At 41.9% G+C, this 72,089-nt stretch overlaps 2 long non-coding RNA genes across 2 annotated transcripts; both read left to right on the top strand.

The window, feature by feature from the left end:
• Positions 1 to 25,737: 25,737 nt before the first annotated feature.
• LOC115659210 lies at positions 25,738 to 43,251 on the top strand. The gene is made up of 3 exons (XR_004002481.1): positions 25,738 to 25,747; positions 30,899 to 30,904; positions 43,153 to 43,251. It is a non-coding gene; the product is annotated as an uncharacterized LOC115659210 (long non-coding RNA).
• A 7,596-nt stretch (positions 43,252 to 50,847) lies between these two features.
• On the top strand, positions 50,848 to 62,895 carry LOC115658966. Its single transcript, XR_004002414.1, has 3 exons — positions 50,848 to 50,931; positions 54,701 to 54,706; positions 62,883 to 62,895. It is a non-coding gene; the product is annotated as an uncharacterized LOC115658966 (long non-coding RNA).
• The last annotated feature ends 9,194 nt before the right edge of the window (positions 62,896 to 72,089 follow it).

Here is a 72,089-nt window from a genome sequence, read left to right as displayed (position 1 = left end):
TACTCCACTGCTCCCTACCCTGTGGAATACCTATGAGGGAGTACCTTAAGGGGTGTGGAAGGGGCCTGGAAGAGGAGAATGGGGGACAGGAGTCCCAGGCAGAGGCTTGGCAGGGCACCATGAGAGGCCCTGCTGGTGGTCTGAGAGCCACAGGAGTGGGAACCAGAGAAACTATGAGTGCATGGGTCTGTGTGTGGGTTGAAGATAGAGTGTGGGTGGTAGGTAGATGGGCCTGGAGGGAACATGAGGTGGTGGGTGCATGACAGAGGGCTGGGGGCAGGAGGGTGAGTGAAGGACAGGGCTGTGTTGGTGCCTGGGAGTTTGTAGTCAGTGGTGAGTATGTGTGGCAGAAGCAGATGAGTGCATGTGGGTGTGTTAATGCTTAGCATAGACAGGCAGCGACTGAGAGACAGAGGAAGTGGAAGGAAGGAGATTGAGAGTACAGGATAGTGTAAAATAGAACAGGGAAGAAAATGGGAATGGGATTGGGAAGAAATTAGGCCCACACAGAAGATAAGCACAGGGAGTAAAACAACATATAGATGGTTTCTAAGTGTGAACATTACAATAGTTTAAAAAACAGGAACCAGAGCTGCTGTGTGGTTGTGCAATAGTGAAGATAAATCCCTTGCTAACATAAATGTATTGAAATATCAGGAAATATGGCTTGGAAATCAAGAGTGGCAGATTTAACTGAAAAGCTTGCCTCACACAAGCCATTAATATTTATTTTAGAGGATCTCACTTCTGTCTGTCTCCAAAAGAACATGATTCATCAACAATAAAAATGGCCACCCAGGCATCTGAAAACAATGGTATAATAAGGTTTCAGAATATTTTCCAAGGACAGTAATCTAAATGCTATCCAGAGCATTATGCTTGCATTTAACCCTTTATAGGTAATGCTGAATCTGTAGCATTTTCATGCTGTGCATATGGGTCTGATCGAGTCCACGTTATCTTTGGTGCTGCCAGCTGGCCCACCAATAAATGAGGAAGAAGTAAGTAGGGGGAGAGGGCGGTACAAAGAACTGGAGGAAGTAGTTGTATGTCAGAGAACCATAACGTAACTGCACTTGAGTTAGGTAAAATTTTTAATCAAGCTCACATGTTATCCTAGTTACTAGGTCTAGCTCCTTATCACCTTGTTTTATCCATACCTCAACTTTGCTCTGAATTCTGTTTCCATTCTTGCATGTAACTTCCGTACCCAGCCTGCATTGTCATGCATGGTAAGAGGCTGCATTTTCTATATGTAGAGATCCCTGCACACAACATATGTAGTGGCTTCATGAACCTCACATTATAGGCTATGGAGACATATCTGGCTCTTATTTGATTTCCTTTCATTTGTGGGTTCACCACAGGCCAATTGTAGCATAGTGGATATTTCCCAAGAAACATGTCATATGATGCATGTTTGCGAACAGGGGCTGCAAACAGGGGCTGCTAACAGGGAGTTTTGCACGAGAGTTCTCCAGGTGAAGGAGGAGCAAATACAGCATCTGTAGGGTAAGTGACTGTCTGTAGTGTGTGTGTGTTTGTGTTTGGGGGTTACTTGCTGTGTGCTGAGCTTGTGTTGGTCAGTTTGTTTGTTTGTTTGTTTGTTTGAAGGACCGTGTGCTGTGGCTGGCAGTTGGAGGCCGTGAGTTTCAAAGGAAGGTTTGAAAGCTTGAAGCCTCTGGTAATTGGCTGAGCCTTAATCAGTGGGTGGGGCATTAACTCAGGCCAGGGCTTTATAAATCCACGCACAAGCGACCAGGGGCTGCTAACAGGGAGTTTTGCAAGGGAGTTGGGAAGGGGGTGTCCCTTGTTGGTCCTACCTGTTCCCCTGTAGTCCCCTTAAAACCTATTATCCAAACCATATTCCAAAACCCCTTTCTTTAAACCACCCTTTCATTAACTAGGAGACAATGCAGGCAGAAGCCCAGCAGCAGAGTGGGGGCTATCCAGTTTATTGCGCTGAGTGTAGCATGTATGATTACCTGCCCTGTGGGCAGGTGGCGTATATGTGCAGTCTCTGCAAGGAGCTCCTGGCTCTCAGAGACCACATATGGACTTTGGAGGCCAGGGTGGCGGAACTGGAGGAGCTAAGAGAGGTATGTTGATGAGGCTTTCCGGGACACTGTAGAATTGTCCCACTTCCGCTCAGACAGCCTCTGTGCTGTTGAGGAGGAAGAAAGGCCCAGGGAAGCAGAGCAGTCAATGGGAGCAGAGGGAAACCTTCCCATAGTTGGGACCCTCCTTCCAGATGATGCTGGGGTTGCCTCTCGCACCGAGGTTCTCTCTCCGGGGGAGGGAACTCCAGTTGCTAGGAAAAGGCAGGTGTTAGTAATGGGAGATTCGATCATTAGAAACATAGATAGCTGGGTTTGTGATGACCGGGAGAACCGTATGGTGACTTGCCTGCCTGGTGTGAAGGTTGCAGATCTCTCGAGGCATCTAGACAGGCTTATGTGTAGTGCTGGGGAGGAGCCAGTGGTCGAGTACATGTAGGTACCAGTGACATAGGGAAGGGTAGGAGAGATGTCCTGGAAGCCAAATTTAGGCTGCTAGGGAAGAGACTGAAATCCAGGACCTCTATGGTGGCATTCTCAGAAATGTTCCCAGTTCCACACGCAGGGCCAGGTAAGCAGGCAGAGCTTCAGAGTCTCAATGTGTGGATGAGACGATGGTGTAGAGAGGAGGGGTTTACGTTCATTAGGAACTGGGGAAACTTTTGGGATAGGGGGAGCCTATACAGGAGAGATGCTCTCCACCTAAACCAAAGTGGAACCAGACTGCTGGCACTAAACATTAAAAAGGTTGTAGAGCAGTTTTTAAACTAGGAGATGGGGGAAAGCCGACTGCTGCAGAGGATCATGTGGATCGGACACCGACTTCTCTGAGGGGAGAGTCTGATGATATGGAATCTCCAGGTTATAGTCAGGAACAGAGGACGGTGTTATACCAATTACATTAGACCAGTAAAAACCAGCAGGATCTTATTAAAGGGGACAAGACAAAGATGCCACATTTATTATGATAACAATTTGATTTATGACTAATGACTAATATCTTAATTCTTATACACACACACACACATTATACCTAATACCTATACACACACGCACACACATTAACATTATACCTAATACCTATACACACACGCACACACACATTCACACACACACACACACACACACATTCATCAGGTGTTCTGCAGCTTCTGCATAGTTACCAGTCCTGAAGATAGCTTAAGTTCATGGCTTGATTTTGCAGCTTGGGTTCGTAGCTTGTGGCGGCTAACTGGCCAGGAGAGCCGGGCACAAGGCCGAGCTGGATCTCTGTTGGGCAGGCCCCGATGTTCTTCCATGTTGGCAGCAGAATGTTACCCAGAGTCTCTCATCTCACCCTTCTTTTTTATAGGCTTTTAGTTTGGATTCAAAGTCTGTAGGTCTTGCTGTGTCACGCTGCCTCTGGGTTTAGATTGATCACCCATCAATTGCAGGCGTGACTTTCAGCCTTGAACCTGGCTTTGATCTTCCTTCTGTTGTTCTGTTGTCCTTTTCTTTTTAGGGTGGATGCTTCTTACTTTGTTTAGGGCTGTTGTCTAGGTCTTCAGCCGTTGGTATATGAACTTTATCTCATCAGGACAGGGTGGGGCTAGAGGTTGATTCTGTCATTCATGCATACCTCATTCACACATCTAAACTAAACTAATAAGATTACAGCAGGGTTTGCAAAAATGAAGGTTGGAGGAAGCTTTTACAAAATGGAGTGAGTGTTTTAAAATGGGGTTTGAATTACAAAATGGAACAGAAGTTACAGTGTAGGCAAGTGTAGTGAATGGTGAACAGAAGTTACATTAATAAAGTGAACAATTAAAAACAATTTCATTTTTCAGTTCTACATTGTCCCCCTTTTGACCCTTCAATCCAGGGGCATTGAATGGGTCACACTTTATATGTAATTGTTTTAAGGCAGAACCAACATAACAGTTAGGATTACTAATAGGACAATGAGGGGATGAAAAATTATGTTTAGAACTGCTGACCAGGTGGGCTGCTTCTACAACACTTTGCCCCTTGATTTATGACCATTACAGTAGTTGTTGACATTGTAGGGCAAGGTGATTTGTTGCAACCAAACCAAACAACTATAACTAGGTGAATATAACTAAACCCATTACAATTGACTAAACACCAGATATAATCTGCACACAAATGAAAACAATTATAGTTATATTAATTGGGAATACAATAAAACCATAACCATTATAATTCTTGGGTATATTGACAAATAAAATGAGGACCAAGTTTGATGCTGCAATAGCCATTAAACAATAAAAGTTACTGAGTTCAGGACCTCCTTAAGCGCACACACAAATAAGATTTTGTAGGAGGACCACAGTTGTTATGCAAGGTTAAGCTGATTTGGACTTAAACTAACATTTTGTTGCTAAAATGTTGCAGAATCCCCTATTTTTAACAGTTGTTTTCAAGAGGTTTCTGGGGACCTGAAAGATGGGGACCTACAATTATGAGCCAAGGTCTTACAGGTTATGGAGGCCCAAGAACTACCCTTTAGGGCATGGGGAAGTAGAAAAAGGAAAAGACATTTGCCCTACTAGTGTAGTATTTCTTTTTTCTGGACCAATGCTAGCACAGGACACCACTAGAGACAGACACAGAACATGCAACACAGAACACTGAACACAGACTTTGTCGCGACACTATAACCACGGTATTTTATAACTCTTCAGCTGGTACCAGATTTCCTGATGTTCTGGTTCAGAGCCTGAAAGACAGAAGCTTAGAAACAAATTAGCACAGTGCTCCCACATGGCAGACCCTGCTCAGTCTCTGCCACAGTGTGTTCGGTACTTGGGGCTGCACAAATGCTAATTAAGTGGTGCATTTCTTTGTGACTTTAGATTTTTTTATTTTAAAATCTCCAGCCACTTTGCCATGGCCTGGAGGTCTGAGTCAGAAGCAGGACTCTTGTTACTGTTGCAATGGCTATTTGGCCCTGGGAGGAGGAATCTACCCAAATATCCCCCTTCCCACTCTCCAGAGGGGTCCCAAAAGTCTGCCCCTTCTGGGGTCTCAAATGTTCCTTTTTTTTTTTTTTTTTTTTGATATTACTGCTGCTGTAAGATGTGAGAGTGCTGTTTTAACTCTCTGTGCCCAATCTTAAGGGCACTTAACTAGGTTTGAGTACTACATACATTTTTATTTCTCTGCTTCTGCAGAAGAGGCTTGTAAATCTTGGTGCAGTTTTTCATTTTTTCATTTAGCCAATTGAAGGAATACCTCATTACAGGTTTTCCATAGAAGTCAAACTGCAGTTACTTCCTTTTTGATTGGAGTTGAGGGTTTATATATTAATAAGTACCTAGCCCATTTGTTTGTTTGTTTTTAAGGATCTCTTTAGACAGTGTTTTCTTAAACATTTTCTCAACAGTTGTGAACAACAACCAACCACAACAAAACCAAATTGATAAATATTAATATTGAGCACTATAACCCCTAATTTCTAAAAAAAAGCAGCTTACAACGGTTGTTTCACATATTTTCTTCCCATGTTTCCCGGGGGTCCCAAGCCTCTTTTTCCCAATGTGCCATTACTTTCCAATTTTCTACCCCTTTTTTCAGTTGGAATAGTTTCTCTTTTAGAGATTTTTTTTCTTTTTACAGGCTGTTAGGTGGAGGTAGCTGTCATTACAAGCCTCCCACAGCAGCCAGATCCCTGCAGCGTCTCTTTTTGTTGCATTTGGGGGTTTACATATGAGGATATATTGGGCCAACCTATCCTCTAGGTCCGAAATGGTGCAGATATCTGCAAGGGCTTATTCAGTCTAAGGACTGTGCCCATATCTCTGAAGGATTTGTTTAGAAGGTATTATCTCTTTAATAAAAGGTGAGGTAGAAGCTACTTTTGACTCCATTCCTCCCTCTGAGACTGTTTTCCCTTGCCTTTTCTTAAACATTTTTAATTTTGTTCAGCAAGCAGCACTGCTGGCCCCTGGGACCCTCTTGCTGCCCCTGATTTTTCTTTCTTTTCCTGCTACCTATCCGGAGGCCAGCAGATTTTAACAATTTTATGTTTTCTACTACCTCTTCGGAGGCCAGCAGGTTTTGTTAACAATTTTATGAGCTCTTTATTTTCCTGCTACCCACTCGGGGACCATCAGGTTTTGGTTAACCAAGAATAGAACCATGCTCTGTAGAGCTGGTTGTGTGCACACAGATTGGTTTACAATAAATGAGGCAAAAATACCAATAATCCCCCTTTCGCTATTCTCCACCAAAATGTTATAGTAATTATATTAGACCAGTAAAAACCAGCAGGATCTTATTAAAGGGGACAAGACAAAGATGCCACATTTATTATGATAACAATTTGATTTATGACTAATGACTAATATCTTAATTCTTATACACACACACACACACACACATTATACATAATACCTATAGACACACACACACACATTCACATTATACCTAATACCTATACACACACACACATATTCACACACACACCCACATTCATCAGGTGTTCTGCAGCTTCTGCATAGTTACCAGTCCTGAAGATAGCTTAAGTTCATGGCTTGATTTTGCAGCTTGGGTTCGTAGCTTGTGGCGGCTAACTGGCCAGGAAAGCCGGGCACAAGGCCGAGCTGGATCTCTGTTGGGCAGGCCCCGATGTTCTTCCATGTTGGCAGCAGAATGTTACCCAGAGTCTCTCATCTCACCCTTCTTTTTTATAGGCTTTTAGTTTGGATTCAAAGTCTGTAGGTCTTGCTGTGTCACGCTACCTCTGGGTTTAGATTGATCACCCATCAACTGCAGGCGTGACTTTCAGCCTTGAACCTGGCTTTGATCTTCCTTCTGTTGTTCTGTTGTCCTTTTCTTTTTAGGGTGGATGCTTCTTACTTTGTTTAGGAACAGAAGTTACAGTGTAGGCAAGTGTAGTGAATGGTGAACAGAAGTTACATTAATAAAGTGAACAATTAAAAACAATTTCATTTATCAGTTCTACAATGGAAGAGGATAATGTAAGGGCCGGATCAGATGATAAACAGTCACATAAAAAAGAATCTGGCACATCAGATAAAGGCAGACAAATAAACAGGGACAAGTTTTTAAAGTGCTTGTACACAAATGCTAGAAGTCTAAATAACAAGATGGGTGAACTAGAGTGCCTTGTGATAAAGGAGGATATTGATATAATAGACATCACAGAAACCTGGTGGACTGAGGACAATCAATGGGACACAATTATTCCGGGGTACAAAATATATCGGAAGGACAGAACAGGTCGTGCAGGGGGAGGAATTGCACTATATGTGAAAGAAAATGTAGATTCAAATGAAGTAAAAATCTTAAGCGAATGCGCATATTCCATAGAATCGCTATGGATAGAAATTTCATTCTCTAATAATAATATAACATTAGGGATCTGTTATCGATCACCTGACCAGGACAGTAATAGTGATGATGAAATACTAAGAGAAATTAGAGAGGCTATCAAAATTAAGAACCAAATATAGGCAGCACAGCTAGCAACATCTCTGGCACCAGAACTGAAAGCAAGGAGACTGCATGCTCTGTGTTCTCCTGCTGACTCGCAGGTAATGTGGAGGAGAAAGAGGAAACAGCCTGACTCAAATGCAGAAGGGCGAGGAGACAGAGATGTATGGTGGGGGAAGATGTATGTGATGCACCTGCAGATGCTAGGAAGAGGGAGACCATAGACTGGGTCAAGGAAAGATACAGAGGGAACTTGAATTGGTACTCTCTCTGCTGCCTCCAAGGAGTTGGGGGTATTCCTGCCCAATAGGGTACCCCCTGGGAGGGGGGCGATGGGGGGCTAGGGCTCATGCTGGGTTGCCAGGGGGAGAGCCAAGGTATCTCCTCGCCCTCCTGCTACAGCTGCTTGGACAGCTCCCATGTGTCCTCAGGGAAGTTGTTGCTGCTGCTGCTCTTATTTTGGGGCTGGCTGGATCCTAGCCTCAGAAACGTCAGTGATTTTTTTTTTTTGGCAGGTTGCTGAAATCTTCCTGAGGAAACAAGTGAGAGAAGGGAAATGGTGACTTTTAACACTGGATATCTCTGCCAAGTCTGAATGGACTCTCACAAGACAAAGGAAAGGCACTCACTACCATGAGGGCTGAATATCAAAGGCCTGCTGCAAACAACAGAAATGTGAGAGCTCCTCAAAGGAAAAGGTCACAAGAATCCTTTATAATGGAAAGTATTAAGCAATCTAAATAGAGGGGTCACTACCAGCTTCCCCCATAATATAAATATGTATATGAATTGCTACTGAATGTCATATTATATGTGAAATAGAACCACCAGGATGGCCTCATGGGAATTGATGTAACTTTACACCAGAAACCATGCATCTTCATAAAGAAGTAAGCATGCAGTGTCACTAAGCTAACTCATCATCTGCTCTGTCGAGGTTCTTATACTGCACTCATCACCACAGTATCTTGTGCCTCTAACTCTTGTTCTACATTTCTCTTTTTCCCGCATCTTGTCATGGCTCTGCTCAGATTTTTTTTGGTCTGGATGGCACCTAACGCACTTGTAGATGCTCTGCAAATAGGAATAACCAATGAATATTCTGTTGAACATCACTTTCATGGCTGTGGCATCTGCTATCTGTGGTACCCATTAAGTGCTGAGATTTTGGAGGCAGTCCTGAGGCCCTAAGTAATCCACAGTGGCCTGAGGCAAGACAGATAAGCATACACCAATTCAGCAACGTTAATCAGTAATTGATAACGTAAACTGGGGAGTCGGGTGACCAGCCTCCCATTTTCTGACCGCAACATGGATGCACGTCTGTGTTTGCAGGCACGGTCTGTTGTGTGTACAAACATGAAGGGTGGATGAAAACTTGACCCTAATAGAAATAGTCACAAACCTTCTGCATAGAGTGAACGTTTGTCAGTTGCTTTAAAAATATATGTTTGATATTTAATACATCTAAGCCAGGGGTGGGGAAACTTTTTGGCCTGAGGGCCACAATGGGGAATATAAATTGTATGGAGGACCATGAATGCTCACTAAATTGGGGTTGGAGTGCGGGAGTGGGTGCAGACTCTGGGGTGGGGCTAGGTATGAGGAGTTTGGGGTATAGGAGTGTTCTCTGGGCTGGGACCGAAGGGTTTAGAGAGTGGGAGGAGGATCAGGGCTGGGGCAGATGGTTGGGATGTGGGGAGAGGCTCAGGGGTGCAGGCTCCAAGTGGCGCTTACCTCAAATGGCTCCCAGAAGCAGTGGCATGTCCCTTCTCTGGGTCTTATGTAGAGGCATGGCCAGACAGCTCTGCATGATGCCCCGACCATAGGCACCATCCCTTCAGCTTCCATTGGAGCACATAGGAGCTGGAGCGGGATCATGCTGCAGCTTCCAAGAGCTGCGTGGTGCAGTCCCGACTCTGTGCCCAGGCCAGAGCTGGGCCGAGCTGTGCGGTGTGGCCCCTGACCCGACATCCCGGCCTGCTTAAAATGACTTGTGGGCCAGATCTAGCCTGCAGGCCATAGTTTGCCCACCCCTGATCTAAGCACTTGTAAATATGTTACTACCTCATTTATAGTTTAGAAATACCTAAAATTGGTATTATTTTCATTGGTTTTTCATTGCACCAGACTTTGAAATGCATTGAATAATTTGCAACAAGCTATTGTATAGCAATTAAAAATTGTAAACACATTGGCCTACCTGTTGCTGTCACCCACAAAATATGTATGATCTCTCAATACTATGGCATTAAATGTAATTAGACACAGCTGTCTAGCAGTGCCGTGATAAAATTTCTAATCAAAACCTGTCAGTAATTCTAAGAAATATTTCCCCCTTGAAACTTAAAAATTGTACTGGATCAGATATATAGACTAGGCCCACTGCAGCTGCCCCCATGCAATAGGATATCCTGTATGAAAAAGTAATATAGTTATAACTCACTTAAAGTACAGTTTTTTTGAGCAGGCACACATCAAATAAATTGTCATTTTGCCATCAGCTCTGACAGAATAGCTTAGTGTAAATGGCCATGAACCACACAGTGTCATTTATAATCCTATATACAGCCACTCTTCTCCTGGCAGTATTTTGTGAAGTTTAAAAAATATAGAAAGAGCGATAACCCATGCAAGTAGAATCTCTGAGTCTTTTTTCTATCCCTAAACTTGATATTAACACAGAGAACAACTTGCTGGGTTAATATTAGAAGGGCTGATCAAAAACTGGAATTTTCTCCCCCACAGGAGATTCCCATATTTTAATATTTTTAAAAAAATATTAATGTTTTTTGGAACAAAATTTCCAAAAAAAAATTCAATTTGGAAATGTCAAAATGTTTTGTTTTGTTGAGACGCCAAAAGAAAGAGAGCAGTTTTGGATTGACATCGTGAACTGTCTGCCTGAGTTGCCACAGAATTTCATGGAAGTTGTAGTTGAGATGCCTCCATCTCCTTGCTAGGCCAGGCTTCCAAGCTGGACTACTTTTCCTGTGATGCACCTCGGTCATTGAACTTTCATGATGCATTGTAGCAGTTAAGCCAGAAGGGAGACCACCATGCATCATGGAGGAGATAGTCTGGCCTGAGGGCCCAGCCCTTAAGGGAGTATGTGGGCATGAAGCATTGTGTCAGCTTACAGTCCCAAGACCAGTCCTGCTCACAGAGGTGTAATTAAAGATTTGGGTGGCAAAAATTGTTTGGGACCTACCCCCAAATGATTGAGCCTGCTTTGCTACCAGTTATGAATAGGTGAGTGGTTGGCAATGACAATGGGTGTGACTTGCACTAATAAAAATAACTTGAGCCATGTCCACTGGACAGAAGAATCCTTAAATCATACTCAAAACTTGTGAAGTTGGTGGTAAAAGTGGCAAACTATCTTTAGTGAGAAAAAAGGGGCTCTTCTGAATATGCATAATTATTCAGATCTGTAACCGAGGACTGCAAAGGTAGGTCACTCCCTTTCATGTTCAGTCATGTGGATAGCTTTGAGTTTAATATGCTGGTCTCCAGAGCAACATACCGACTCAAGCTAGTTTATATGCTGATCTCAGTATCTTCAAGTTTTTGATATCCAATCAGTGTTTTCAGTTCTCCATATGATTTTCTTAGTTAGAAACTCCAGTGATTTTTGGGAATAGGCAGCATCAGTGTATTTTTATAAAGTCAATGTGGAATATCCATTGAGTCTTTGGGGACTCTGAAGACTTCAAAATGTCATTTCATAAGGAAAGTACAGCGAATCTCAAAAGAGCAGAAGAACTAGATTTGAAATACATCAGGTTTGGCTAATGGAAATTTAAATGCTGAAACTGCTGAGCCTATATTATGTTCACACCAAAGTACCACAATTATAGGAACCTCTGTTTTCCGCAAGCCATTGGTTGTCCATAAATATTGTGTCCCTAGTCAGTGAAATAAACAATAAGGTTCTCATTCTCTTCCCCACTTATTTGGAATTTGAAGGAGCACTATACAGCCACGTTGGTATTTCTAACTATTATTTCTGTACCATAAGAGGTTTGTTGGAGGTGTGGTCAACTGATTGCACAAACTTTAAGTAGAGTATCTGACTTACTTAAAGGTCAATGGGTAAGTCAAACCTTTTGGCTTTCAGCTATTGCATATCACTGACATGAAAATTTTCGTTCTCAGTAGTGCCATTCTGAGTCAGCTAATGGTGCCATTTCATGGGGATTCTTTAGGAAGTAACAGAAAAGTGTGATTATGTTACATTTGTAGGTTGTGGGGGGTAGGAGTAGAGTATATGAATACGAGTTCCAGCACATCCTTTAGAGTCAAAGCCTCTAGCTCCATAGAGGGTGCAATAGAGCCACAGCTATTCTGGTTTATGTAAGGTGGAAGGGAAATTTGCCCCTTCTTGGTTACTCACTGTGGTACTAATGCTATGGGACACTTTCCTCTCATTTACACCAGATTTATACTGGTGTAATTCCATTGAATTCAGTGGAGTTATTCCTGATTTACACCAATGTAAGCAAGAGCAAAATCAAAGTTTAGATACCTAAAAGGAGACTGAAAGAAAGGGAATGAGGTGTGGTCTAATAAATAATTCCATCCTCAATAGTATGTCAAAGAACAGTAAGGTTGTTGCAAAATAAAGTGCACAGAAGTCAGGCAAAATAAGGTAACGAAAGGTTGGGTGCCCTTGTCTGTATATACATCTTGCAGTAATGGGGACTGCCATGCTATGGGAAACTTCTGATCATATGCTATTCCCCCAACTGCACAATATTAAATCAAGCCATTTTTCTGAACCCTGAGAAGCATGTGCAGCATATTTTACCCTTCCTTTCCCCGTGAGACATTAACAACACAGGTTTAACATAGTTCAGTTAATCTTGATTTTTTTAAAATATATTTTTAAGTAAAAAGAGTGATGATAGAACTGTCACTGCCTATTGAAATATATTTATGGCTGAACATTTAAAAATTGCATGCATCTAACTCAAAGAGGGTTGACTTTCAAAGATGCTGAACACTCACAACTCTTGTTGACATCAATGGGAGCTGAAGTGTTCACCACTTCTGAAAACAAGGTCGCTTTGATGTAGGTGCCTAAATATGTCTGTAGGCACCAATCCTGTACTGTGCTCTGTATGGATGAGCTGCTGCATCCATGCAGGGACTCTTTGACTTCACTGGAGCTCAGCCTAGGGATAGCAGTTCAGCCCCTGAATCTCAAGCTGTCCTGCGAGCAGCACTGCCTAGCCTGTTATTGTGGTCTCCTATTCACAAACATATGGTCTGTTTCCTTTCCACCACATTTCTTTAATTCTCAGTTTCTTAATATGGCAGGATGTAGCAAACGAATACAGCACACAGGTGTCTCTCCTCCACCCAGCTCATCCTGTGAGTCCCCACCCCTTACTACTTGTGTTTCCCAATTATATGTCCCTCATTACTAAATTGATTACCTCATTAGCCCAATAGTTGCTCCTAAGTGTCTGGAATCCCCACCAGTTGTAGGTTGATTCCAATTAAGCTTGTGGCCTTCTCTGGGCTGCAGCAAACTCAGTGACCAGGATGCTATCGCTAGCACTCTGTCACATACCTCCCCAACTGACTGGGGAGACAAGTCCTGCCCTCTTTATGGAGTTGGAGTTCTCCTGAGGCTTCTCATGCCCTTTTCAGACCAGCCTTCCATGGGCCACTGGTGAGAGTCTTCTGCCTTCCACCCACAAAAAGTACATTCAGAGGGTGGAGGTTTCCCTCACAGTTCCATCTCAGCCCATAGGTCATTGCACCCCATGGATGTCTCCTCTAGTTTCTTTTGCCCCTGACTTGTATCTACTCTAGAAAGATGTCCTCCAGAGTCTCACTATCAGGATCCTTCTCTTCCCCAGACTTATCTGGATAAGGTCACCCACCAAGGCCTCATTAATGGGATCCTTCTCTCCCTCCTCATTATGGCTCTTATCCCAGGCCTTGCCCATGGCTTTCTCCTCTGGAGAGTCAGCCAAGCCTCTACCCTCTTTTTCTGCTAGGTGTCTGATCTACTCCTTCAGGATCCACTGTCCCCTTTGAGTACTTCTCCCTTTCCCCTAAGGTCATTAAACAGTGCATCTGTGGGGTTACCTGGTGGGCTTACCATCAACATTTTTTTATATGGACCCCACTATTGGGACATGTCTCTCTGTCCGTGACTTTTTTCCATAAGGGAAATTGAGTCCAGTCAGTCTTATCATCACTGCGTAGGGCAATGACCTTACTATACCCACTCTCTGCCACTTAAACTTTTCTTCCACTGCCAATGGAACAACTGCCATGGGGTAAGTATTCTTTTCCTCAGATACACAGTGAATTGTTGTCATCATTTCCTTCTGTTGTGACTGTGGTCTAAACAAGGTGCTTCATACAAGGGAACAAACAGCAGCTAAATCCACAACGCCCTGTGTGTCTTTCCAGCCCACTTTGATGGGGACTGTCTTTATCCCAGGCTTATCTTTTATGCCCATCTACCCACAGTCGACATAGGTGTAGTATTTTCTTTTTATACTACCTTTACCCCAACCCTGGTAACAAACCACTGTTCGGGCACTTGGGGCACCCTTGTTTGCCTCTTCCATCCAACTCCCGGGCTTCAACAAATGGGTTTCCTCAACCTTCTTCCCTCCGCTCCCCTTTCTTGCTGGAGGGGGACAGAGCTCTTTTTGTGGAAAGTCTGTTTTCACCTACTCCTCTGTTAGTTGTGCAGCAGGCTCTAACGATTCTGGCTGATGCCTCTGAACCCAAACTCTGTTGGAGAAGTTCTGTGTAAACTGTTCAAGAATAATTGGGTCCATCAGGGTCTCTTTGTCCTTCCTATTTGTCATCATCCACCAAGTGGCCCAGTCTGGCACCTGCTAGGTGCCAGTGCCCTGGGATGAGTCCTGACATTCCATCTGGCTGCTCTAAATTTTTGATGGCATTTCTCTGCTGACAAGCCCATCCTGTCCAGAATAGCAGCCATCAGTATATCAAAGTCTCTGGCCATATAAGCCACCTGAGTCTCTCCGGTGAGGTTAGAGGTAGCTGTAGTGCCCAATTGCCCATTGGTAGTCACCCACTCAAAAGTTAGCAGAAAGCATCAGGGTCATCCGCTGGGGCCACCATGCCGAATCCTAGGCCCACTGCCAGTCTTCCAGTTCCCTCGCTGGAACTCAACGGCTCTGCAGCAGCAGCTGCTGTACCTGAGACTGTGCCTTGATAAACTGCACTGCCCATCATTGCTCCATCTGCCAGCCCAGAAGTCCTAGCTTCTCTGCCTGCAGCTTTACCAGCACAACATCTGTTCCATTTTGTCCAGCTCCCTTGCTCTCGCACAGGTCACCCCTCAGACCTCCTGCTCTTGACCAAGAGGGTTATGATCCTGGACAAGTGTCCTCAGAGCTGTCCCTGAGGTATGGCGAATCAGGGTGACTGCTCCAGGCCCCGTGCTTTGGGTGGGTTCCTCAGGCCAATGCTATTGGCCAGCGCGGTCAGCCCCAAAAGCAGCTGATTCATCACTTCCACCCTGGGGCCCACACCCCATAGGGACGGCCCTGAGCACCCCATATGTCACAGGGTCCTTGTCAAGCTGGGAGCAGCACTGTCTGGCCTGTTTTCATGGTGGTCTATTCACAAGTACACACAGTCAATTTCTTTTCCTCCATATGCACCTTTAATACTCAGTTTCCAAATATGGCAGGATGTAGCACAGGTATACAGCAGGAGGAGCCTTTCATGCCACTTTCTCTCCTTCACCCAGCTTACCTTGAGTTCCTCCCCACCCCAATTCCTGAATTCTATACCCCCCCCCCCACACACACACCATAAACCAGTTACTCATTAGCCGCCATTGCCACCAGGTGTTAGTAATCCCCACCAGTAACAGGTTGAAAATCAATTAAGACTCTAGCCTTTGCTGTGTTGCAGCAACCTCCAAGAGCAGAGTGCTATAGCCAGCTAGCACTCTGTCACAGGGCCTGAGGTGCCATACTTTAGGCATCTGGGTTTGAAAATTTTGGTCTAAACTTGTAAGGGTTGTGATGACTATGTCAACAAAAGGCTGAGCTCCCAAACTTGCTTGACAGATTTCAAAGGACAAGAACTAAATACTCCTATTGTCAAAAGTGTATATTCTATGCTCTTTTCTTTTCTCCTAAGTCTCTTAGGTAAATCAAAATAAAAATCTACCAAACAAAAACCCAACAAAAAGCCAGGTTTTGCTTTCTTTTTTTTGTGGGAAAAAGTGGAAATTTTTGACTGAAATGCTTTAGGGAAAACATTTTTCATAGAAAAAAATGTTTTGACTGAGGAAGTTCAGCCGGCTCCACAGGTGCTGTTTGCAAGAGCAGTTTGTGCACTCGGGAGCACAGAGACTGCTTGTTCCTGCTTGACCACCTGTCCCCAAAGCACCTCTCCCAGGCATCAGGAAACCATAAGGAGGGCAGGGAGGAGATGTGCTTGCAGCACACCCAGGAGAACAATCTGCCCCATACTAATGTCAGTCTGATTAAAGTCACTAAGGGCAGAAAACCCACCTCCTGTGTTTTCATAGTGCAGGTTTGTGTGTTGAATCCTTAGACGATAACATTGTTCCTATTAGATGAAATGGCTTATTCTGGGTTTCCTTATGAATTTTCCTAGTGGGACTTAATCCTGCACTCATGGTGGGGGAACTGTTTCCCAAAGTACAGTCACTGCATATGTATAATCTGCTGCCAGACTTATCCCCCTAGAGAGTCTGGGCAGAGTTCAAGCAGGGCTGCAGTTTAAAGCCTTAGGAAGACTGTGCCATGACCCAAAGGCAATTGGGTGGAACCCTCACCAGGGAAGCATTATTACATATGTGGGTGTGTCCGTGTCATATATACACAGACACACATGGATAAGGAGATAATTAATCTGATTGAGGTCTAAAAGGCAGTTAATAGCTGAGAATAATCCAAGCAAGTAAGGACTGGGGAAAGGTATTGATTTTGTGTCACACAAATATAGGTAGAATATCTAAGCATTAAATAATGTTCCCAGGGCACTTTTCATTTGTGACCAGCTGAATCAGAAGAGCACAACATATTTAATGATCTGTAGAAGGCAGCCTCCTTTAGGTCAATAATATGTACTTAACCTTTAGGCTTTCCATGTTGTCTGCTTGTCCAGCTGGTTTATGAAGCGTATGTTAAGATGACTGGGGATTTAAGGCAGCGATAACTTGATCTCTCAGACACTGGCTGCTGTTACACATAAATGTTGAACAAATCTATTGCAGAGATTGCTTAGATTTTTCCAGTACAGCCTGCAGCAATTTTTGTTCATGACCAGCCAGACCATTTTATAAGGGATTATGGCTAATAACTTTTATTTATAATATGAACATGAGATTATTTTTATTCTAGTTTTGTTAATTTTAAACCTCATTTATGAACATTAAAACCAAAAGATTATGTCTGTCTCTTTGGACATATATATGCATTTGGGCTGAATTATTTCTAATGTTTTTGCCATCTTACTTTAGCTCCCTCAGATGGCACAAATAACCATTCATAATTATTTAAAGAATAAAATGTGAACCTAATACTGTAAATGAAAAAGTTTCAGTCAACAACAATTAGAGCTCAGTTAAAACAGGATTAATATTTTTGTAATGATCGAAGATAGACTCTATAGCATAAATTAAATTACTTAATTGGCAATTGAAAATTAGCTTTTCTAGTGCTAATGAAAAAATTAGGTCTCTGTTTTGCCTGGCTGTGCAGAGGAGAACCCTGTATACTATTCCAAGGGATTCTGTCCATTTGAAGTGGTCCTAAAATCCTTAAACTGATGCTGTGCAGTAGACAAAGTCTCTCCCTTCCCAAGTTTCGGTGAATCAGTTATTCCAGTGTCAACATTGCTCACAGGAATGATTTAGGGAGGAATGCCCTCATCTTAGTGCATGGGGGGGATGGGATAAATTCTTCCTAGACACTGTCAGAGGAGAAATATTAAAGGTGCGGTGGGACCTACAGGTGATTTCTCCAAGACTGATCTCCATTTCAGATCTAAGAACATAAGAACACCCATCCTGGGCCCATCTAGCCCAGTATCCTGTCTTCTGACAGTCATCAATGCCAGGTGCTTCAGAGGGAATGAACAGAACAGGGCAATTGAGTGATCTATCCTCTATGGTCCAGTCCCAGTTTCTGGCAGTTGGAGGTTTAGGAACATCCAGAGCATGGGGTTTTTTGTTTGTACTATTGCCGAAGAAATGGGCAAGTTTAAGTCAACAACAATCACACCGCAATTAAAACAGGATGAATTTTTTTAATGGTCTAAGGAAGACACTACAGCATAAATAGAGGCCTCAGGCTGACACCAGGGCTTGTTATGCTGGGCACTGTACAAACGGAATGAGAGAGAATCCCTTTCCTGAAAAGCTTACAGTATAAATAGACGCAACAAAGGCGGGAGCTGGAACAAAGAGGGAGATGAAAGCTTGATATCGAATAGTAAAGCAGAACCAGGAATAGAAATCAAGTTACTGGACCCCTGGTCCAGTCCAGCACCTCAACCGCTAGGCAACACTGCCTCCCCTATGCATTTTGTGCATCCTATTGCAACAGCCACCCGTACTGTGTCACTCTCTGTAGTGAGAGACCAATGACTCAGTGAGAAGAGAGACTGGATAACTTAGTTTCTTGGAGAGTGTTCCTTTGGCACAAGGTTGAGTCATATTTACGAGACAACATGGGGAAATCTACTTCTCTTCTGGAGGGCGGGGTGGGAGCATTGTCTAATACTTAAAGCACAGACCTGGTAATCTAAAGATTGGAATTCTATTCCCGGCCCAGCAAGAGACTCACAGTGGGACCTTGGATTGTATGTAGCAGCTGTGGTCCAGTGTGTTGGATCTAAGTTTCAATAATGCGATGGTTCTGATTCAGCTAGAGACTTAACCAAGTGTCTAAATTTAAGCAAATGAGTAATCTCTTTGGCTTCAATGGGACTATTCACCTATGTCAAGTTAGGAAAAAACTTAAATTCTTTGCTGAATCAGGGTTTATACCGGAAGGGAATTGTTACCATGATGTGCTAAATAAACTACTTATACTCTTGCTTTTTAAACCTGCAAACTCTGACTTTTCTCCTTCCCATACCACTACAGCCTAGGGTAACACAGGAGAAAAATCCATCCTTAGATGTAAGCCTGCAGCTCCAGCTGGAATTATTTGAGTGGATGCATCATCATGCAGCTTCCACTGGACTCAGTATGTCCTTACAAATCCCTCTCCTATTCAAAACATTCTGTTATCCTTGTAATATTGACCACCACTTCAAACACTTCCCCTAGATTAAAAGCCCTCTCCCGCCCACCTGCTCTCCCTCTCCCCCATTGGCTGGAATAAGCCCATCACTATTAGCTTCCCGTTTATCAGGAAGTTGTTCCCATTCTCTGGGTTTTTGTTTCGTTTCATTTCCTTGACCATTTTTAGAGTAGTAAGTGGATTTGCCCCATGCACATTGCAAAAGATTAATCACATAGTGGGCAGCCCCTTTGTTACGAGTGTAATGACTGAATCAATTGTCTTGTCTGTGTTTTCAAGTGTTAGTTAATGTTTCTTTTTGGACTCAGTCCAGGTTTTTCCCATTGGAAGTTGTTCACTCTTCATTGGTCTACTCACAAGGAACATTTTCTCCCTGCTGTAATTATTGTAGTCCAGTTGCGTGAAGAATGTCTGCCTCCTCACATTCTTATATCACACATACAAATGTACATAACGGATATTGTTTTACCTGAGTATTCAAGTAGTATTAGATGCCAAAACTGGCACTTCAAATGTAAACATCTTCAAATTTGGGGAGATTCAGGCAGATCAGGGGGCATTCCTTCTCTTGTCGTTTTGGTTGTGGGTTTGGATCTAGAACAGGAAGAGGCCTATTTTCAGGTTCTAGTTTGGCAAAATCTCAGCCCCAGATGATGGCTCTCTCACGCACAGCTGATCTCAGGAGACTGCTGCCTTGTGAGGCAGCAGAACAGTTTATGATTTTTGGTACCTTCAAATCACAAAGCCAAACTTTTAGACGTATCTGCTTCCAAAATAAACTTAGAGCTGGTCAAAAACAAGGGGAAGACTTCAATGGAAACTTTCACTCCCGCCCCTGCCACTTTTTTCCCAAAAATTTGGAAAAGTACATTAAACAGGAAAAATGTCATTGAAATTTTTCCTGGTTTTTTTAATACCAAAATTGTGGTCAGATCTGGATCTGAACACTGTCTCTCTGGCTCATCTCTCATTGGCAATCCCTTGAGATTGAGAATGAGCTTTTTCATGAGTTTTATTTTTTATGGATCCTTCGGTGACTGAGGAGTCTGATCCTTGAGCCACAGGCTCACTGGCAGACGTTGCAGGTTGTGGGCCGCGATTGCTGCCTGACAGTTATCTTTCCTTTCTTTTCTGGTGTTTTTCTGTGACCAGGGCAAGGCAACTTTTCTCAAAAGTGGACATTTCTTCTCTTACAAGTCTTCACCAGTTATCCCTATCCTGGGCTGCTGTCTCCCAGTGTGCGGTGTCAATGCCACATCTCTTGATGTTTATCTTGGGAGTGTGTTTATAGCATTTCTCTTGGCCTCCCTGTTTCCTTTCTCCTTTGGTGAGTTGGGCATAAAGGAGTTGTTTTGATAAGCGTACATAAGGTATGTGCCCACAGTGCCTGCTCCACCTCAGCTGGTGCTGGATCAGGGCCTCAACACTGAAGATATTGGCTTCTGTGAGGAGATTGACATTAGTGCAACAATTCTCCCACTTTATGTTGAGGATCTTCTGAAGAAAATGCTGGTGCTGGCATTCCAGATTTTTCAGGTGTTTTCTATAGATCACCCAAGTCTCACAGCCGGAGAGGAGAGTTGGGATTACCACCATTTTATACATTAAAAGTCTAGTATATGTTCTGATGTTGTGATTGTTGAACATCCGGTGAGACAGTCTGCCAAAGGCAAGGCTGGCACAGTGAATTCTGTGCTGAATCTCGACGTCTATGTCTGTCCTCTGTGGGAGATGACTGCCAAGATAGGCAAAGTATTCTACATTTTCCAGTTCTTCTTTGTTGATGTAGATCTTCCTTGCTGGCTCTGATGGTTGACTGGGGACTGGCTGGTGGAGAACTTTTGTTTTGCCGATGTTTAGCGTTCGCTCTAGGTTTTTGTAAGCTTCAGAGAAGCAATTAAGGGCTGTTTATAGAGCCTCCTTTGAGTGTGCAACTACTGCAAAATCATCTGTGTACTGGAGTTTGGTTATTGTTGCCGATATTACTTTAGTTCTGGCATGGAGCTGAGAAAGGTTGAAGAGGTTGCTGTCAGTCCGATATTGGATGCCAATGCCCTGTGGGAGACGGTCTTGGTTTAATGTTTTCATTGCTGCTAAGAAAATGGAGAAAAGGGAGGGTGCCAGTATACAACCATGTTTTACACCAGTTCAGATGACAAAGGGCTCAGAGGTAGAGCTCCATCCTGGAGGCAGTCATCTGGTCATGGAGGAGTCTTACAATGGTGATAAATTTGCTTGGGCAGCCAAACTTTGACATGATTTTCCACAGAGCCTCGTGGTTGACAGAGTCGAAGGCTTTGGTCAGATTGATAAAGGCCATATACAGTTCCTGGTGTTGTTCTTAACATTTTTACTGGATCTGCTTGGCTACAAAAATCATGGTGGTGGTGCCTTGTGATGGTCTGAAGCCACACTGGGACTCTGGAAGTACTTGCTCTGCAAGAGGCAGCAGTCGATTTGGTAAGATTCTAGCAAGAATCTTCCCAGTGATGGAGAGGAGGGCAATGCCTCAATAGTTGCCGCAGTCAGCCCTGTCTCCCTCTTGGAAAATAGTGATGATGTTAGTTTTATGTAAGTCTGCATGGTTTTCTTCGGTGTGCTAGATTTTGAGAAGCAGCAAGTGAAGCTTGTTAGTGTTTCTCTCCTCACTTTCTCTCCTCACTTTCCGTACTTTGGCTGGCATGCCATCAGGACCTGGTGCATTATTGTTCTTCTTTTGTTTAATTGCTTTACAGACCTCCTCAGGTGTCAGTGGGTTGGCAAGAGTTACCCAGATTGGGTGCTGAGGGATGGAGTCAATTGTGTCAGTTACAGTCGATTCTCGATTTAGAAGCTTTCAATCATGTTCCTTCCAGTGCTCTGTGCTGGATTTGTTATTTTTAAGAAGGGTACTACCATCTTCGGATCTCAGAGGTGTGAGACCACATGAGCTTGGTCCTACAGGATCTTTTTCTCACAAAAAAAGCTCTGCATATTATGTCTGTCAGCGAATGTTTGGATTTCTTTTGCTTTGTCCTCCCACCATTTGTTTTGATTTCTCAGATCCTCCTTTGAACTTCAGCTTTGAGCTGATGGAAGGAGCTCTGCTTCTGATTGGACAGTGGTTGGTTTTGCCGGTCGCAGAAAGCTTTTCTCTTCTGATCCAAAAGGGCTGTAATTTCGATGTTGTTGCTGTCAAACCATCCTGATGGCGGCAGGATGGATTGGCAGGAAGGCCAATGGATTCCTCACAAACCTCATGGATGGTCTGTTTTAGGGCTTCCCAGTCTTCTTCGACACTTGTGTTGGCTCACCTCTATTAACGAGCTAAATGTAGGTCTGATTTTGTACTTCAGTAGAAGACTTCCAAAAGAGACCTTTCTCACAGAGTTTATTATACTACTGAAACAACCCAGAAGGATGATGATTTTCATATATATTTTCTCTTAATCTCATCTCATTTTTATTGGTAACTGCATGTTCTGATTCTGTAAAGCATTCTAGGATACAATTTGGATGAATGATACTGGCAAATTATGCATGGGAATAACTTTACTCACCTTTGTAGTCCCATTGATTTACACATATGCATGAGGTAGTTGCAGGATTGGGCCCTAAAGACGTATTGTGTAATGATGAACTTCCTCTAAAAAAGTTTTCTCACTTGAAGAAAATACTTTACTTTTTTTTAAAAAAAACCTGTCACTGTATAATTAAATGAGAGATAAATGAGAGAGAAAGTAAATAACATTATGTCTAAGCATAGACACAGTGCATGCTCTAGCAGGTTAGGTTTAAAAAATAGCCAATGAAAGGATTTGTATAGCTCCTTGTTGCAAAGTTTTATGTTTTAAGTACAGTACAGCTATGTACCTGCTCTAAATTGGCTGCCATTGTAATTAAAAGTATAAATGTTTCAAGCTGAATACATCCTATTAGTAAGATTTTAGGAAACAAAAATTTAATTTATTCACATTCGATATGGTCTGTAAATGCCACCATTATATGCCTTCCACTGGCCTTTGATTAGCTATGGATTAATAAAACTTTTATACCTTCTTTGTCAGCCTCATTTTGAACTCTGTTTTTGCATACTCTTACTATTAAATAAATGAATTAGTGTCCAGAAATGTGTCATGCATATTACCTAGCAGCAGGAAGCATAATACAGTGGTCAGCTCCCTGGGAGCATTATAAATCCTAACACGCTCAGTAACCTGCTCATGTGGACCTATTAAAAGCTTGATGATTTAGTGAAGCAGTGTTTGTGCTTAACAATGGAATTTTAGTTAATTCAAAACAATGTAAATCATCTCCAATTACAGTATTTGAATATTCACAGGAGCTATACAGGGATATGTACTGTTGCCAGGCAAAAAATAAAGAGGCATTACAAAGGCTTACTGGAGTTTAGCATTCAGAAAGATTTGGTATCCCCACATCAAATGAATGCCAGTGTTTATTGGCACAACTGCTTCGCTCTGTTTAAAAAAAGATGTAGGGAGCCAAAGTGTAGAATAGGCGAAGTGTTTGCTGGGATGAAGGTCTTCTGTGATCCCAAAGGACTCGAATGAGAATGATGAGAGCACTGTTACAGAACCAATTGATGAAGATTACACTGCTGTGGGTATTCAGATAGGGGCACATTTCAAAAGTGACTTAAGGTGGGATTTTCAAAGGTATTTAGACACCTAATGGGATTTTCAAAAACACCTAAGTGTGTGAGTGCCTAGGTGGTTTTAAAAATGCCACTAGATGCTTATCTGCCTCTTCAGGTGCCTAAATATCTTTGAAAAATCTGTCCTGTAAGCACTTAAGAGCCTACGCCTCATTGAAAGTCAATGAGATTTAGGGACTTGCCAGTTCATAAGTCAAATTTTTAAAATGGGGACTTAGGTTCCTAAGTCGCTTAGACACTTTTGAAAATTTACCAACAGGCTATTAAGGAGCTTTATACCTCAGTTCTTAAAACATGAACAGGCATAACTTTTGTGTTTTAAAGATAAGGGGAAGATAAATGTGTGCTTAAAGTTGAGCATGTGGTAAGGGTTTGAAGGTTCTGAACTTTATCCATTAAAGTTTCTTCAATAAACTCAAACTTTTTTTAACTGAAAATGATGCTGAGTCCCTGGGGATAGAATATAATGGGGTTTGGTATTGTTATAGCCAGCATATCTGAAAGTACAATACAACATTGCAAGTTAGATACCAGTAGAAGAGTGACCACATAGGAGAACACAACAGCTTTTATGTGCTTGGCAAGAGCTCATATATGACTTTGGACTTTAGAACCTATTTTCTTGAGAGAGGGAAGATTGGCCAGGCCTGATCTCGTTGTTTGAAGAAGCACCATGTGAGCTTTCAGTTCAAATTACATTGTCAGCAGTACAGCTGGTCAAAACAATTTGAATGGAACATTTTTCCTACAAAAAAGGCTGTTTTATCTAAGCTGAAGCATTTGGTGGGAATGTGTTGATTTCTATGAAATCTGATGGCAAAATTTCAAAAAAAAATTTAAATTAAAACAGTACTTTTCATTTTGACTTTGTTCCATTTCAGTCTGACTTAGATTTGTTTGGACGTATCTTTAAAAATCTTTTAATATATTATATCTGATGTAATTAATGTTTTATGATGTTTTGACATTATTAAAATGAAACATGTGAATATCATAACTAATTCATGGAGATGACAGAACCAAAGCCCATTTCTGTCTAGGGTGCCTTCTGAAAGCATTACCTGGCAGCCTCTGGTCTGTTACATTCTTCCTTTTGAACACTATATTTCTAAGTACAGGATGGCAGGCTGCTGTGCACCAAATCAGTAACAGAACTGAGCCACAGATGGCTTAGATCATCTTCAAGACTATTACAGGTTTTAAAGGGTTTAAAGAATTTCCACCTGTTAAACTCTGGGGGATGTCAGGAGAAGGCTCCCATTGATAGCTCCTTCTGCCAGTCACTGGGAGCAGGAGGCTTTATCAGCAATAACTAAAACATTAGTGTCCACCAAGTCTGGGTCCCTAATTTGAAGCACCTAGGGAATTGATGATTCCCACCACTCCGTTTGAAGTTAATGGGAGCTTCAAATGCTCAGCAGTGGAAATCAAACTCAAGATCTGTCCTGGAGGGCATGCAGAATTTGTGAACACTTTAGAAAACTTTGGCCTAGGAGACTTGTAAATAACTCCTCCCTCCTTCTCTCTTCTTATTTATCCTCCTGATCTTCTATCACCCTTTATTTTAGCTCCAATGTGAAGAACTGGGCTATAAGAAGAATTGCAAGGATGTAATAATATCTGGCACCGCCTTCTAGCCAATGATTGGAGCAGGGGGAAAGAAAGGATAAATGAGGGTTATATATTGTAAGCAAGTACACTAGATAGGTTACCTGACAGGATGTCTGTGCCATGAACCTAGCAAACTACAGAGGGGGCTGGTGAGTTCCCCTTAAGACAAAAAAGAATATCAACCTGCCCCAAAGGAAATCTATGACCTGCCAGGCTTGGGAGGAAGGGCTATTAGATGGGCCTGATTAGGGAAGCAAGGCTTTAAAGGGAAGTGTCTGGAGTGGGAGTAGCCCTTGTTTCTACAGAGGAACAAATGTTTTTGCAGAGAGAACTACTGAGCAGAAGTGCATGGTGAGTGACTGTTTTGGATTTGCAAGGCTGAGGCTAGAGAATGTCCCATGGAGAATCAAGGGTGGTGTATAAGTTAAGTTTTCCAAGAGTTGCTAAACAATGCTATTTAATACCTGCAATTGTGTTGTGCCTGGACTTGGCTGACCCTGACCCTGCTGGGGCTGCGAGAGTTTATAATCAAAGATGAAGTGGGTAAGTAAAGAGAGCTCTTTTTCTTACTTTGAGGTCTTTAATGCTGTGGTTCTCCTATATGTTTTTCTCTTCCCCTCCTTCCCTTATCACAAGTTGTAGTACTGGTTAAGTATTCTCCCAGAAAAGGGGTGGGGGAGGAAACCAGCAATAATCCACCTTAAGGGAATGAGAATGTTTGTTTGCCATGACTTTGAGAGTAGCTGGATGAATAGTCTGCAACAATTTATTTGCCAAATTTGAGTCCACTTTCTGCTCACAGAACAATCATGAGCAGATTGCAAATTTCTCAAATCTGATAACTGTCTTTTCCTCAACTCTTTTTATAACTATGAAATCATTTAACACAGTGGTGTGACTCTTCACTAGTTAGATATTTGCTATGTTAACCGAGCTGGTTGGATGTGGTGGGTGAGAAATCACAAGGGCCCAGATCCACATGCATTTGGATCTTGGTGGAAGTTAGGAGCCTTAATATCTTTGTGGGTCTGAGCTATAGTTTTGTTTCTGTTTTCAGGTTGAGGGAGTTCTGTCTCAAATAAATGTGAGTTTGTAATTCAGTTTGTGAGAACTCAGTGTCATGTGCATATGTAACTCATGCATGCTATTAAATCTCAATTGGTCAGACACTGAATAAAGGAAATACAAAGGGGCTTATCCTGGCCAAAGCATATTCAATGAAATATTAATGGAAAAGAGTCTCAATATCTTTCCACTGTAAACTCTGAGTTATGCTTGATCACATAAGTAGTAGTATTAAAAGTGAGCAAATAAATGGATAGACCATTACAAAGCATGGATTTAAGATATTTATGGTGGTTTTTGTTGCATTAGCAAGGATTTTATATATGAACTGGTGTCCAATCTGCTGCCTTCTTGTCCATTTTATATTGTCCTACAAGATTTGTAATACGAAGGCGGGGGGAGGAAAAGGCAAGCTAACTGAAAAGGCAAAACCCCACCAAATCTCTAACATCCCCCCTTTCCCCATGGGCTTCTCAGATGTGAAATTAGGCTGAACCTAAGAAGTTAAACAATGCTTCCCATTCTGCAAGTTCCAGTGGCATTTCTGTTTCTCATATCTCATGTTTCAGAATGACACCTTTTTTTAACTGAGCAGGCTGAACCACAATGTCCAGATCCTGGGGGACTGTTTGAATGATTTAGAGACCCTACATGTATATGCTCTTGAACTCTTTCAGCAGATCTATATCTGCCTATATGAAGAGCATGGTAGGCAATAAAGGCAGCCTTCATATCTTCTAAAGGCAATGAAAATCTGGTGACTTTCCTATGCTCTGTACATGAAGGGACTTCAAAAATATTTTTATTGCCCTTTCTGTTTTTCATATTTACATAAGGAGCCTTTGCTGCACAGTACTTTCCATACGCAGTTAGCTTTCATCCTATGGAACTAACATATGTAATGCATCACTTTTACAAATATACACAATTTAAATATATACACACATACACAGAGTTAAATTATGCTTTGCATTTGGTTATAGTAAACACAGTATCTGCGCTGCTAAAATGATTGTATGAATCTGTTCTATCAAAGGTGACATTGTTTTCTCACTTGTGATTTTCTCTCATTGAAGAATGGAAACAATGTATTGTATTCAGATTTGTTCACTTACTCTCAATCTGCCAGCTTGATTTTCAAGACCTCTTTATCAGCATAAATTCCCAGTCCAAAATATTTTTTTTTAAGATGAGCAATTTGTTCCCACTAGCATAAGCAACAGCTGTAGAGAAAACATATTTCATACTCAGTAGCATAATGCTAGCAAAATACCCCAAATATTGCTTTGGAGTATGCATGTTTGTATCTCTGCTCAGACATAGCACAAAGCAGAGGCAAATATAACCACTGTTTAATGCATATTTACGAGGTATCCCACTCTCTCCTGTGCAGTGTAATGAGTGCCCAATGGGTAGTTTGTATCACTGTTAAAAGAGCACTGGTGGCAACACCAAATGAAACTAACATGCTAAAATATTGTAATCTACTCCACAGGGCACTGTTCTGCCAGAGATCAGCGCTTTAGAGATCGTTTTTTTCTCCCAGATAATGTTATTTATTCACATAAACGTGCTGTAGAGAGGCTGAGATGGACTTAAGATACCATGTTAGATGAGGCAGGATTGTGTCTCATGCGAAGAGACCTGGTGCAGAGGTAAGATGGAGCATTGGGGAACTTCTTTGGGCTTTGTACTCGAGCTGTGATCCTGATCATATGCATAAATAGGCCTTTTTCAGAGTGGCTGACTTAATTCAGTCATCCTGAATGATAATTAGAACTGACAAAGAACAGATCAACACAAATCATAAGCACAAAAACATCTGGGACCCAGTTTAATGAGAATACCCCAAATCCTCTTTAGTAGTAATTGCACGGCATGCACAAAATAGGATTCACAGTTGTTTTTGCAAATGACACAAATTAACACATCATAAGATATGAATAATATGCTTATTTAAAAAATGTTAAAGAATTTGTGCAAATGTTGCATTTGTTCAGTGGAATAATGCACTTCCTACCTAGCTTAGATTAAAAATATTGTCAATCTATTTTTAAGGTAGGATGCCGGCTGAAGGAATGTCAGCAGGGGCTAGAACTGAGACCACTATTAGCAGATGCTCTGGTGTACAGTTGAATAATCAAATCTTGAAGAACATCTCTTTCTGCCTTTCTTGTCCAGGGCTCCACTAGTACTGATATTGACAATAGTTGATAAAAACCCTTAGAAATCTTGTTCTTATAACTTTTGAAAATCTCCCCCTTTATCCTAGACTGTTTAAAAAAAAAACAACCCAGTACAATTTCTGAACAAAAGGTAATTATTGGAAGTGTTTGGATTTGTTTTTCCTTCAGGAAAGCCTCAAAACAAAATGAATTGAAAATGTCATTTCAGTTTGTTTTTTGAAAACAAAAAAATAAAATAAATTTTTTGTTTACCCATTTCTCCAATAAAATGAGTGATGTCTAGGGATTTTTCTTTTTCAGTTTTTCATGCGCCCTCCCCATCCTATAACTGTTTAAAACTCCTCCAACTAGGAAACATGAATCTTTGTAACTCTGCCAGGCTTTAATTTTTAAAAAAAAATATAAGGAAATTTTGACATGATACTGTGGTGAAGTTATGCTGCTTCATTTTTATTTTTGCCACAGCAACTTTTTCAGAGATGAAGAAGTTTTGAAAGATTACAGAACAGTGAGTGGTTGTGGAGAATGTGGGGGTGTGTGTGCAAAAAGTGGGGTGGGGCAGAATTCTCAATATCATTCATTTTATTACAGTCAGTGGCACAAATAAAAAAAAAAGTTGGTGGTGAATTCTGTTTGTTTTTTTTAAAACTGGCCTGAAATGAGAGTCATAGTGCAAAACAGTTTTCAATTCTAAATTTCTCATTGAAAAAATAAAAAATGACACTTTTCCACAAATCATTTTTGACAAAACTCCAACTTATCAGTGAGGAAAAAAACCTCCGGTGATAAACTTCTAACTCTGCTTAATCCATACTAATTTCATTGAAGGGATGCAAAAATTATAACTTCCATTTAAAAAAATGGGGCAGTGAGGTACAGAAAAGGTAAGAGACTTCACCAAGTCACACAAGAAGTCTGGCAGAATCAAGAATGGATCCAGGATATCCCAACTCCTGGTCTTGTGCTGTAACTAGACTCTGCTACTTCAACAGTAGCTTTCCCTTCCATCTTAAGTTTCTGTTAGCATTGACTTCAATGGGTACTGAGTGCGCAAAACAGAAGGAATGGGTCTGCTGCCTGAAATACTGCAATCTGTGCTGTGTAATATTGGGGACAGTCCTGCATTTCCTGTGAATCCAAAACTCACGGTGAAGCAAGATATATTGTTGTCCAGTTATCCCAAAAGGAGGCCAGGAGACAGCTAATATGGTTTTAATCAGGCCACAAATTTATTAGATGTCTAGGACTACCCGGCAGTCGGCAGATAAAAGTGTACAGTGTGAGTAACATTATGTTCATTCAGTAACTACCGGGGTGGGGGAGGGAGGAGCTTCTGCCAGCCTCTCCCCATCTTTTTCTATCCAGGTCCTCAGCCAATCCATTGCTGGGACCTTACCATCCACCCCCTCTCATACGAGGGTTAAGGTGGGTATTAAGAGAGGTTTTTTTTCTCCCTGTCATACGAGCCCTGACCTGCATCCCTCCCCTAGCTCTGTTCCTCTAACCAACACCTGTTTGTTAAGTTTTTTACCAGCAGGGCTGGCTCTAGATTTTTTGCTGCCCCAAGCAAAAAAAAAAAAAACCCTCCAAAAACGCAACTGCTGCCCCCGGAATGCAGCCCCTGCAATTGTGCCACCCCAACCACATGCTTGGTTTGCTGGTGCCTAAAGCCAGCCCTGTTTACCAGGCCATTTATCTGCTCACTGGATCCCTTCCCTGTGGAGTACCGGTGCTGGACATCCGCTCCATATTTACATCATGAGTTGCAACATATAGCCTAACTCCCTACACACCACACATTAACAAAGCCTTCCCTGAATCACCCCCCCCCACACACACTCCAATTGGCCAATCTGGTGGTGAGGGAAAAATTCCCACTAAAAAGGGCAGTTGGCACAATGCCCAGAGCACGTCCTGACCAAACCTGGTCTTTTATCACCTAAAGAGGATGAAGGGTGGCTGTTGCCTCACCAGCTCCATGGAAAAGGGCTTCTCCCACCTAGGCTTGACCTTTTTCAACACTTCCACGCTTCCAGTCCCAGTCGATGAGTCAGCATCGCCATGCTGACCCATTCCCCCTTTTGCAGCAGCTTCTAACCCCTCTTTCTCCACCCCCCACCAACTCCCATCTGTAAAGCACTGTTCCCTTTCCCTCTGCTAGCCGGACAACAGCTTCCCTGCAGTGCCATCAGTTTCATCATATGATATAACTTATGGGATTTTGAGGTGCACAAGAAAAACAGGCTTTTATGAGGCACTTACTCAGAAGGTATCCTAAGAATGAGGTAAAGAATTATAGTTTAATCTTTAAGTTGTGGATTTCCAATGACAGATCTTATTTAAATTGCTAATCTGCCATTTTATGTCATCATTTCCTTCTGGACGGTTTGGACTGCCAAAGGTATGTGATCTGACTCACTTCTTGTATTCCTTTGGCTTCTAATGTAATCCTTGAGTTGGGAGTTGCTGGGGTTCTCATTAGATTAGTTTTTCATAGCTTATTAAACACATCTAAGCATTATTTTTAAAAAGCGTTAAAGTAGGTAAATTTCTGCTCTAAAAAGTAGAAAGGCGAAAGTGCTGCTTTTCTGTCCTTTGTTGTGATATGAAACTATCACATAGGGACTAAAACATTTAGAGGCAAAGACTTCATTTTGTCAGTATTATTAAGTACTCAGTGAGATCCACAAAAACATAACTCTATGTCTTGCAGACTTAAAGCTGCTGGATACTGCAACAAAATCATGTATGTGTTGGTTTTATTATTAACTCTAGCTTTGAATTAGAATTCCCTATATTACTGCTTGGAGCTAAACTCTGTTTACAAAACAGTATTTACACTTGACTAATTTTGCAGATCAAACTAATTAAATCAATTAAACTGGTGATTAACCAAATGAAGGCTGATTGCAAAACTTAGTGGGTTTATTTTGAAGGACTGGAAGTAAGCTAATTACTGCAGTGATTACTTGAACTTGGAGTACTCTACATGTGGTATAAATTGAAACCTCAGAGTGAATTAAACTGGGAATTCATTACAGTTTAAAGCACTATTAATACTATTCAGGCTGCTACTCCTATGGGAAAATTTCACTCGGTATTTTGTATACTAATAAACAATCTTAGGCTGTGTCCTTTTGAATAACATAACACTGTGCAGTTTCACATAGTACATTTTTTCCCTTGTAACGTGAATCACAATTGTGATTAATTTTACTGCTGAAGTATTGCCACCAAAACCGTTGATCAGTTTCTAAATATTGCATGATGGGAAAGGTAGTCCAATCAAGTACAAGTCAAATGGTAATAAAACCTAGCTCTTCTAACTTCATCTGGCTATTATAATTGTCTCTGGGTCCATCCTTTCATTGTACTTAATGTCACCAATAATCAGCTTTGATAGAACCAAAATTAAGGGTCTGATTCTCTATCACCCTGCACCTTTGTATAATCATTGATCCTAGTGCAAAGAGACTGTAAGCTACCATCCTGCTAATTTCGTAGCATTTTCTACTCAGTTGGCACTACGTGCAGGGGAACAGAGAATCAGGCCATATAAATGGAAATAGATCTACTAGTTCATCTACTCCATTCCCTTGCCAATGCAAGATTGCTCCCTGTAGTATACTTTCCAGCATATTTTGTTCCTTTTTGAGTAGCTAGTTAACAATGGAATATTTATGTATATGACTAATGAACTACAAATAATGTAGTTTTTCAAAGCAAATCATCTAACGGCGTGAATGAATTTGAGGAGGTACCAAACTTTTTGCACTAATTAAAATATCAGATCTTTGGGATTTCACATGGGCTCCAGACAGGTCGTCTGGTATTTATGCTTATTATGTAGTCGAGATTTTGTTGTTAGCTGCTGTTCTAAATATCTTTATTTTAAAGTTCTGTTGATCAGGAGGTAGCATTTTATTTAATTCAAGGTTTGAAAGAAGAGCTTTCAACAAACGGTACCTTTGCCAGCATTCCTTGTCTTACACAGTAGATATGCAACAGTCTGTCTCCTCTTGCAGTATCGCAACAAACTGAGAGCAGAATTTGGCCCTTATTCACACCCAGGGTAAATTGTTACTCCTGACATATACCATATAATGGAGAGCAGATTCTTTCCCTTTTGTGCACTGTATTTGTGGTCCATCTTGTGAACGATCCTATGGATTACATACCCTCTAAGATACATGGAACCCACTTCCATTAACTTTACATTGAATTGTATCTAAGGACAGAACTGGGCTCTATGGGTTTTGCTGCTGGAAAAACATATTTTCCCATTAACAAAAGGTCCGATGACCGGCTACTATTAGCTTTTTCAGTTAGATTATAGACCAAACATCTAAACTAAAAACCTTTATCTACATTACAGCATCAAAGAGGGAAGGATAGGAAATCAAAGTGCTAAAAACTTATCCTTTAAAAAGATTGCCTCTGCAGTCTGATGGATTACCAGCACTTTTTGTGTATATGAATTGAATGAATTAAGCCCCCAAAGATATAAAAACTTGGAAGAGCATATGTAGTTGATGAACCATTGACAATAGTACATAACGAATGGGTATTGATGGTCTCTGTAGTTAACAAGATTTTACTCTCCAGAACCACTTGTATCAAACAGATACCCTCAATACACAGCTCTAGCTCATCTAAGGCCTGGTCTACACTATGCATTTATATCAAATTTAGCAGCGTTAAACCGATTTAACCCTGCACCCGTCCACACAACGAGGCCATTTATATCGATATAAAGGGCTCTTTAAACCGGTTTCTGTACTCCTCACCAACAAGAGGAGTAGCGCTGAAATCGGTATTGCCATGTCGGATTAGGGTTAGTGTGGCCGCAAATTGACGGTATTGGCCTCTGGGCGGTATCCCACAGTGCACCATTGTGACCGCTCTGGAAAGCAATCTGAACTCAGATGCACTGGCCAGGTAGACAGGAAAAGCCCCGTGAATTTTTGAATTTTGTTTCTTGTTTGCCCAGCATGGAGCTCTGATCAGCACGAGTGGCCACGCAGTCCCAAATCCAAAAAGAGTGCCAGCATGGACCATACGGGAGCTACTGGATCTGATGGCTGTATGGAGAGACAAATCTGTTCTATCAGAGCTCCGTTCAGGACCGGCACCAGGGTTTCTCACGCCCTAGGCGCACAGCCATTTCGCCGCCCCCCCGCTGATCCCGCGGCTCCGGTGGAGCTGCCGCAGGCATTCCTGCGGAGGGTCTGTTGGTCCGTGGCTCTGGTGGAGCTGCCACAGGCATGCCTGCGGGAGGTCCACCAGAGCTGCGGGAGCAGCCGAGCATCCGCAGGCACGACTGCAGCAGCTCCACCGGAGCCGCGGACCAACGGACCCTCCGCAGGCATGACTGCGGCAGGTCAACCGGAGCCGCCTGCCGCCCCCTCACCCCGGAAAAATGCCACCCCCTCAATAATCCTGGTGCCCTAGGCGATTGCCTAGGCTGCCTAAATGGTAGCGCCAGCCCTGGCTCCATTACAGAAGACGAAATGACAAAGCATTTGAAAAAATCTCCACACTATGATAGACAAAGGCCACAGCAGTGACTCAGCCCAGTGCTGCATGACAAGCGTAACAGAAAGCCAAAGAATCAAATGGACGCTCATGGAGGGAGAGAGGGAGGACTGAGGACTCCAGCTATTCCACAGTCCCTGCAGTCTCCGAAAAGCATTTGCATTCTTGGCTGAGCTCCCAATGCCTGAAGGGTCAAAAACATTGTCCGTGGTGGTTCAGGGTATATCTTATCAATTTACCCCCCTCCCTCTCCCGTGAAAGAAAAGGGAAAAAAATAGTTTCTTGCCATTTTTCAATGTCACCGTATGTCTACTGCATGCTGCTGGTAGACGCGGTGCTGAACAGCAGCAGCCCCTCCCCTTCCTTTCCTGATGGCAAACAGTACAAAATGGTGGAAAACCATCGTCATCCTGTGAATGCTCCTAGCTCAGTGAGGTCAGCCGGGGGAGCCTGGGAAAAAATAGGAATGACTTCCTGTCATTCCTGGCAGACAGTGCAAAATGCTGGGTAACCATCCTCATCACAGCAGCTGGAGGCTGAGCTCCATCAGCTCCAGCCCACCCTTTTGTGTCTAAAGAAAAGATTCTGTAGTCCCTGGACTATCATAGCAGCTGGAGGCTGCCTCCCCCTCATTTTATCTCGCTAAAAAGTCAGTGTTTCTTATTCCTGCATTCTTTATTACTTCATCACACAAATGGGAGGACACTGCCACGGTAGCCCAGGAGGGGTGTGAGAGGAGGGAAGCAATGGGTGGGGTTGTTGCAGGGGCATCCCCTAGAATGGCATGCAGCTCATCATTTCTGTGGGATCTCTGGGGCTCTGACACAGAGCAACTGTGCTCTCTGGTTCTCTAGTACACTTGCCACATATTCTAGGCAGGACTGACTCTCTATTTTTAGACAAAACATAAAGAAGGGAATGACCCGGGGAGTCATTCCCATTTTTGTCCATGCGCCCCTGGCCGACCTCAACGAGGCCAGCCAGAAGAACCCATGACAGCAGCAGACGGTACAAAATGATTGATAACCGTCATCTCCATTTTCCAATTGCAATGGTACAAAATGATAACGGTCATCTCATCACCAATTTACAATGGCAGACGGTGCAATAGGGATGGTAACCATCTCTGCTACCTTGCAAAGGCAAATGAATGCTGCTGTGTAGCTCTACACTACCCCCTCTGTGAGCAGCATCCAGTACACATACGGTGACAGTGACAAAAGGCAAAACAGGCTCCATGGTTGCTATGCTATGGCGTCTGCCAGGGCAATCCAGGGAAAAAGGGCATGAAATGATTGTCTGCCGTTGCTTTCACGGAGGAAGGATTGAGTGACGACATTTACCCAGAATCACCCGTGACACTGTTTTTGCACCATCATGCATTAGGATCTCAACCCAGAATTCCAATGGGCGGGGGAGACTGCGGGAACTATGGGATAGCTACAGGATAGCTACTCACAGTGCAACGCTCCAGAAATTAACACTAGCCTCGGTACATGGACTCACACCACCGAATTAATGTGCTTAGTGTGGCTACGTGCACTCGACTTTATGCAATCTGTTTTACAAAACCGGTTTGTGTAAAATAGGAATAATCCCATAGTGTAGTTTAATAGTAAACAATTATTTGGGGCTTTTATCTACCTTACTGGAATGAGTTGCTGTTTTGTATACTAATGTGGATCAGCTATCATCACGTTAATCCCATAATTAGATAGATTGCTCTCAGTATTCCTTCCTGAATATTTTATTGGTTTTAGAGAAGCAGCTAGACATTTTTATTTTGAAGAAAATTTCTTTTAAGCGCCTGGCCTGATTTCCTCCTGAGGGATGGTGAGTTTATAGTTCTAATTAACTTCAGTGAATTAAGGGAGCTTAGCACCTTTACAACGAAAACGTATTATTCTACTTTTAAGGCTTTTCTGCAGGTCACTTGTGGACTGAAAACATAGTTCAGCTTTAAACATTGCCAGTTCACATTCTCTTCAGGCACAGTCCTCCCATTCTAGTTTTAACATGATACTTTTAAATAATTCCTCATTACTTGTATTAATTCACTACTCATACTAGAATCTGGTGAATTTTTTCATATGTACATATCAGAGTTTGGAAGGACCATATGTTCACTGCTTTCAAATCACATTCAATTTTGCACCCACAAATATGCATATACGTTTTAATACACATAAAACTGTGCATATATCCATATTTATGTAAAATAGTTGAGTCCCCAAGCCACCACTAGCATCTGTATAATAGAGGGTGATTCTCACAGTATTTCTAAACCTGTTCAAAACAAACAAGTATTAGAACTCTCATGGCAGGGACCTATATTCTCATAAAGTTTCCAGCCCCAGTGAGTGGGGTTATTCAGTTAATTGTCCAAAAGTTTTGTTTGTTATCAGATCCAATTTTTTTTGATTAATCAATTACTGCTCACTTAGGTTCTCAGTGTACTTCATTTTATATTGAGGAGTTTTGGACACCAGTACGTAGAGAGAAGGGGATCTAGAGATGTTAGAGGAAAGTAACAGATTCAGTTGGGTGAGAAAAGCTAGTTTAAAACATATGGGGGAAATATTCGGAAATATTTTCAGTAAGAGGAGAAAATCAAAAAACAGGAATGCTGAAAGACTTGGAGGTATTAGTGGACAGCAGACTAGACAGGCATTTGCACAGCAGTATGAGTCTGGTCAACTCATGATTGAAGTCACTGGAAAGGCTCTCATCTCAAGTCTTGTATAAACAAATCCAATTACAGGTTGCATTATGTAGATGCATGATGTCATGGAACATGGCAATAAATAGTCTCTCAGTCTGAGGCCCTCATGTAACTGAATCTGGAGTATTTCATTTAATTCTGGGCACCTGATTAACAGATGTTTTCAAACTAAAGGACAATAAAGGGAAACAAAGCTAATCAGGTGGCTGTAGGGACTGATTTATGAAAAAAGATTAAAAGAACTAATATGCTCATTTTGACAAAGATGACTAAAGCCTATGGATATTGGAGTTGGGATATGCCTACAAATATTCAGAGGGTGTTAACAAGTAAGGAGAGCGTTTACTTAAGACTTACAAGTGGTATAATGAGAAGAAATGGGATATATGTAAGAAAAAGAAAACTCATGTTAAGTATCAGGAAAAGCTTGCTTACAGCAAGATCTTTTAGGCTGTGAAATAACCTCTCAAGAGAATCAATGGAAGCCCCACAGCTTGGCCTGTTTAAATTTAGAATGGGGAAATCTGGTTGCTGGTGCAAATCTATTGCCTATACTGGCATGAAGATGGGTTACAAGCCCGGACAGGTATTTCCATCTCTCCCCGCTGTGATCCTATGCAATGTCCTAGAATATTTACCTCCTCAAAAGACATAGTAGAGGCAAGAAGATAGATTCCCATTATGGTGAATCCCCTGTTTATATAGTCTAAATTGCATCTAGTGTTAAGTGAGGGTATCTGACTAAATAAGTTTTCTGAGAGAGGAAATTCACTCGGTATTCACTGAGAGTTTAGGATGACAACTAAATATCATCTCCGCGTGCTCCACTCCTCTCAGACCAAGTGTCTATTCGCACCTGATCTACGTTCTGCAAAAATATAAGTAGATAGTCAAGTTTGTCTGCCAGTGCTACATGTGAAGCATAGGATGAGATCCAATTTTGAGCTAAGTATCTCATCCTCTCTAAACTACTTTGGAATCCAAACATTTTGATCTTGGAAAAAAAACAAAACAAAACAAAAAACTTGTGAGGAAATTTATAATGGGGGTAAATATAACTGAGATCCTAGGAAAAGTGCTTGTCCTATTCTGAATAACAGTAAAATGTATAGGTTTCTCAGATTGCAGATTAATTAAAAATGTCTTGTAATTAAATTTCATTTTTTCCCAAATAGACTTTAAAAAAGAAGAAATTACCAGCAAATATTGAAATGTAAGTTGAGGGACACTGCGCCAATTTCTGCCCTTGGTTCTGCACGTGCATGTATTTCAATCAGATTCTGATCTCGAGTGTACCAGTATACACCCAGAGTGACTTCACTGAAGTTACTTGGTGTACCTGAGATGGGTTTGCCCTGTAATATTCATGTGTTTGGAAAAGTAGGTTGTTGAAGAAACACATTCATTAGCAACACCACAAAGATCTATGAAGTAGCTCCAGTAACCGTTCATAGAGTAAAATTGGTTAAGAACAAGGTGTGTGCATACTTAATAAATCCATCATGTAAAAAATGCATTATTTTCTCAAGGAGATTGCAATATTATTCAAAACGTGCTAAAGTGGGCAGGATATCCCAGGAGTAATTGTGAATTATGAGGTCATTGGGACCTCATTGCAAACTATTTGCAAAACTTAATTGGTGTAATAAATAAAATATGCATGCAAATTAGACTACTTTCTAAATTAGAGGAATCCATTATCCAGCATGGCTAAGATGCTCATCCAGTGCTAGTATTAATATATAATTTAAGATATAGACACAGTTTATATTGGTTTCAAATGAAGCCCAAGTTTTCTAATTTAAACCAGCCTAATAACCAATTAAAGATATTTAATACCTTTCATTCTAGATTCTAAGAACTTATTGGCACTCCAGGTAATGCTGGGGTGCCATGATATGGAGTTTATCCCACAAAAGTGGTGGTACATTTTACTATTTAATATAGAAGAAGGCGAGGAAACAAATCACGATATGAACAGACCAGTTGCATGCTCTCCTGTGTAAAAACAGATTCATGCAGCACTGAAAATAAAAAATAATAATGGATGATGAAAGACATTTCAAACTGTTATTTAGTGGTGCATTTTGGTATTCATCTTAGAATTCTAGCTATGAAAAGAACATCACTAATGAGTATAGCTGATTTCATCACCCTGGAAATAAAGTAGGGATTAACTAGTCATATAACTACTTTGCATCGTAAAGAAAAATCTGAAAGAATCATAGTGAAGAATCTCTTAGAGTAAATATAAATAGATAGGCATAGAGAAATGGTTAACACACTCTGTTTCGCATTATTGCTAGACCCAGTAACACTGTCTAATCATCAACCCCCCAAATCGAATATTACATCTGCTTTTTTTTAGCAGCTGATTGAATGAATACAAATGTCTTGCTGTTGTCACTTGGGATAGCACTTGATATATCCCATTTTCTAGACTCTAATTATTCCATTTGTAGACATGAATGCCATTTAGATGTAAGCTAATTCAGCATGGTAACTCAATTAGATTTGTACTGACTAGGATTTATGAAACATCAATGGATTCTTGGTGAGACCAATGGGACTACTGGTTATTTATCCCTAAGTCTTACTGATACTGCCTCTCAGGAGCTCAATTAAACATGCTAGTGATGAAAATGTTTTCTAACAGTAGTCTTTCACAATTAGGCAAAGATTTTTGTAAGGCATGCCACATGTGTAGCAGGGGCACCACGTAATACCTAATGGCAAGCTTTTCTTTAAGTAGGTGACACAATATCAGTGGTTCAGAGTGATTCTCATGACTGCTATGTTGGATTTTAAAAAAAAAAAGCCAGGAAGATGAGGAACTTAGAATCATAGAAATGTAGGGCAGGAAGGAACTGCAAGAAGTCATCAAATCCAGCCTTCTGCCCTGTAGCAGGACCAAGGAAACCTAGCCTAGGCCATCCCTGACAGGTGTTTGTCCAACCATTTTTTTAAAACATCCAGTGACAGGGATTTCAAAACCTCCCTTGGAAGCCTATACCCTTATATTTAGAGATTTTTTCCTAATATTTAACCTAAATCTGCATTGCTGCATATTAAGCCCATTACTTCTTGTCCTACCTTCAGTGCACACAGAGAACAATTGGTCACTGTCCTCTTTATAACAGCCCTTGAAGACTGTTATCAGGTCCCCTCTCAATCTTCTGTTCTCAAGACTAAACAAGCCCAGTGTCTTAAACTTTTCCGTTTTAAAACTTTTTATCATTTTTGTTCTTTTCCTCTGGACTCTCTCTCTAATTTGTCCACATCTTTCCTGAAGTGTGGTATCCAGAATTGGACACGGTACTCCAACTGAGGCCTCATTGGTGCTGAATAGAACAGAACAATTTCTTCCTATGTTTTATATACATCTTTGCTCTTAATATAACCCAGATTATTATCCTTTTCACAGATGTATCACATTGTTGACTCATATTCAATTTGTGATACAATATATAACCCTGAGATCCTTTTCAGTAGTTCTACCAACTAGTACTTTTCACTTGTCTTTATTTAATTTCATTTTGTTAAATTCAGACCCATTCTCCAATTTGCTGAGGTTGTTTTAAATTCTAATCCTGTCCTCCAAAGTATTTGCAACTCCTTCCAGCTTGGTGCTAGCTGCAAATTTTATAAGACGCAAATTTTATTTTTCCACTCCATTATCCAAGTCATTAATGAAAATATTGAATAGTAACATATGAAAAAGGAAGACAGCTCTGTTTTACAGATGACAATTCAAAAGAATGTGAGTCTCTTGCTGAAATTAACATGACCAACCAGACATCAGTAAATATGCTAGATGCTAAGGCTTGTCATCCTGCATGTTGTGCTGTGCGGGCAGACTTCTGTGCCTCTGCAAAGCCCCATTGAAGCCAGTGGATACAGGGGCCTGTCTGTTTATAACAGATGGCAGAATCAGACCTCAGTGTGAGTGCCTTTTGATGGTGTTTTTTGTACAGAGCTAGGCAAATAGCACAAAGGAATCTCTTCTATTATTCACATTTTCAGACAAAAATTGGCTTGAGTGCATCTAAGCTCCTTTTTCTGCAAACGTTCTAGCAAATGAGTTTGCTGGCAGGAACGTTCCCCAAAATTGCAAAGTGTAAGCAGAATATTCAAATAAAACAAATTTTCTTTTGTAATCATGTATATTTCTGATTTTAATAGTTAACAGTTATCTGATCTGAGAACAAAAATTTACCCTGAAAACAACGCATCCAGTGAAAACTGTTCGGATTTCTGATATTGGATTATTAAACACTTGCAGTGAACTACTCACAAATTAACTGCAGAGAGTCACTTACAGAAATTATATAGCAAATTTCAGATAAAGCAATTCAAAAACAGACAAAATTCAATTAATTTTTTTAGTTACTAATTATGCAACTAGCTCTATTAAATATGCAAAATCACCTGCAGTCACTGACTCCTTAGCTTGGTTATGCCAACAAACTCTCATCCTCTGATTTAGAAGTAGAAGGTTGTACTATCCAACAAATCCAAGTTACTTGTATCCGCTACTATGTTGTGGTAAAGAAAGGAAGACTCATGAAATGCTAATGGATATTAGTATTACAAAATGTTCCTGACTTTGCATCCGGGATGCATTGTTAGTAGGGCTGAACATTTTATGTTAAAACTTTTTTGGATAGGAGACTGGGTTTCCAACAAAGTGAAAATTCTCAGTGTCTGCTTTTTTGACTATTTTCAGGTTTTGTCATTGGAAAACCACGACTGTGAAAAATTTTAGTTGAAAAACAATGTGGGTTATTTTTTTTTTTTTTGCCAGAGTTCATACTCCCCTTTCCCCCTGCCCAATTTTTTTTTCCAGTTTCCAGTAAAAAGTTGAAAACATCAGTAAGGGGAGAGAGGACATTTTCTGTTAGCCTCTTTACTACTTTGTTTATTGATTTTTTTTCTTTTCGCCTTGTTTGTCATGAGGAAATGATTTCAATATTTATACTGCTGTGAATTCTCTCCCCTGTTAACAAAAATGTCTGTGTGGCTGCTCATGTAGATTGTTAGAATGGTCTAGAAGTGATCTGAACATGGGGAAAATTAATTTTTTTTTCAAAATTTGCTGACTAGCTCAGCAATTATGATTCCTTCCTTGTTACAGTACCTGTGGAAACCAGAGAATCCCTATTACTTATGTATGATGACTCTTCTGATGAGAAAGCAACTGTGGCGGTATCATAACCTTATTCCCAGATCTGGACCTTAGCGTCCAAAATATGGGGGTTAGCATGAAAACCTCCAAGCTTAGCTACCAGCTTGGACCTGGTACTTGCTGCCACCACCCAAAAAATTAGAGTGTTTTGGGGCACTCTGGTCCCCCTGAAAAACCTTCCCTGGGGACCCCAAGACCCAAATCCCTTGAGTCTCACAACAAAGGGAAATAATCCTTTTTCCCTTCCCCGCTCCAGGTGCTCCTGGAGAGATACACAGACACAAGCTCTGTGAATCCAAACAGAGTGACTCCCCCTCTCTATTCCCAGTCCTGGAACAAAAAGTACTTTCCTCTTCACCCAGAGGGAATGCAAAATCAGGCTAGCCACTTCAACACACACAGATCTCCCCTGATTTCTTCCTCCCACCAATTCCCTGGTGAGTACAGACTCAATTTCCCTGAAGTAAGAAAAACTCCAACAGGTCTTAAAAGAAAGCTTTATATAAAAAAGAAAGAAAAAATACAAATGGTCTCTCTGTATTAAGATGACGAATACAGGGTCAATTGCTTAAAAGAATATTGAATAAACAGCCTTATTCAAAAAGAATACAAATCAAAGCACTCCAGCACTTATATTCATGCAAATACCAAAGAAAAGAAACCATATAACTTACTATCTGATCTCTTTGTCCTTACACTTAGAAACAGAAGATTAGAAAACAGAACTACTTCTCCAAAGCTCAGAGAAAGCAGGCAGCCAGAAAACAAAGACCTCAGACACACAATTCCCTCCACCCAAAGTTGAAAAAATCCGGTTTCCTGATTGGTCCTCTGGTCAGGTGCTCCAGGTGAAAGAGACATTAACCCTTAGCTATCTGTTTATGACAGGCGGGCAATAGGCAGAAGTGCTGTGGAGGGAAGCTTCCATCTCCTAGGGCATGGAGCAGCTCCTTGGATGATCTGTGGCAGCTGCACTGATGTTCTGGAGTAGGCTTTGAATCCCTTATGTTGCCCCCTCTCCAGGGCCATCCCTAGCTATTTTGGTGCCCTACGCAGCCCCCGACCTCCATGGGGGAGCTGTGTGGGGCCTTGCCCCAGACCTCCATGGGGGGAGCTGGCCCCAGGCCTCCGTGGGGGATGAGGGGGGGGGAGGCTGGTCACTTCCTGTGGGAAGTGGAGTGACCTGGCCCCAGTCTGCTCAGTTCCCTTGGCTCCCAGGCTTGGGGGAAGGGGGGTACCGCCCCCCAGCACTTGCTGGTGATGCAGCTGGGAACCAGGGGAGCGGAGCAGGCTGGGGTCGGGTCACTCTACTTACTGGTGAGTGCAGATCCGACTGCTTCTGGAGTCCTCAGGGGAGTGGGAGTGGGGAGAGGCAGGACAGAGCAGGGGCACTGGCCTTGGGGAAGAGCCGGAGCAGGGGCTAGAGCTGCGCGGAGCTGCGTAGGGCACCAGGAAATTGGCACCAAATTTCCTGGTGCCCTACACAGCTGCGTACTTTGCGTATGGGTAAGGACAGCCCGGCCCCTCTCAAGGGGAATAAGAATGAGGGAATACATGCAGAGTTAACTCCCTCAGCCCTCTACAATCTGCAGGATGTTGTATCCCCTATATGCAACACCCATATTCACCCTCCCACCCCCTTATCAATGGAAATGCAGTGGCTTTGCTGAAGAAGGACTTTTTCAGGGGAAGGTACTTGGATTTGCTCAGGGGTGAAAGTAACTTACAGGACTTACGGGTATGGCCAGAGTCCTGAGAGGGGGCATGGCCTCATCCGGAAGAGGCGTGGTCTCTTAAGATTTAAAGGCCCTGGGGCACTAGCTGTGGCTGGGAGACCCAGGGTCTTTAAATCAACCAGGGCTCTCAGCTGAGGAGGTGGCTGGGAGCCCCCCGGGGGGAAGAACCCTGAGTTTTGCTGCCCTGGGGCCGAGATTTAAAGGGCCTGGAGCTCCTGCCACTGAGGGGAGCCCCGAGCCCTTTAAATCCTGGCTCCAGCCCGGCCACCAGAGCCGTGGCTGGGATTCAAAGGTCTCTAGGCTGTCGCAGCCGCGGGGAGCTCTGAGCCCTTTAAATTCCAGCCCCAGCCTGGCTGCTGGAGCCACGGCTGGGATTTAAAGGGCTCTGGGCTGCCCGCAGCCATGGGCAGCCCAGAGCCCTTTCAGTCCCCGCCGTGGAAGCTGGTGCGGTCTGGCACAGCTTACTGGCTCTTGCCAGTACGCCGTACTGTACCGGAACTGGCTTACTTTCAGCTCTGGATTTGCTCCCATATGAGTAACCAAAATCCTACTCTGCTATTACCTAACAGATGCAAAAAAATCAGTGTTTACCAGGAAAACACGAACAATGTAATCCCTACTGCTGTGATCTTTGTGCTACAATCTGAACCAGTTTTCCAGCCTTTCATTGCAGGTGGGCTGGGTGAGAATTCTGCATGTGTCCCAGCTGCAGTTTAGTCTGTATTAGCCCTTTCCATTGTCTTCATTCATAAGCAGACCTCGGGTGGATGCTGGGCAACTGGGCACTGGTCCCCTGGGCAAGGCTCTACCATGGTGTGGAGCATCAGTGGCAGCTACAATTTTTCTTTGTCACAGTTCTGCCTGCTTGTGTTAGAGCAGGCAGTATGCAGTGGTGTTGTAGCTGTGTTGATCCCAGGATATGAGACCCCCAAGGTGGGTGAGGTAATATCTTTTATTGGAACAACTTCAGTTTGTGAGAGAGACAAGTGTTCAGTTCAGGTACCTTTTCCAGACCTGAAGAGTTCTGAGACACTCGAAAGCTTGCCTCTTCTACCTATAGAAGTTAGACCAATAACAGATATTATCTCATCCACTTGTCTCTCTCTCTTAGGCCTGGTCTACACTAGGGGGTGGGGTTGATGTAAGATACGCAACTTCAGCTACGGGAATAGTGTAGCTGAAGTTGAAGTATCTTATTTCGATTTACCTCCTGTCCTCACGGTGTGGGATCAACGGCCGCGGCGCCCCCTGTCAACTCCGCTACCGCCACTCGCCCAGGTGGAGTTCCGGAGTCGACAGGAGCACGTTCAGAGATGGATATATTGTGTCTAGATGAGACGCGATATATCGATCCCTGATAAACCAATCGCTACTCATCGATCCGGCGGGTAGTGTAGACATACTCTTAGAACAGGGAGAGTAATTAGATCTGTTGTTCACATTGCCTAGAAATGTTGCTGCAATTCCATAGGCACCAGACATCTATAAATCCTCTTGCTTTCGATTCTTTGTTTTGTCTTAGGAATGCATCTGAGCTAAATGGCATCAGTTCTCCAAAACATTTGGTAGGTTATGTGGAGAAATTGGGATGCCAGAGCTATGTCTAATGTTCAGTCAGGTGTGCATGACATCTAGCAGAAAACTCTATTCACTTCTGAATTAGAACCCCGTTTGAACCCAGACCTGCAGAGATTGCTAGGCTAATGCATTGTTTACTTAATGTGACCCAGTGCTACTCCATTGAGACTTCAGAACTCCAGTCCCATTTTTGTTTAGCTACTCTTTCTACAATTCTCTCACACACAACCTTCAATAAATTGTATGAGGTGTGTGATGGGGAGCCTATTCGAGATTTCTCTGTGCACAGTTGGGGTTAGAAATTGGGAAGTATTTAAACTTCAAGGCAGTTTTGTTTTTGTTTTAATAGAGTAAAGACATGTCCAGGGTTTCCAACAGAGAATGAAGTTCTGAAATATTACTAGGACTGGAGCTAAGTTTACGGGAGGGGTGTTTGTGGTTGGTTGGTTGGTTGGTTCAGTTATTATCAGTGCTGATTCAATACTGAGTTTCCAAACATGACACCTACATTTAAAAAGTCCAAAAGTCCCACTTAAATGTCCTTTGTACTTGGTAATTTGAACAATGAAGATTCCAACAGGTTGGAATGTTGACATCTTTTGAAGGAGGTGCATGTGTCTTGATAATGGATCTTAAATGCTGGAAAAGTTATGAACCTTTCATATTAAGGTTCCAGTAGATTGCTAAAATGCAGCTTCCTGCAGTCTGATATGCCTAAATAAATAGGGGGAAAGCTCTGTTGCTGGTGTATATTCTATCTGTTCTCCTCTTTGATCTACTGCCATAAGAGACCCCATTCCCAATACAGCTGTTAGTAGCAAGTGGCATATTCTACTGTTAATTGGTACTGGCAAACTCCTGCTAGTGTAGAAACCAGGGAACAGGTGATTCACTGTAGACATGGGGTGGCCATGTTAACCTTGGGGTCATGTCTTGTCCTCCATGGGAAAGGGTGTCAGCATCTGGGATTTGTGCAGCTTGGATGAAATTAATATGCACTCTACAGACTTCCCGATGTCCTCAGAGTGCTTGAGTGAAGTTCTAGTGATTCTAGCCCAGTCTAGTTGTTAATCCAGCAAGTGCTCTCGCTTCAGATTGCAGTATGGAAAATGTGAGACTGATGAAAGTACAGGTACTTTGGAGAAAAAAGGCTCACCCACACAAAACAAACAGCTTTGTTGAGGTTGCGTGTATGGTCCTGTGCCTGTATAGTTCTGTAGTATGTTGCTTTTAGGTGACAGCTGGTAAATTGTTACAAGAGAACCTGTGTGCAGGAGAATTAATAGTGTTAAAACAAACCCAGGCATGGTCAGGTTCAGAAATAATGTATGAGTTTATCTTCCACTAAAAAAACCCAAAACTGTAAAACCGAAATGAAAATTAAATTAAGAGAAGATTTCTATCCTGAACGCACCCATCTTCCACTGACTAATGGAGGAAGGTCAGTACAGAGATCTGTGCTTACCTTAGTTTTCATTACAGTTTTGCAGTTCACCTTTAAAATTATTATATTATACAGATTAGATGCTAATTAATCAAAGTGCCCTAACAGCAGCTCAAGAATCTCCAGACTTCACAACATTTATGCGAAAAACTTTACTGTTTCAAGATTGACTAATTGATTGAAGGGATTGACCAAGGGTGTGGGGGAGGGGAAGTCAGGACAGGAGAAAGAGAGAAGGAGTATTGAGGCGCTGTAACATAAATGAAGCCAGCAATTAGGGATGTGTTTGAGCTCAAAACTATGGAACAGTATTGAATGTCATGCACTAAAAGACCTCATTGATTGACTATCCAGTTTTCCAAAATATTTGAATGCATTGGATTCCAAAGTATATATCCGAAGTAGAGCAGTCAAGAAATGCATAACTAGAGCTGTAAAGGATCTGATGTGTAATTTCTACGCAGTTAAGGAGCCACCGAAACATTAGGAGCTTTTGGGAAAAGTTTATTAGGAATTAACTTTTTAACATTGGGGCCTTTTGTTGCCCCAGAATTAATATATCTGAGTTCATTAACTCAAAGCTTTCACTTTCTGTTTCACCAGAGTGCTTTATCCTATGAGCCTCATTGTTAGCAAAAGGTCTTAACTCCCAAGGTATTAGCATATCTACAAGTCCCAGAGTAGAAAACTGGGACAGTGGGTTAACTAACCTTGTATCTCTATTAAAAAGGAAGAGTTCCCCAAGTTTGCCATTTAGTATTTATGTGCAGAACCATTTGACCCCTGACTATGGAAAGAGATGCATAAAGGGAGCTCTGTTGCTGAAACAATTAGAGATGGATGCCATTGTTACATGCTGATGATTTTATAGTGCTGTCATGGTCTTCTCTCTGATATGCTACATATTGAGTATCTCTTTCCTTTAATTTTTTTTTTCTATTCAGTTCTTCTTTTCTGAGCTTCTCAGGATAAAGCAGTGAACAAATGTAATGTGTTATGGTGCAGTGAATGTGACTTAGCATGTTTTTATTTCATTGCAATTGTTTTCGTTCTCCTTCATACAATGAAACCATTTGATCAAATATTGTCTTTATATAGTCACCTTCCAGTTCTGCAGTGCATCTTCCAACCAGTGACTACACTAGGTTCACCATCCTATTGAAGTCAATGGGAAGGTTGCCACTGACCTCAGTGGTGCAGGGTCAAGACACACGTGAATAAGACTTGCAAAGTTTAAAAAAAAACTACTTCAAATACTTTTCCTGATAAGTTGTACATTGTAACAATATTGTTACAAACTTGATTACAGGATTGGCAGACTCTTGACTTCAAAAATGTAACTTGTTTTAAGTGTCCATATAGCCTCCTGTTTAGCTTTGATCTTTCATTTTATCTTTCCTCAGTTGCTTTAGATTAAAAGGGCCTAAGATGCAGGTGGCACTTTTTACTTTGTAAAATAATGAGTTGCAGATCTGAGGTCTGCTCTCTCTTCAATGTATGCTTGACTATCATTAACATTAATTATTGGTCACACTAGATGAGCACCCTAGTGCTAACAGGTATCTAAGTTATTTCTCAAATGTTTGGTGCATCACTGCAGGCTATGCAATTTTGCTTATTAAAACTGTTTCGTGATGGATACCTTACCATTACAAAGTACAACCACAAGTCTCTTTTAATGAAAAACACCAAGGTGAATTTTAGTTTGTAATATTTGAGTCCTTGTGAAAAGAAAGCCAAGTAGCTATTACAGAATCATATCTGCCAATTCAGTTCTTTAATTAAAATTCAAGCTAATATCTTGAGTTATGGAGGTACTGGTTGTGACTTAAAGGTGAGTTCCATTTTGTACTTAAAGCAAGGATTCAACTACTTTGTTCTGCATGAAAAATACAGCATTATCTTCTTTACTAGAACTGGTTGATAATGTTCAGAAGTAAAATTTTCCCACTGGAAATGCCATTTTGTTGAAATGAAACTTTCTGTGGGAACGTGACTATTATTTCCATGACATTTCATTTAGGAAAAATCAAAACAAAGCATTTTGACCTTATTGGAATGGAATGTTTCAATTTTTCATTTAGATATACCTGCTCATTTTGATAGTTTATATAATACATATAAAAATAAGGCCATCTAAACTAAACATCTGTCAAAAGGTGTTGATTTTTATCTAAACTTTTTCCAAAAATTTTGTTTTGCTGGAAACTTCAAACTTCACATTGGGAATGAAAACAGACTTTGAAATTGTGGGATTTACTATAAAATGGGAATTTTAGTTCCCACACATCTCTATTCTTGGAGATCAAGTCACATCTTATGTGAACTATCTCAACTTGTATGGGTCCTGAAGTGCATATTTCTAATTCCCTGGACCGTATCTAGTTGTATTGCTATTGTATTTTGCGTACTAAGTGCTAAGCAACTGATTTAGGTCACTTCACTTTTTTTTTTAACCAAAGTAGACCAAAGTAATTTATGAAATACTAAAGCATATACTGGAAAGGAAGGATGCAGACTATCTTGCTCAGGGATTGATAATTGGAATATAGAACCTTTCCTTTTCAGGTTCAATCCATCCCAGGTTAGAGTTTACCAAAATGTTGCTATATGATGATGTATGTAAAATGAGCTAAAGAATCACATAAATACCATCTCATTTGACATCTTTGGTGGCAAACTCAATAGCGAGGCCAAAGGCTCAATGTACATAGAAACAGAGCTACAGGACTTGCCATGAGAGAATCATTCATGGACTTAAGGCACATTGATGCATACTATATCTGTTCAGAGACACTAACAGAGGACTTGGTCTCCAGAGCTGCCAGACTGGCTCATCGGGACCAGGCACTCAAGAACAAATGAATCCTACCCACACTTATACTACATGACATCCCATGGCATGGAGTGTAGTTCAGCCTATATTTGACATTTATATGTCTCATCCTGATGCAAGCAATACTTTCCTTGACTTCAGTGGAAGCTTTCTTAGAGTGAGGACTGCAGGACTGAGTCCTCATGGCTCAGTGAAGTCTATGCATATCCAAATCTCCATAGTCCACAGGACTTTTGAGGGTGAGAGAATTCAGGATCAAGGCCTGTTTTTGGAATTTAGCACACAGAGAAGCTTCCTTTTATTATTTAAGTGTAGTATAAAGTGGTGGGTTTGCTGTCAGGGAAAATAGCTAACAGGGAGGAGAGCTGTACCTCTGTCAGCTCAACCAAGTATAAATATTGGGTCACATGTTCAGCTCCCTTCCACCCTGCTTCCCCTTTTCTGAAGTGTCAAAATAGTGTCAGGCTCCCTACGAACAAGTGCCGGGAGTAAACAAATGAGCCTGGACTCTTGTCACTCAGACACCAATTCCTTCCCCTGCAGAAAGCTGATTGAGGTAGTCAGAAAATCAGGCTGATGGGTGGGGTGAGATAATGAGCCAATTAGCTCATCAGCCCAGAAGGATGAGGAGACACAGGAAGGAAGTGCAGGGTGAGACGTTGCACTCCATATGACTTTATGAAAATATGCTAATAAGTATGAATATAATGTAACTGGAATATGCTTCATGCAAAAGGTCTCTTGTAAAGTATCATTACAAAGCTTATAATCTACTGAGTGTATCCATCCTGTTTGTATGAATGTATAGTTCTTGTATCTGAAACTAGGAATATGAAATATAACTCTGAAGTGCTATTGTAATTATGCAAAGTGTGGGCCATTAATGTTGGTTTAGAATCTTGATGGCTCCCATCAACTAGGACAATTGACTGTAGATGGCTCTGTTTACTTGCAAGCCTTTCTGTGAGTCAGGCTGGGAAGAATGAAGACTTGAGGTCTCACAGGACATGTGACCATGTCACATGGTACTGGAATCCATCTTAAATTTGATGCTTCTCCATTTAGAAGGAGGGGTGGGGACCCAAAGAGACAAAATGTTCCCACCTTATGCCAAAGGTGTATATAAGGGGGTGGAACAGAACAAAGGGGGCTGCAGTCATGAGAAATCCCCTAGCTACCATCTGAGCTGGAACAAGGACTGTACCAGGAGAAAGGATTGGGTCCAGCCTAGAAAGGAGTCTAGTATGTGAAAGAAGCTTATTGGAACATCTCTGAGGGTGAGATTTACCTGCATTTAGTTTCCTACTGTATTAGGCTTAGACTTGGGTTGTTTGCTTTATTTTGCCTTGTAATTTACTTTGTTTTGTCTGTTACTACTACTTGGAACCACTTAAATCCTACTTTTTATTTAATAACATCACTTTTGCTTATAAATTAACCCAGAGTAAGTAAGTAATTCCTGGGGGAGCAAACAGCTGTGCATATTTCTCTGAATGTTATAGGGGGCAGACAATTTTATGAGTTTACACTGTATAAGCTTTATACAGAGTAAAACAGATTTATTTGGGGTTTGGATCCCACTGGGAACTGAGTATTTTTGGGTGCTGGAGACAGGAGCACTTCTTAAGCTATTTTCAGTTAAGTCTGCAGCTTTTGGGGGAAGTGGTTCAGACTTGGGTCTGTGTTGCAGCAGGCTAGCTTGTCTGGATCAACAAGACAGGGTACTGGAGTCCCAAACTGGCAGGGAAAATGGACTCAGAAGTAGTCTCAGCACATCAGGTGGCAGTCCCAAGGGGGTGTCTGTGACCCAACCCATTACACAGGGATAGAGGGACAGGCCTAGTCAAGCCCAGTCTCACAGGGTCTGTCTACACAGGGATAAAAGATCTGTGGCACAGCCATGGTTGGCCTGGGTCAGCTTACTTGGGCCAGCTGCAAATTTTATATTCTCTTTAGACGTACACACAGAGATCTCAGGAAAGGAAGACGTCTGCTCCTGTCAGGTCCTCAGGAGAGGGCCGAAAGCACAGAAGATATTGTAAATAGACTGTTGCATGGGGCCTACAGTGGTGTTGCTGGAGGGAACTTTTAAAAAATGGCACTGTGAATGCACAACCAGTAGAGTCTGATCCATTTTCTGTGGTATGAAAAGGCAGGAGTAGAGCACACCCTGTTATACCCCAAATCCAATCACAGCCCAGGCCCTCCTCTCTGGTCACTCAGTAATGTGTGACTTCCAGAGCCCAACTGGGCCATTTATGTGCTACCACTAAGCACCAACAATTTTATTTTTGTATAAAAACTATTAATCCAACAATAAGTTTGCAGTGATAACTTTTGCATACTTTGACTTTGCACTTCTTGGAGTACCGTTAATTTAGCTACATTGCTTCTTCTGTCTGTGTGATAATGTATATGAAACATACACAACAACATATTAAATTATAAAAATTACAGTACATAAGCAATGCTGTATGAATCTTACTTTTATCATTTCCCTGCATTTTATATTTTAACCTGTCAACTTTATAATGCATGTTTTTCCCCCTTACAACAACATAGATACACATGCACTGGTTATAACTTGTGACTTCCTGATTCATCAGCTGTGTAAAGAAGCACGTGGGGTGGGGGGCAAGAAGGTGGGAAGGCTAGATGTAACTTTCAGGTGTTGTCATGATCCTGGGCAGCAGAAAATGAGAGTAAAACATCACCACAGCTCAGAGCAGCCGAGAAACTGGTGTAACCATTCAGAGCCTTATCCATAAGTCCATTTTGAGGTCTCATTCAACAGATGGCCCCTCCGATTGCACAATGTTTATACTGGGACACGACTTATTTCCAGCTCTGAGGGAAGTGTGCCCCTTAATGAATCACCAACACCACTTTCCCATAACACTGTTTTTTCCATCACATATTTCTATCCAAATACTGACTGAGCCAAGCGATTCGTAGTTTATGAGAGCTTTATACAAAATCACAATCTTGTGTGTTACGGATACAGCATCTTCAGATGTGTAAACACTATCAGTGATGCCTACCACTGTGGGGCGGTTGAACTCGGCAGCATCCATATAGAGTGTGAGTGCTCCATTAGAACACTGGCACATCAATAAGAAATTTCAGAATGGGTGTTAGATCGTTGGCAGTTAAACAGGGCAGTTCTTGAGGTGCGTTTTTCCCCCTGCGTACTCCGTGCTGTACATTAGGCAGATGAAGTGAAGTAATTAAAAGATGCCACTGCAGGAAGTGGGAAGGAGGGAGGAAAGCAGAATGATGATCTTCCCTGCTGAACACAGTAACATTGACTTCATTACAACGTTGGAGAAGTTTCTTCAATTGCTATTCTCCCAGCAAGCCAGGACCACCCCGGTTCCAATAGTCTGGCTGATTCAGGTGATTGTTACTGCTATGAGGTGTTTCATGCCTGGAATGATTTCTTTGATGGAAGAAATTGAGAGCAGGACCAGGAACAGATGGCTCATAACAGCATCTTAATTCAGGAGAGCCAAAGTAGTATTTCATTACGGAGTAGTATTTTGAAATTGCCTTCAGGTGTTAGTTTAAGAGAGTAGAGAAAAAAGAAAAGTGAAAAAGATTTTTAAAATTTAGTAAAAGGGATAGAGTGGTACAAATCAGATCCAGTAATAATGCCCTACAAACCTGTCAGATTGTAGTAAAGTGACAAGAGCTAGCTAGCTAAAGGGAAACATTGCCCCATGTATGGTGATGGACTTGTTTCACTTTGATGAATCAGCTGGTTTGAATTATTAGAAAAATGAAATGAAATGTTTGCCCTGGTTCAGAATTTCCAAATGCCCCTTCAGGATAAAAGGACATGCATTATCTCTTTTTAATAATTTGAGACTTAACATTTTGCATAGCATAAAATCATCTCTTTAAAGCACTAACATAAATGTTAAAACAAATTCATGGTGCAGCTGAGTTTCGTGATTAACAGGGTTCATTTAAATAATTTCTTTTCTTGCTAAACTTTCCCCCAAACACTGAGCTTCTCTTAATAAACATGTAATCCTAACGGTTTATTATGCCACTTTCAAGAGGAAAATTCTTGTCTGCTATGAATGTCAACATAAATTAGGATTAATCAGTCTAATTCCTCTGTGAATTTACAGTGTTTGTGTACTAGATTTTATAGAAAAATACCTGCCTTTCAATTCAAAGCCCTGTATTGTGTAGAAAAATCACTTCCTGACATTTTCTTGTCTCTGAAAGTTGTCTTTGGGATGCTGTTATTTTTATTAATTATGGAATCTAAATTATGTAAAAGACAAAGAAAGATCCGTACACAAACACTTTAAATCTGTTTGTACACATTTGAAGAAAAGCTCTCATATGTTTCTTAAAAACACACAAATTAATATTGCTTACTTTTCAGCAGGAGTAAATTAGGGTCTCAGAGACCTCCTTGGAATAGTCTGGAGTTAAATAATATTGCATGTTTTTCATTTTACTATGATGAATGCAAAGCTATTAAATAACCTTTTAAAGAGTTGGTGTAATTATCTGTAAACAGTAATGTTACAAAAAAAGGTCAAGTTGTCCTGCCATTAGATGTTTATGGATATAAACTGGATTTATGTTTCCATAAAAAAAGCACCGACTAACTAGATTAATTCTACACAAACTAAACCAACTGTAGTAATATTTAGACACAATAAAATGATACCAATTAAAACAATTTTATTTTTTGTGTCATATTGATTAATGGTGCACTAAAATTAACCAGAGACCTTAAAATCAGGATGGGTGCAGGAAGGCATCCACATCTCAGCGTTATTACCAACAAGAAGAGCAGTTAAGGGAAACAGCCCTGCAATAGTATGAATATTTAATTAATAATTAGTCATGTAATTTCTCCTCAGGAATTATTATCCCTCAAACTGGTTTGTGAATTTAATTATTAGCAGCCTTTTTGTTTCCATGTCCCCTCATTACTGTCAGGATTGATGTAACATAAACTTCATTAAAAATTAAAGCAAGAGTCTTAATTACAAGGCTACCCTGACTGAAGTCAGAATTAGCCAAGTCAGTGATGTGCAAATGAGTGCATTATTTAAGAAACATGCTGGAAGTAGTTATGCTAATGTGGAAGGTTCACAGTAGCAGACCTTTTCACTTGCAGTTGCATATTCATTAAATGCACTATGCAAATTTAATGTAGCAGTCTTAGTAATGCGTTGTTAATTTATTCAGATTTATTGAGTACGACTTATAAAGAAATACAAATTTAATTACTCTATCTAGTAGGATGATATTAGGAAAGATAGCAGAGGTTTAAAATGTGTTGATCTGGATTACTGCAGTTTGATGGAGGATGTGGTATCAAAGGACACAATTTTGATAACTGGGCTTGAAAGAATATTTGATTTACTTATGGAATGATCTAAGAAATCACTAAAATTGCATATGCTACTTCCCAATATGAGAGTAAAAAAAGTCTCAGTTGTATTAACTTAAGAGCTAAAGCAATGCTGAGTCCACAGTCTAATGGATGTAATGATCCTACTGAGACCAGTAAAGGTTATGTATGGAGATCTATGGGAAGCAAACTGTCTTTGTGGGAAGTTCATTGGTAGTTACATGTTCCTCTGCGATGTCACTGATTATCAAGTTTAACAACAGGAATCCTATCTCTGTTCTCCAGCTGTAACTGCACCAGCAGCACAAGACAATTTATTAGTACTGGTTGATGTGATGTTTAAGGGTTTGTTGTTTTTTTCCTTTGCAGTTTGCATATAAAACAAAAAAACAAGGTAAATTTACTATTATGGAGGTTTTTGTAACTGACACATTTTTCCCATGAAGCCTGCATGTGGAAAGGAAAATGGTATAATTGGACCAAACTATCGACCAGAAACTTTGAAACCTACACTCTCAAAATCATTTGGATGGCTAGAGAGGGACACATTCCAGTGAGTGTAACCTGCTGGGTGGAGTGTGATGTAGAAAAGCTGGGCTAGAACAATCCATTTCCAAGCTTCTTTGATCTTCCCCTTTATTGTAGTTACAATCTCTGGTGTATATCGAGATGCCCAGCTGTAAGAGAATTATTACTGTAAGCATTCAACTGGTCGGTCTGTCAGTCAAGTGAACCTAACCAAGCTTTCTTGTTAGATGATCCATAAAAGTTTTCAAGGGACAAACTGTGAAACTCTTACATGCATTGGTGAGCTGTGACTCACCTGAATTGTCCCAGAGACTCCCATGGGGCTGCTTGTATAACTCACTAGTGTGAGAGAGAGGTTCATGGCCTGGGCCCAAATGAATATCCAAATTCTACCGTTGTGTTCTCCAACTTGTGTAAATTGGATTTCATTGACCTTTGTACATATGTTGTCTGCGCTGTTGTGCCATTGAAAACTGTGGCCATCTACTTGATGATAGTTCTTTGTGTGTTGTGGAATGGGCACTTAGAATTAATTAATGGATAGAAGACCCAGTCCTGCAAGGTACTGAGGCCTTCATTTCCATTCTATTCAGGTTATTTAACTGCAGTCATCACCACAGTAATTGAGTGCCTTCCAGTTGTGTATTAAATCATTACTTTTCTTTGTAGGTCCTATAGGCCTTGTCTACACTGGCAAGTTTCTGTGCAATAAAGCAGCTTTCTGCGTTATAATTCTTGAGGTGTACACACTGCCAAGCCACTTAGTGCGCAGAAACTGCTGTTGCAGTGCTGTAAAAAACACCACCCCCATGAGAGGCATACAGCTTGGTCGATTACAGTGCTGTGATTGGCCTCCTTGGGAATATTGAAAGTCCTCTTCCTGTTTGCTCAGTGACGTATGCAGTGGTCTCAGCACATCTTTCCAGGTGACCAGGCCTGCTTCACGCACAGGCGATCCCCTGCTCGGAGCAATGCCAAGCTGCTGGACCTCATCGGCGTTTGGAGAGGAGGCGATCCAGTCCCAGCTGCTCTTCAGCCATAGGAATTACGATACCAAAGGACAGATTTCACAATGCATGACAGAAAAGGGCCATGACCTGGCCATGCTGCAGGGCAGGGTCAAAGTGAAGGAGCTGTGGAACGCCTACCATAAGGCATAGGAGGCAAACCGCTACTCCAGTGCTGCGCCCCTGAGCTGCTGGTCCTACAAAGAGCTGGATGCAATACTCCGTGGCGACCCCACCTCTACTGCGAAGGCCACTGTGGATACTTCAGTAAAATCAAGGGGTAAAAATAAAAAGATGCAAGGTTGTTAGTCACCTGGAGGCCTTTCAACTGCTCCATTTTTTGGGTACCACCCTTAGGAACTGATATAAGCCTAGGTGGGTTCCGTAGTAGAACTCAGACCAGGAATTTGAAACAAAATCAAAGATCTGATTTTTTTTTCCCCAAGCACTCTGCACACACAACTCCAGCTGAAATCAAAGGGAGTTGCAAGTACTCAGCACATCTGTCGGAAATAGAATTTTCCCTCCCCAAGCCCTAGTAGGGTATAACAGCATCAGTAACATCAGTTCCCCTTTCTACTCTTGCTCTGCTGTCTCTGTTCCCAGGTATGGTCAGTCATTTATGAGCTCTTTCTTTGCTGGTTGGAGCTGAGCAGTCCTTTCTGAAGTCACATGGCTTTTCTCCTTGGAAGAACAAAAGAAGCAAGCAGCACAGACTATTTCTTCCTCTGCCAAATGCTGAAGTTAGAAGGAGTTTTACTAAATTACAATTGATTTCAGAGGATGAGGATTTGGACCCCTCTCTCTCTAAACCCACCTTCAATTTAATACAGTAAACTTCACAACAGGGCAAATATTTACCCTCATGGTGTACACACAACTGTCTGGAGCTCCTTAATCCAGACTTACTCTGCATCCGTGGTGTAATGACAGACTCTTGAGAGAGAAGCCTTTCTAAGCAGTACCCATGTAGCTGCTACATGGTGTCAGGGTTAGAGGGCTAGTTAAACCTCTGACCTGTTTCAGCACATGCACCTCAGGTATGAGGCCTATGTCTTTGCCTCTTCGTAGTGGAATCTCACAATTCTCCCACTCTTAGACAGAGTCCTCCTGGGCTATCATATCCCGTAGATCACTGGTGGGCAAACTATGGCCCAAAAAGTTTTCCCACCCCTGCTGTATTTCAACCATATTTACCCTCAACAGGTCTGACTGGGTTCAGTACCTATGGGTCTTCCCTTAGAAAGCTCTTCCCTTAGAGAGCTTGTGGCTTGAATTGAATACAGTGACCTGAAACAGCCTTCTTAAAGCAAAGTATTGTTTAATCTTAACAGTAGGAACAAGGCAAAGCATAAGAAAAGAGGGCTATGGAACATTAGGTAAGGAAGACATATATAGGCATTTGAAGTCTTTAGAGGCCAATCTTACCCCAGACAGCGGAAAGTTAGTCTGTTCCCCAATAGTCTCTCTGCCCCTGTTGTTGAGGGCCTGTCTTCTTATCCAGCCTAAGCTCTCTGTTCTAATTTCTCCAGACTTGGATACCCCATAATGACAAGATGGGATTTACCCCTTTCCCATGTTGGAGCAATGAGCTCAATAGTGTATTGGAGATGGCACTTCAGAGAAAATGGCTCTGGCATTCTCCCTCAAGTGTGAGTAAATGCGTGGCCATGTGAAGCCATTGTCCTCTCCCTTGCGTTCATGCAGTCAACCAGGGCCAGCTTTAGGCCAATTCGCACCTTAGGCACCTTTTTTAATTTTTTTTTTTCACTTACCGGTCCCCGGCTGCGGTCTGCTCCGTGGTCTTCCATGGTCCCGCTCCTTTGAGCGAAGCACCGGAGGGAGCGCGGCGTGGCCCCGCTCTCCCAGCTAAAGCTCCAGCCGGGGCCGCAGGGCTTGCCGCTCTCCGGCTGGGAGAGCGAGGCGGCGGGGCTTGCCATGCTCCGGAGTCAACCCCTTCTTGAATTAAGACCTCATAGTCATACAGTAATCAACCTTACTGCCGTCAGGCAAATGGAATGTATATTCATAAATTATTGCAGGTGACTCCAAATCCATACCACATGGTACTGTTCAAGGATCCATTGTGGGGCTACATGTGTCAAGAATCATTCACACATGAAGTTTGCAGAATCAGGCCCCATAAGCACTAAGTAAAATTCTGTTCACAGACAAGGGTCTATGCAGGCCCTGTGTACCTCATGAATTGATTGATTAGTTTAGAAAAGCCTCTCTAAGCCTTTTGCATTGAGGTGTATTGCATTGCCATGCAGTTGTCTGACTACTCATTTCTGAAAAGAAGGATTCATAGACCAGCTATTAGGCAGACTCAAGCCTGGTCTCCTGTCACATGCAAAGTTTCTCACTTCATACCTGTCACAGAAAAGGACTGACTTGTTGAAAAAAGAGCACATCTGGACGTACTATATATTTATCTGATCGTTAACAAAAAGTCCACAGTTAAAATGCAGCCACGCTTGCTTTTCAACAATTGGACTGAAGTGAAATCTCAAACTGTGCCTTCATAGCATGGGTTGGGAGATGAAATGTACAATGGGTGCTGGGAATGGTTGAATGACTAGACATTTACATCTGTTTAATTAACAACTAGCTCATTTCAGTTGAGATATCATGCTGGGGATTACAACACTTTTGTGATTCAAATTCCAGTAAGAATATAAGAGAGATAGTTTGGTGTCCTTTCAATCCCTAGCAGGCAGTGATGCACATCACAAAACTAATAAATGATTGGCAGATCTGCAAACTAAGGATTTTGTCATTATCTGTTAAAAGATGTCTCTAAAGTAGAATTTGGGTCGACCATGGGTGTGTGAAATCATACATGCAGGTGACAGTGAATGATAGATTGCTTACAAGTATTATCCATCATTTGGCACCAAGGTAATTCTGGCTCCATCCCTAAAAGGTGTTTGTTCAATTAATCACCTGTTCATCTCCCTTAGGTACTTGTGTTGCCTTCAGTATGTCTGAGTGCCTTGCTGTCTTTAATGTATTTATCCTCACAACACCTCAGTGAGGTAGAGTAGAGCTATATTCCCCCTCTGTAAAATGGGGAACTAAGGCTAAGTGGCTTGGCCAAGGTCACACAAGAAGTCCGTGGCAAAGCTGGGAATTGAACCCTGGTCTCCCAAGTCTCAGGTGCATGTCCTAACTACTGTATAATCCTTCTCTCTGTCCTCCATTTAAATTCTTTCCAAATATGCACACTGTCCCTGCTACAGAGGGAAAGCAAAAGCAGGTAAGATTTAAGAATCAGATGGACATGTAAATGAACAGGGCAAGAGGGAGGAAATGTTGAGGCTGTGTGCATCCGGGCCGCCGAGAGGATTCAGGGGGCCTGGGATCCTCAGTGGTGGGGGGCCCCTGTTTCAGTGGTAATTCGGTGGGGGGGGGTCCTTCTGCTCCAGGACCCGCCACCGAAGTGCCCCAAAGACCCGCAGCGGGGGCCCCTGCCACTGAATTACCACCGAAGATCCAGCTCTTCGGCAGCAGGTCCTGGGGCAGAAGGACCCCCTGCTGTGGGTCTTTGGGGCACTTCGGCGGCGGTCCCAGAGCGGAAGGACCCCCTGCCACCGAATTACAGCCAAAGACCCCGAGCAGAGGAAGCTCTGGGGGCCCCAGGCCCCGTGAGAGTTTTCTGGGGCCCCTGGAGCAAGTGAAGGACCCCGCTCCAGGGGCCCCAAAAACTCTCATGGGAGCACCTGCAGGGCCCTGGGAAAATTGCCCCACTTGTCCCCACCCCCGGGCGGCCCTGGTGTGCATGTCTTCAGCCCTCTAGAACTGAAAGGTAAATGAGAGAGAGGTGTGGGAAGGTTAAGAAATGAAAGGTTGATTTACAAAGCAGACTAAGGAGATTTAAGAGGATTATGAGGATTGTACCATGGGAGACAAAACTGACCTTAACATTTCAAAGTGCTCATGCTACTGAACTTCTCTGCAGCTTTTTCTGCAGATAACCACAACACACTACTGGCCTGCTTATATGATACAGTTGGAATAAATGGCACAGCCTTAATATGGATCCAACAGTTCTTGTTCAGCAAGACCAAGAGAGTAATGATGGATAACTTCTCTTCTCCAGAAGCTCTCACCTGTGGGGTTCCATGAGGATTAACTGTATAATTGCTGCTTTGCTGAACATCTCCATAACAGAACTTGGTGGCAGTGACCCTCACTACATTTGAAGATATGTGTGATAACCCTGATCACAAAATGGTAGCCAGTTTTTATTAAGAACACTAAAACATCATATTTTTCCTTTTTTGTCTCTAAATATATGAAAACAGTTGCATCAGTTCCTAGGGAATTTCAAGGCCTCTGTTAAGCTCTATTTGGAATCTTTTTCTCCACCTTATATCAAAAGGAAGCTGAAAGAGTTAAAGTGCTTTGCTAAAGGAATTCTACTCACTAGGTATGTACCAAGGTCTCCATTTATCAGGTGCTCCTCCCCCTCCATGCTATCTCTGCATATGCTGCTCTAACTCATGAATAAAGGCTTGCATGAAGAGAGATTAATTTCAGATCCTGCCAGCTATAACTGGCTGCAGTTTTCTGAGATAATACTGCAATTCAGATTTGCTGCTGCTTGGAGTGCTGGGTTTACAATGGCACCTGTGGCTCCATGGAGCTGGGCCCATGCTCAGAAAGGACCCCATCCTGCTCAGCTTGCACTGTGTCCCAAAACCCCACCAGCTTGCTGGCTCCCCACCACCCATCACTTGCTCCTCAGGCCAAGGGATCCTCTCCACTCCCCGGCCCCACTGCCCTGCTCCTCTCTGCCACCTAGATGGACCCCAGTGCACCTCCGCCTCTGGGCAGTCTCTGCTTCCCACCTCCTGTGGGGACCTGCCTGTCTCCCCAGAGCTGAGCTGCCTGGGACCGGTGCAGAAGCCTGGCCAGTCTCAGCCGATTGGGTAGGGGTGAAGGTGGGGGGGCTTGCCTGGGCCCCTCCAGTCAAGTGCATCTTGAGAGAGCCCAGCTGGGGCAGGCCCTGGCCTGGTTGATCACGCCACTCCCAAGGGGCTAGAGTGATTACAGGCCCTGGGACCAGCTCTGGCTGTGCTGTTCGCTCAGCCCAACAGACACAGTCACCTCCCAGCTGGGCCAGTGAGTGTGACCGGGTGGTAAGGGGTGAGGAGTGGGTGTCTGGGGGGTGCTGGGCTATGAGGTGGCGGGGAAGAACTCTGTGTGTTGGGGCACTAGGGAGTCGGGGGTTCTCTGGGTGGTGCTGAGCAGTTGTGGTGGGGCTGTGGGCAGGGGGGCACTGGGCAAGGGCAGTGTTGTGCAGGGTGTTATGCATTTGTGGGAGGGGTTGGGGCAGGTGCTGGGCATAGTGGATCCAGGGGAGCTCTGGCCATAGGGAATCAGCGGGATGTTCCAGTGTTTGGGGTGGGGAGGCTGTGTGGCACGACATGGGCCCACCCCGAGGGGAAGGGGCATACTAGCAGCACAGGTCTGGGCGGGCCACTGTGCATCTGGCAACTGCCGGTTTGTAAATAGTGCCCTGGGCTGGGTGGAGTTGGACTGCCCCTGCCATGCCATGCCCCATTGCCTTTCACTGGCCCCTCGCTGCAGGGAGTGATGTCCCTGTGCCATGCTCCATTGCCTCCATGGGGACCCACATATATGTTTGACATCGGACCCACAAAAAGTTAATCCGGCCCTGGCTGCTTGAAGCAATTATTTTTCTTGTAAGTTGTACTGATCCTATGCAAGGATTTTTACAGGTGTCTTTGCATCCCAGGACAAAGATATGAAGCCTAGGGCTACTTTTTCCCTTGTCATTGCTGTAACTCTGTTATGGATAAGTTATTTTAGGGTCCCTGTCTCTGTCAAGTCTCTTGGATTTACAGTCTCTCTAGCCCTCTTTGTCAGTCTTTCAGGCACTCTTTCCTTAACAGAAGATGATTTGCCATATGGTAAAGTGGGTTTGCGCACCATTAGATGTTTTTAATTGCACTGTGTTTACAAAGTGCTCTGTAAATACTTACATATCCTATTCTGCTAGAAATTATTTTTTGTACTGTATTGTCCTGGGTCTATTCCAAATTATGCCACTATGAGAAATTATATTACACTTGCTGCCATAAAATGCCATTCAGAACTTAATGACTCTATGCCCAGCATGAAGTGTCACAATATCACACCTCTCTCATGTCCATAAATAAGGCATCAAAAGGTTACTCCAGAGCATTCAGGTGAGTAGGTTAAGTTGTACTCTGACATGAAGACCCAGCTTGCACCCAAAGTAGCACTGGTCAGGGTGGATAAAAATCAATTATTTTTTTATTTAAATCAGATTTTTTGGATAGGTTTTTTTCCTCAAAAAGCATTTTATTTAAGATACATTACAGCTTAAAGATATCTCATCGTGGAATAGGGATTATAAATTCCAATTCTATAGTATGAGACAATATATTAATATAATGTTTAAGAAAAGTTTTTTGTAAATGAGTTCTAATAGATCATTACCCAGGGACAGCTCAGTGGTTTGAGGTTTGGCTTGCTAAACCCAGCGTTGTGCGTTCAGTCCTTGAGGGGGCCAAGTTCAGGGATCTGTGGCAAAAAAATCTGTCTGGAGATTGTGAGCAGGGGGTTGGACTAGATGACCTCCTGAGGTCCCTTCCAACTCTGATATTCTATGGATTAGGGACCCAATTTTATGGGGTTCCAGGGATTTCTGTATAGATTATTTAGGTTAATCTTTCTGTCTACCTAACTGTACTCAGTGCTCAGTCTAGAAGATACCATCAGAGATGCTTAGTTTTACAGTTCTCAGACTGTGGATTTGTCTCTCCAGAGGTAACGTGCTTGTTATCAGCAAAAATGTATTTAAATAAATATATAGCAGTGAGAAATAACAGACCTCAACTCTGTTGTCCCTCTGCAAATTTGTGTACACAGTCAATCCCTTACCTCTCTCTAAAAGTGAAAAGTTTCAAAAAGTTCAATGACTAGAAGATGATTAGATGCAGAATAGATGTGGACGAGGAGAAGTCTGGAGATAAATGTGAGAAGGAAGGGACAGGCAGTAGAAACAAATGTGAAACTGTCTGAGAGGCATATTCCAGAAGTCTTGAGGTCTTTCTGAGTGGAGCCTTCATTGATTTGAGATCTACATACCATTCTCTCACTAGAAAGGAAAACCTATAGTGGCAGCAGGCCGTAAAAGAGACCCAGTTTGGGAATATTTTAATGAAGTTCCTCTACCTGTGGGTAAGACAGGCATGTGTGCAAAATGCAAACAGTGCAACAAAGAAATGCAAGGCCTAGTTGCCTGAATGAAACCACATCATGAGAGGTGTTCCTTCTCAGGAGGAAACTGCGTTGAAGCTGATGAAAGGAACATGTCTGAACATGCAGGAACTTCAGGTTGGTAAACTTTTTAAATTTCATACTTTTCTCTTTAGGACTGCCTGTCTTCCTTCTGGACTATTCTTGAATTCTCATGTTTGAGGGGAAAAAATATTATTGTTACTCTATGGTACAATCATTTTAGATGCAGTTGTGATACAAAATAAGTAGCTGAAATAGGCAGGTCTTCCTTTTACAATTTCACCTTTAAAGTAGTTCTGAATGTCAGTGAATGCAATGAGTAATACTAAATGAGCAATATGGTGGTAATCATTAAATAACTGCATTGACTTTTATTTTGTTTAGGAGAATCCATCCTCAACATATGGGATTCTGAAGTCTATCCACCTTCAAGATCACCATCATTTTCTGTAGTTTCAGAGTTATCTGCCAATGATAGCATTTCAGTCACATCATGAATGTCACATAGCCACAGTATATCACCTGTAGCAAAAAGGAAAACAAAAATCTCCATCATCCAGAAACAACCATAGATAAGTTTGTGATAAAAAACAGCGGATTACAAAAAGAGGTAATTGATGAAAAATTGTTTATGCAACAAACTCTTTTCCGTATGATTGAGAACCCACACTTCATTAACATGGTTCAGTCATTAAGACCAGGATATAGTCCACCCAACAGAGCAGATTTCACAAGCAAACTGCTGGATGAAGTGTATGAAAGAGAAATTGAGCAGTGTGCAGAAGGTCTAGAGGGTGAAATTGTTAGCCTGAGTCTTGATGGTGGAGGAATGTCTACAATGATCCTGTAGTATGTGCTTGTGTGACAACAGAAAAAACAATTGATACATCAGGAACTGCACACAGCAGAATACTTACAAGAAGTAGCTATAACAAACGGGGGGGAAACAAATCAAATGTCTAGTACATAGCTTGGTCACAGACAATGCTGCAAATGTATCCAAGATGAGAGGAAATTTAGACAAGAATCCCAAGCTAATAACGTACGGTTGCAGTGCTCATTTGATGCACCTTCTAGTCAAAGACTTCAGTGTTCCAGAAATAAAGGCTAACGTTGTTGAAATTGCAAAGTATTTCTGTAACAACCACTTTTCAGCAGCTGCTCTGAAAAAAGTGAGAGGAACCAAGCTAAGTCTCCCACAAGATGTGTGATGGAACTCAGTAGTGGACTATTTTGAGCACTCTATCAAGAACTGGCCTAATCTGATAATTTATGAACAAAATCATGAAAAAATAGATGGCACTGTCACAGCCAAAATTCTCAGGATTGGGCTTAACAGAAATGTTGAACACATGCTGAGTACCCTGAAGCCTGTTTCTGTAGCCTTGAACAAAATGTAGGGAAATACCTGTTTTATTGCTGACGGTGTTGAAATTTGGAAGGAACTGAGTGAGATCTTAAAAAGAGAAATATGCAATGACAGAGTTAAATTACAAGCATTAAAAAATGAATGGGACAAGCACCATCTTCAGCTCATTTTCTTGCAAATATTCACAGTGCTCAGAGCCAGGGTCAAACCTTAACTGCTGAAGAAGAGGCATTGGCTGTAACATGGACAACCAGCAATCATCCCTCCATAATGCCAGCTATAATAAACTTCAGAGCTAAGCATGATCCATTCAAGAAATATATGTTTGCTGATGATGTTTTAAAGAAAGTCACACCAGTGAACTGGTGGAAGTCACTTAAGAACTTGGATTCAGAGACTTTTGAAGTGATAATTTCACTTTTAACAGCAGTAACTTCTTCTGCCAGTGTAGAAATAATATTTTCTTCCTTTGGACTAATTCATTCCAAGTTGAGAAATCATTTAGGACCTGAAAAAGCAGGAAAGTTTGTTTTTCTTTTCCAAACTATTAACAAACAGGAAAATGAAGGTTAAGACGACTGAGTTAGCTGCAGAAGTCAATATTTTAAGTTTCTCATGTTGACCTGGCTGACAATCAATTTAATTTTTTTTTAAATATTTCATGTAACTATTTTAGTTAAAAACAATTTCAACAAAAACAAACCTGATTTTTAAAAACTTGAATGTTTAAATTCAAAAATTCATATGCTTGGTTTGTTAAAATATTATATGTTTGCTGTTGAAGAAGAAAATCTAGAATATATAAAGTTGTTGTTTTAGTTAAATAGAACAATTTAAATGTCTGTCTGGTGATGTTCTCCTCCTAATACAGCATGGCAAGAAAATCCTCCAAATATTAATGATTAACCTTTTGAATTGGAGATCATTCACCTCCCAGTGACTTCATAAATATCTGCTTCAATTAATTACCTTTGGTACATGAAATAACAAAACAATCATTCATTTTCTAATATAGCTGTAAAACTAATCTGAAAAGTTTTCAAAATAAATCACTTTAAAAATATATAGTGTGTGTACCTTCTAAAAACGAAACCTACATCTATATCTGAGTTGTGAAGAATATGTATTAAGCTTATAACAACCAACAAAAATGCACTTTTTATGTAGAAATTCATGATTAAATAGTCTTTCTGACTAGTGATTTTAAATCAAATCCACCTGGGCACTGGCTAAAGTAAAAGTGTAGCTTTAAACCAGTTTAGTTAGTTAAACGAGTTCAAACCTCTGCATGGACACACTTCTATGGTGGCACAAGCCAAACCAATATAAACAATTTTAAACTGATAGAACTGTGACTTCTGTGTGTAAACAAAGCCTAACTCTTGGGATAGTGTCTTCAAAATAGACCCACTGTCTCCCTTCAGCCAGGTTACATAGAGAATAAAATGAAAGGATGATTTTGATACTCAGTTACAGTGCAGATTTTATGCTTCTTCCTTTCTGAGCAGAGACTTTTAGTTTTTCAGCCGTATGCTTGATGGGCAGTCCTACCCATGGGAATTCAAATAGTTCCTGCCCCAGGGAGGGGATAAAATGGACTCTAAGCCCTCCAGTAGTTGGGAATTGGTTGTGATGGTGGGTGGGGGCGGGGGGGTTATTTTTGTAGAATAGGCATCAGCCCCAACCATCACTTATATAGATGATGGCTAGTTTGTAGGAGGAGCCCCATTTCTTAAAGCAAGGACTCAGATGGGACTGGAATTGGTGGCCTGTGTTCTAGCCTGGTCAGACCAGGTGGGATCTAGATGAGTCCTTTCAATACAAGTAGCAATGCTGGAAAGAGGGTGGAGCAGAAGAAAGGCTTGTGTGAGCAAACCAAACATTCATCTTCTGCAGCTTCCAGGACTTGAGTGTGTGTAGGTGTATAATGAAAGATTCTGGCTAAATCCTCCTGGTGCTATTCACTAACAAGCACTGAGAAAAGCAAGTGGATAAAGAGATGCAGAGCACATGGACTGGCCTGTAAGAAAGACCTTTCAGGCTTCAGTGAGGTTCACTCTCTCACTGTGAATTATTAGCCACGTTTTCAGCCAGTTTCAATCTGTCCTCTGGTTTGGCATGATCACTTTTTCTTCATGCTTACAAGAGATTGCAGGCATAAAAGGGGAAACAGACCCATTCTGAATGCATAAAATCTACATTTCCTCAGGCTAGTTGGATAACTAGTCAGTCATCAGTCTGACCCATATCCCCAAAATGGGAGTAGGTGGAATTGGAGATGTGCAAAAGTAAAGGCCGCATTTGAGAATTTGGTTCAATGTCTTGTGACAATATCACCCATGTTTCCAATGTTAAAAGTAGAAATGCACATCAAACCTTTGCTATAGGGCTCTTACTCCTATGTATGCTTTAGAGCAGCTTATGTTACTCCTGGCTGTTATAAGGAAAGAGTCAAATTCAGGAGGTTTGTAGGGGGCTGAATCACTTGCAGAATGAACCCCATTTGCAAAGCAATAGTTGTAATCTTCCTTGACCCATGACTTACTGAAGTAACATACATAGTTTTTAATTTGAGTTCATTAGTTTGTTATTGCTTCTCTGTAGCTCAGTGATGAGTGGTTTAACAAGGAAGTGGTTGTCGTGTATGATTGCATAGATGAGGTGACAGCATCTTACTTGGGAAACCCAAGAGGAATCAGTGAAGGGGAATAGACTTTTGGGAACAGATTTTCAACTGGCTCCAGTGGAGTGATGACAATTTACACCAACTGAGGATGTGCCCACAAGAGGATATTTTTCTCCTGGGTTTCCTGATTCCAAAACATTAAAAATCTAATGCAGCTTTATTCTCCATCCTCCTTTAAGTCTTAAATGTCTGTCTTTAGGGCATGGTCTGTAATAGACTAGGGCTTTAGGACCAGTTTTTCTGAGAAGCTGGCAGTGCTCAAGAAGGGCCCTTGACACCGTTCTGACTTAATGCTAGGCACATCTGCAGCTACTTGGACAAAATTGACATTGTCTAGAGAGAAAAGCAATCACCTAGTGTAGCATTACAGAGCATTTACACTTGAGCTGTGTTACCAGACAGTAAATCTTGACCTTTAGGAGTTCAGAGATTAGATTGCTTTGCTGCAAGCATTCAAGATATTGTTAGGAATTTGTTGATATTCAAAGCAGATTTCAGGGGTTACCTATGGGTTTAATTCATCGCCTCAATCATTTTTGGAAGGTTCTTTTAAAGCCGAGATAGCTTCAGATAAAAACTAGGATTATTTTTACATTTATGGTTAGCAGTTGGTGAAAAAGTGAAAGCAAAAAAGTGACTTACGACACTGCTGTAAGTTTCATTGTTTATTCCTACATGGGTCGCTATTCTACAGCAGGCAGAGGGAAATTGCTGCTTTTCTACTTCACGAACTAACTAATTTATTCCAATGGGGATTTAAGCTAAAAAATAGGATTTTGGATTTGAGTCACAATCAGCCATGGTTTAACCCAACTCAATATAAAACTTTCAAATTATTCTAGATATTAATTCATATATTGGTGCAATACGAATAACCTGACTGTTACACTGTTAATTACACTGACTTTATACACCCTAAAATAAACAATATTGTCACAACACATTGAACCAAATTCTCAAATGCAGCCTTTACTTTTGCTCATTGGCACTTAATTCTTTCAGATAGCGCTTGACTTCTGTATAAATCAAGCACAGCTCTACCAAGTTGGGTGGAGATATTAGCTGGGTGCCATCAGGGTCATACTCCCCACCTCCCTGTTAAAGAAGTACATTTATATATTACACACACTCACTCACTCACACTCTCTCTCTCTCTCAATCTGCTCTTTCCCAGAAAGAGAAGGACTAGGACTAACAGATGGTTGCTTTGTATTTCCCTTTCCTCCAAGCAGTTGTATAGGTCCAGATGTTGGAGCAGACCCAGAGCACCTCTTTCTACCCGTCCCAAAGATCAGTCTGGCTTTCACACAGTGAGCATTCACAGTATTAAGGGGCTTTCATGAACCCTCTAGCCATGAAACATACCCAAGATTTGGCCCACTGTTAACCAAAGTAAGTGTAAAAATAAAGTTTGAAATGAAAAATATTAATACAAAATGGAAAACCAATGGTTGGTTAGTACTTATTCGGAAAGGACCTGCCCATAATTGTTTATGAAGGCATATTCAGCATGGCGCTGTTGTTAAAATGGCAATTGCAGTCTTGGAGTGTACGCAGAAGGGTATCAGATATAACAGCCCGGAGACAATTCTTGCTCTTTACACAGCACTGGTCAGATCACAGCTAGTGTATATGAAAATGACTTTATAGCTGGAGTACTGTGTAACACTTTAGGCACTGTACTAGAGAGACCTCATAGAGAGACTTTTATTGATGGGATGGAGGAAAGATTAAAGTGATAAAGTACCACAAAATGAGTAACTTGCATACACCTTTTCAAGTCTCCTAGCCTCTAGGGTTCAACTTCCCTTTTGTTTTAATCCTGTAAAATAAACAATAATAGTGCACTTCTCTGAAGAAGGAAGGGGGGGAGTGGGAAAAACAGGAGGTGTTCTTAGGGGAGCAGAATCTCTTGCTTTTCATTTGCTTGGTGCCTATAATTGACAATTTCGTAAAAGTTTGATTTAAGTCAGGATCTGTCATAACTATAAAGGGAAGGGTCACAACCCTCCTGTAGACAATACTATAAAATCCCTCCTGGCCAGAGACACCAAAATCCTTTTACCTGTAAAGAGTTAAGAAGCTCAGGTAACCTGGCTGACACCTGACCCAAAGGACCAATAAGGGGACGAGATACTTTCAAATCTTGGAGGGGGAGGGGGGAAGGCTTTTGTTTGTGCTCTTTGTTTAGGGTTTGTTCGCTCTTGGGACTAAGAGGGACTGGACATCAATCCATGCTTTCCAAATCTTTCTGAACCAGTCTCTCATATTTCAAGCTTGTAAGTAATAGCCAGGCAAGGCGTGTTAGTTTTATCTTTTGTTTTTCTCAATTTGTGAATGTTCCTTTGCTAGAGGAAAGTTTATCCCTGTTTTGCTGTAACTTTGAAACTAAGGCTAGAGGGGGTTCCTCTGGGCTCTCTGAATCTGATTACCCTGTAAAGTTATTTTCCATCCTGATTTTACAGAGATGATTTTTACCTTTTTTTTTTTAAATAAATCTTTCTTTTAAGAACCTGACTGATTTTTCCATTGTCCAAAGACCCAGGGGTTTGGGTCTTTGATCACTTTTGTAACCAATTGGTTAGGATATTATTCTCAAACCTCCCCAGGAAAGGGAGTGTAAGGGTTTAGGGGGATCTTTTTGGGGAATAGGAACTCCAAGTGGCCCTTTCCCTGTTTCTTGTTAAATCACTTGGTGGTGGCAGATTACCAGGTTTTAACCTAAGCTGGTAGGAATAAGCTTTGGGGGCTTTCATGCGGCTCTCCACATCTGTACCCTAGATTTCTGAGTGGGGAAGGAACCCTGACAGGATCTCTTCCTAATCCAGGTGCTCATGAATAAAAGATTGGTACTGTCTGGTTTGAAGAGCACTCGCTTCTCAAATACCCAGTCAGGTTCCCCATTCACTTAGTGCCCAAGCCTGCTCCCATTGCAGTCCTGCTGTCAATAGAAATTTTGTCAATGGAAGCAGATTTCTGCCCAATGAAGTCAATAGTGAAACTCTCATTGAGTTCAGTGGAAGTAGGAAAGGAGGGGTAGCAGGGCAGAGGTGAACCCCATGGATGCCTTGCCAAAAAGGCTGGCTGCACCCTGCTTCCAGGCAGAATGGCCAAGTGCAGGGGCCCAGGCATTCATCAGGGAGCCCAGCTGTGGGCTCTAATGAGGGCAGGCTCAGAGTGATAGGCTGAGCCAATTAGAGACAGCTGGGCTGAAGACTGGGAGGGCTATATAAACCCTGGGAAAAGTTCAGTAAGGGGTCTAGCCTGGGAGGAGGCAGGAGGGTGGGATCTCTGCCTGTGCACCAATTCAGGTGAGCCCAGGGGCCAGAATACCCTGGGAAGGGTCCATGGGGAGATAGCTGTTAGTGGAATTGGGAACTGCATGAAACACTGTAAATAAAGACATGAGGGTGCAACTGTTGAGAAAGGTGTTGGGACTCTTTATTTGACCAGCCTGAGCACAGGGCACAGGCACGAGAGAGTGGAAACCTGTGCAGACCCTGTGACAGGGCCTTTGGCTGCTTAATGGTGGTGACTGGCATACTTGTGGGCAACAGATGTATTTTACTATTAGCCCACCTCTACCTACATTTTTCATTTTACTGGCGGCATTATGCCTGCTTCAGAACTCTGAGTGGTTCTAGATCAGCCTAACCCTCTGTGTGTGACAATTAAAACAATCATAACAATAAATTAACTACAGTCCTTTGCATTATGGTGTTTTAGAAGATTTCTGAAAATATCATGGGCAGACCGCATTGCCAGTTGAAAAGGGCACACTCTAAGGCATAAGTGCTGTGTTTCTAATCTGCTGGGCCACGCTCCCCCCACTCTGCCCAGGCCTTACCCCCACTCCACCCCTTCCCCCAAGACCCCACAGATCAGCCCTCTCCCTCCCTCTCAGTGCCTCCTGACACTGCCAAACAGCTGATCTGCAGCAGGCGGTAGGTGCTGGGAGGGAGGGGGAGGCTCTAATCGGCGGAGCCTGCTGGTAGGCAGGAGGTGTTGGAGGGAGTGGGAGGTTCTGGTGGGGGACTGATGGTAGGTGCTCAGCACCTACCATTATTTTTCCCATGGGTGCTCCAGTCCTGGAGCACCCACAGAGTTGACACCTATGCTATAAGGGTTCAATGAGAGATACATGTTTACAGGTACTGGAAGGAAAAGTTGATGGCAGAAGAATACAAAAGGCAGAAAAAGAAGGTCTTGGATGGCTGATGTGGTGTCCTAGGTGGATCCAAAGGGCTATATATCCACAAAGAGATTAGCAGAGGATTGTACAGAATGGGCTACTATGGTTGCAACTCCTCAGTAAGGGAGATAATGCATAAGAAGAAATTTCATTAACTTCAATGAAGTTACTTCTGATTTTCTGTCTATATCCTAGGCACTTACATGGCCCCTATTACTATAGTATTGGAGCACCTCACAATTGCTAATGTATTTATCCTTACAAC

This window comes from Gopherus evgoodei, chromosome 10, assembly GCF_007399415.2.
Source record: "Gopherus evgoodei ecotype Sinaloan lineage chromosome 10, rGopEvg1_v1.p, whole genome shotgun sequence".
Taxonomy (NCBI): Eukaryota; Metazoa; Chordata; order Testudines; family Testudinidae; genus Gopherus; species Gopherus evgoodei.
This window is presented reverse-complemented; position numbering and strand designations above follow the sequence as displayed.